The 72,089-nt window shown below is 43.5% G+C and overlaps 6 non-coding genes across 6 annotated transcripts; 5 read left to right on the plus strand and 1 right to left on the minus strand.

Moving 5' to 3' along the window:
- Positions 1-13,356: 13,356 nt before the first annotated feature.
- Positions 13,357-13,430, minus strand: TRNAN-AUU (transfer RNA asparagine (anticodon AUU)). The gene has a single exon. It is a non-coding gene; the product is annotated as a tRNA-Asn (tRNA).
- Positions 13,431-17,328: 3,898 nt separating this feature from the next.
- Positions 17,329-17,491, plus strand: LOC134990264 (U1 spliceosomal RNA). The gene has a single exon (XR_010195124.1). It is a non-coding gene; the product is annotated as a U1 spliceosomal RNA (small nuclear RNA).
- Positions 17,492-18,166: 675 nt separating this feature from the next.
- LOC134990260 (U1 spliceosomal RNA) lies at positions 18,167-18,330 on the plus strand. The gene has a single exon (XR_010195120.1). It is a non-coding gene; the product is annotated as a U1 spliceosomal RNA (small nuclear RNA).
- Positions 18,331-18,482: 152 nt separating this feature from the next.
- On the plus strand, positions 18,483-18,645 carry LOC134990266 (U1 spliceosomal RNA). Its single transcript, XR_010195126.1, has one exon. It is a non-coding gene; the product is annotated as a U1 spliceosomal RNA (small nuclear RNA).
- Positions 18,646-20,610: 1,965 nt separating this feature from the next.
- On the plus strand, positions 20,611-20,774 carry LOC134990262 (U1 spliceosomal RNA). The gene has a single exon (XR_010195122.1). It is a non-coding gene; the product is annotated as a U1 spliceosomal RNA (small nuclear RNA).
- Positions 20,775-44,965: 24,191 nt separating this feature from the next.
- On the plus strand, positions 44,966-45,039 carry TRNAN-AUU (transfer RNA asparagine (anticodon AUU)). Its single transcript has one exon. It is a non-coding gene; the product is annotated as a tRNA-Asn (tRNA).
- Positions 45,040-72,089: the final 27,050 nt, after the last annotated feature.

The raw sequence follows: 72,089 nt of genomic DNA on the forward strand, positions 1-72,089 counted from the left end.
CACCGGGCCCATCTAGGAGTGGCACTGCAGTGTCACGCAGGATGTCCCTTCCAAAAAACCCTCCCCAAACAGCACATGACGCAAAGAAAAAAAGAGGCGCAATGAGGTAGCTGACTGTGTGAGTAAGATTAGCGACCCTAGTGGCCGACACAAACACCGGGCCCATCTAGGAGTGGCACTGCAGTGTCACGCAGGATGGCCCTTCCAAAAAACCCTCCCCAATCAGCACATGATGCAAAGAAAAAGAAAAGAAAAAAGAGGTGCAAGATGGAATTGTCCTTGGGCCCTCCCACCCACCCTTATGTTGTATAAACAAAACAGGACATGCACACTTTAACCAACCCATCATTTCAGTGACAGGGTCTGCCACACGACTGTGACTGATATGACGGGTTGGTTTGGACCCCCCCCAAAAAAGAAGCAATTAATCTCTCATTGCACAAACTGGCTCTACAGAGGCAAGATGTCCACCTCATCTTCACCCTCCGATATATCACCGTGTACATCCCCCTCCTCACAGATTATCAATTCGTCCCCACTGGAATCCACCATCTCAGCTCCCTGTGTACTTTGTGGAGGCAATTGCTGCTGGTCAATGTCTCCGCGGAGGAATTGATTATAATTCATTTTAATGAACATCATCTTCTCCACATTTTCTGGATGTAACCTCGTACGCCGATTGCTGACAAGGTGAGCGGCGGCACTAAACACTCTTTTGGAGTACACACTTGTGGGAGGGCAACTTAGGTAGAATAAAGCCAGTTTGTGCAAGGGCCTCCAAATTGCCTCTTTTTCCTGCCAGTATAAGTACGGACTGTGTGACGTGCCTACTTGGATGCGGTCACTCATATAATCCTCCACCATTCTATCAATGTTGAGAGAATCATATGCAGTGACAGTAGACGACATGTCCGTAATCGTTGTCAGGTCCTTCAGTCCGGACCAGATGTCAGCATCAGCAGTCGCTCCAGACTGCCCTGCATCACCGCCAGCGGGTGGGCTCGGAATTCTGAGCCTTTTCCTCGCACCCCCAGTTGCGGGAGAATGTGAAGGAGGAGATGTTGACAGGTCGCGTTCCGCTTGACTTGACAATTTTGTCACCAGCAGGTCTTTCAACCCCAGCAGACTTGTGTCTGCCGGAAAGAGAGATCCAAGGTAGGCTTTAAATCTAGGATCGAGCACGGTGGCCAAAATGTAGTGCTCTGATTTCAACAGATTGACCACCCGTGAATCCTTGTTAAGCGAATTAAGGGCTCCATCCACAAGTCCCACATGCCTAGCGGAATCGCTCCGTGTTAGCTCCTCCTTCAATGTCTCCAGCTTCTTCTGCAAAAGCCTGATGAGGGGAATGACCTGACTCAGGCTGGCAGTGTCTGAACTGACTTCACGTGTGGCAAGTTCAAAGGGCATCAGAACCTTGCACAACGTTGAAATCATTCTCCACTGCGCTTGAGACAGGTGCATTCCACCTACTATATCGTGCTCAATTGTATAGGCTTGAATGGCCTTTTGCTGCTCCTCCAACCTCTGAAGCATATAGAGGGTTGAATTCCACCTCGTTACCACTTCTTGCTTCAGATGATGGCAGGGCAGGTTCAGTAGTTTTTGGTGGTGCTCCAGTCTTCTGTACGTGGTGCCTGTACGCCGAAAGTGTCCCGCAATTCTTCTGGCCACCGACAGCATCTCTTGCACGCCCCTGTCGTTTTTTAAAAAATTCTGCACCACCAAATTCAAGGTATGTGCAAAACATGGGACGTGCTGGAATTTGCCCATATTTAATGCACACACAATATTGCTGGCGTTGTCCGATGCCACAAATCCACAGGAGAGTCCAATTGGGGTAAGCCATTCCGCGATGATCTTCCTCAGTTGCCGTAAGAGGTTTTCAGCTGTGTGCGTATTCTGGAAAGCGGTGATACAAAGCGTAGCCTGCCTAGGAAAGAGTTGGCGTTTGCGAGATGCTGCTACTGGTGCCGCCGCTGCTGTTCTTGCGGCGGGAGTCCATACATCTACCCAGTGGGCTGTCACAGTCATATAGTCCTGACCCTGCCCTGCTCCACTTGTCCACATGTCCGTGGTTAAGTGGACATTGGGTACAACTGCATTTTTTAGGACACTGGTGAGTCTTTTTCTGACGTCCGTGTACATTCTCGGTATCGCCTGCCTAGAGAAGTGGAACCTAGATGGTATTTGGTAACGGGGGCACACTGCCTCAATAAATTGTCTAGTTCCCTGTGAACTAACGGCGGATACCGGACGCACGTCTAACACCAACATAGTTGTCAAGGCCTCAGTTATCCGCTTTGCAGTAGGATGACTGCTGTGATATTTCATCTTCCTCGCAAAGGACTGTTGAACAGTCAATTGCTTACTGGAAGTAGTACAAGTGGGCTTACGACTTCCCCTCTGGGATGACCATCGACTCCCAGCGGCAACAACAGCAGCGCCAGCAGCAGTAGGCGTTACACGCAAGGATGCATCGGAGGAATCCCAGGCAGGAGAGGACTCGTCAGAATTGCCAGTGACATGGCCTGCAGGACTATTGGCATTCCTGGGGAAGGAGGAAATTGACACTGAGGGAGTTGGTGGGGTGGTTTGCGTGAGCTTGGTTACAAGAGGAAGGGATTTACTGGTCAGTGGACTGCTTCCGCTGTCACCCAAAGTTTTTGAACTTGTCACTGACTTATTATGAATGCGCTGCAGGTGACGTATAAGGGAGGATGTTCCGAGGTGGTTAACGTCCTTACCCCTACTTATTACAGCTTGACAAAGGGAACACACGGCTTGACACCTGTTGTCCGCATTTCTGGTGAAATACCTCCACACCGAAGAGCTGATTTTTTTGGTATTTTCACCTGGCATGTCAACGGCCATATTCCTCCCACGGACAACAGGTGTCTCCCCGGGTGCCTGACTTAAACAAACCACCTCACCATCAGAATCCTCCTGGTCAATTTCCTCCCCAGCGCCAGCAACACCCATATCCTCCTCATCCTGGTGTACTTCAACACTGACATCTTCAATCTGACTATCAGGAACTGGACTGCGGGTGCTCCTTCCAGCACTTGCAGGGGGCGTGCAAATGGTGGAAGGCGCATGCTCTTCACGTCCAGTGTTGGGAAGGTCAGGCATCGCAACCGACACAATTGGACTCTCCTTGTGGATTTGGGATTTCGAAGAATGCACAGTTCTTTGCTGTGCTGCTTTTGCCAGCTTGAGTCTTTTCATTTTTCTAGCGAGAGGCTGAGTGCTTCCATCCTCATGTGAAGCTGAACCACTAGCCAGGAACATAGGCCAGGGCCTCAGCCGTTCCTTGCCACTCCGTGTGGTAAATGGCATATTGGCAAGTTTACGCTTCTCCTCCGACAATTTTATTTTAGGTTTTGGAGTCCTTTTTTTTCTGATATTTGGTGTTTTGGATTTGACATGCTCTGTACTATGACATTGGGCATCGGCCTTGGCAGACGACGTTGCTGGCATTTCATCGTCTCGGCCATGACTAGTGGCAGCAGCTTCAGCACGAGGTGGAAGTGGATCTTGATCTTTCCCTAATTTTGGAACCTCAACATTTTTGTTCTCCATATTTTAATAGGCACAACTAAAAGGCACCTCAGGTAAACAATGGAGATGGATACTAGTATACAATTATGGACTGCCTGCCGACTGCAGACACAGAGGTAGCCACAGCCGTGAACTACCGTACTGTACTGTGTCTGCAGCTAATATAGACTGGTTGATAAAGAGAAGATGTCTATGTAACTATGTATGTATAAAGAAGACTGAAAAAAATCCACGGTTAGGTGGTATACAATTATGGACGGACTGCCTGCCGAGTGCAGACACAGAGGTAGCCACAGCCGTGAACTACCGTACTGTACTGTGTCTGCAGCTAATATAGACTGGTTGATAAAGAGAAGATGTCTATGTAACTATGTATGTATAAAGAAGAATGAAAAAAAACCACGGTTAGGTGGTATACAATTATGGACGGACTGCCTGCCGAGTGCAGACACAGAGGTAGCCACAGCCGTGAACTACCGTACTGTACTGTGTCTGCAGCTAATATAGACTGGTTGATAAAGAGAAGATGTCTATGTAACTATGTATGTATAAAGAAGAATGGAAAAAATCCACGGTTAGGTGGTATTACAATTATGGACGGACTGCCTGCCGAGTGCAGAGACACAGAGGTAGCCACAGCCGTGAACTACCGTACTGTGTCTGCTGCGACTGGATGATAAATGATATAAAAAATATATATATATCACTACTGCAGCCGGACAGGTATATATTATATATTATATAATGACGGACCTGCTGGACACTGTCTGTCAGCAGAATGAGTTTTATTTTTATAGAATTAAAAAAAAAAAAACACACAAGTGAAGTCACACGACGAGTGTTTAACTTTTTCAGGCAATCACAATATAAGTATACTACTAACTATACTGGTGGTCAGTGTGGTCAGGTCACTGGTCAGTCACACTGGCAGTGGCACTCCTGCAGCAAAAGTGTGCACTGTTTAATTTTAATATAATATGTACTCCTGGCTCCTGCTATAACCTATAACTGGCACTGCAGTAGTGCTCCCCAGTCTCCCCCACAATTATAAGCTGTGTGAGCTGAGCAGTCAGACAGATATATAATATATATAGATGATGCAGCACACTGGCCTGAGCCTGAGCAGTGCACACAGATATGGTATGTGACTGACTGAGTCACTGTGTGTATCGCTTTTTTCAGGCAGAGAACGGATATATTAAATAAACTGCACTGTGTGTCTGGTGGTCACTCACTATATAATATATTATGTACTCCTGGCTCCTGCTATAACCTATAACTGGCACTGCAGTAGTGCTCCCCAGTCTCCCCCACAATTATAAGCTGTGTGAGCTGAGCAGTCAGACAGATATATATAATATTATATATAGATAATAGATGATGCAGCACACTGGCCTGAGCCTGAGCAGTGCACACAGATATGGTATGTGACTGACTGAGTCACTGTGTGTATCGCTTTTTTCAGGCAGAGAACGGATATATTAAATAAACTGCACTGTGTGTCTGGTGGTCACTCACTATATAATATATTATGTACTCCTGGCTCCTGCTATAACCTATAACTGGCACTGCAGTAGTGCTCCCCAGTCTCCCCCACAATTATAAGCTGTGTGAGCTGAGCAGTCAGACAGATATATATAATATTATATATAGATAATAGATGATGCAGCACACTGGCCTGAGCCTGAGCAGTGCACACAGATATGGTATGTGACTGACTGAGTCACTGTGTGTATCTCTTTTTTCAGGCAGAGAACGGATATATTAAATAAACTGCACTGTGTGTCTGGTGGTCACTCACTATATAATATATTATGTACTCCTGGCTCCTGCTATAACCTATAACTGGCACTGCAGTAGTGCTCCCCAGTCTCCCCCACAATTATAAGCTGTGTGAGCTGAGCAGTCAGACAGATATATATAATATTATATATAGATAATAGATGATGCAGCACACTGGCCTGAGCCTGAGCAGTGCACACAGATATGGTATGTGACTGACTGAGTCACTGTGTGTATCGCTTTTTTCAGGCAGAGAACGGATATATTAAATAAACTGCACTGTGTGTCTGGTGGTCACTCACTATATAATATATTATGTACTCCTGGCTCCTGCTATAACCTATAACTGGCACTGCAGTAGTGCTCCCCAGTCTCCCCCACAATTATAAGCTGTGTGAGCTGAGCAGTCAGACAGATATATATAATATTATATATAGATAATAGATGATGCAGCACACTGGCCTGAGCCTGAGCAGTGCACACAGATATGGTATGTGACTGAGTCACTGTGTGCTGTGTATCGCTTTTTTCAGGCAGAGAACGGATTATAAAGTAAACTGCACTGTCCTCACTAGTAAACTCTCTCCACTCAGTCTCTACACTTCTACAGTAACAGTACTCCTCCTAGTCAGCTCCAGTAAATCTCTCTCAGTCTCTTATAATCTAAATGGAGAGGACGCCAGCCACGTCCTCTCCCTATCAATCTCAATGCACGTGTGAAAATGGCGGCGACGCGCGGCTCCTTATATAGAATCCGAGTCTCGCGATAGAATCCGAGCCTCGCGAGAATCCGACAGCGTCATGATGACGTTCGGGCGCGCTCGGGTTAACCGAGCAAGGCGGGAAGATCCGAGTCTGCTCGGACCCGTGAAAAAAACCATGAAGTTCTGGCGGGTTCGGATTCAGAGAAACCGAACCCGCTCATCTCTAATACTAACACCGTTCTCTTGATGCATTCCATTTTGAAACATTGGGGCAGATCTATTAAGCCTGGTGAACTGATAAAGTGCAAGGTGATAAAGTACCAGCCAGTCAGCTCCTAACTGTCATTTTTCAAACCCAGCCTGTGACATGGCAATTAGGAGCTGATTGGCTGGTACTTTATCACCATGCAAATTATCATTTCACCAGGTTTAATAAATCGGCTGCTTACTCATTTATGTACGAGTAGTTAGAAGTAGAAGAACTCTAACAGAAACCACTAAGCTCATCTACAGCCACACCACACTGTATATGCCCAATATCACCTGATTTTAGGCCTGGTTTGTTCTTGGATGTGAGACCACCTGGGAATACCAGGTGCTGTAGGTAGTTTTATACTACCAACACCGTTCTCTTGATGCATTATATTTTGAAACTTATTCATTGATGTACCAGTAGTTAGAAGTAGAAGTTAGAAACAGCAAAAATCATCTACAGCCGCATCACACTGGATATGTCCAATCTAATCTGATGTTGGAAGCTAAGCAGTGTTGTGCCTGGTTAGTTTTTGGATTTCAGGTCCTGCCTTCTGGTTTGGCCATGGCACCTCGGAAATTCACCAAGGTCATGGCCGTGATGACGACCCTTCACCATCGGTGGACCAGGGAGGAATCTCTCCTCCCGATAAACATTCTGGAATTGCGGGCAGTGTTCAATTCATTGACACTGGCCCTGCCTCTAGTACAGAACAGGCCTGTTCAAGTACAATCGGACAACGACACCACGGTAGTGTACACAAATCATCAAGGCGGCACTCGAAATTGCATGGCAAAGCTGGAAGTATCAAAAATCCTCAGTTGGGTAGAACGTCATCTGCCAGCAATATCGGCAGTGTTCATTCCCGGAGTCCTCAACTGGGAAGCGGATTTCCTCAGTCGTCAGTACGTTCACGCTGGAGAGTGGAGAGGCCGCAGCAGAAATGTCTGCACTGGTGTCAGTAGGTGACTGAGGCAGGGATGACTGGGAGATAGTGGGTGACTGAAGCATGTATGACTGGGAGATAGTGGGTGACTGAGGCCGGGGTGACTGGGAGATAGTCAGTGACTAAGGCAGGGGTGATAGGGATATAGTGGATGACTGTGGCAGGGGTGACAGGGACAGTAGGAGACTGAGGCAGGGGTGACAGGGATAGTGGGTGACTGAGGCAGGGGTGATAGGGTGACAGTGGGTGACTGAGGCAGAGGTGACAGGGATAGTGGGTGACTGAGGTAGGGGTGATATGGAGATAGTGGTTGACTGAGGCAGGGGTGACAGAGATAGTGGGTGACTAAAGCAGGGGTGACTGGTATAGTGGGTGACTGAGGCAGGGGTCGCAGGTATAGTGGTTAACTGAGGCAGCGGTGACTGGGAGATAGTGGGTAACTGGGGCAGGGGTGACAGGGAAAGTGTGTGACTCAGGCAGGGGTGATAGGGAGATAGTGGGCAGCAGATCACTGCCTCGCTGACAGCAGCACATCCCTGCTTCACTGACAGCAGCACATCCCTGCCTCATTGACAGCAGCACATACCTGCCTCACTTATAGCAGCACATCCCTGCCTCACTGGCAGCAGCAGATCCCTGCCTCACTGGCAGCAGCAGATCACTGCTTCACTGACATCAGCACATCCCTGCCTCACTGGCAGCAGCAGATCCCTGCCTTACTGACAGCTGTATTCAGACCTGATCTCTGCTGTGCATATTCACACAACAGGAGATCAGGTCTGAAGTGTGTGTGTGTGTGCTGGTGCCGCAGTGCACCTGCACATGCCAGAGATGCGATCAGCATCTCTGCCCAGTGAGCGCCTCTGCCAACACATACTTATCTTGCATATGAGATCTCTTGATCATGAAGATAGTTCTCACAGGGTGAGGTTCATCCATTACATTTTAAAGTAGGAAGGTACAAATTACATATTCAAATTACATATATGTGCTGGATTCAAATGTTTTCCCCCCTTCCTTTCTCAATTGTGCCCATCAGCAGCTATTCTAATGTTGCTGCCAATGGGTGTGACACATTCATTTCTTCTGTGGGGTACACTGGACTCCGCAAGGATTCACATTGTGGTGTAGAGTAGGATCTTGATCTGAGGCACCAACAGGCTCAAAGCTTTTGACTGTTCCCAAGATGCTCAGCGCCCCCTGCTCTATAACCTCGCTTCCATGAACAGGGAGCTCAGTTTGTAGTTGGTGCCTTCAGTAGCAGGACACTTAACAGGGGGCTGCCTCAGGCAGCCTATACTTAGCTATTAATTTTGACAAGAAAAGAAGAACTTTTTTTATAAGAATGTACAAGGGCTGCAGCAGGCTAGGTCTAATAGACATCTTTACTGCAGCTCCGTCACTCCCAGCGGCGCAGTATACTCCCGTGCCCTGGTTGCTGGGTCACTGCAGCGGAGGCTCCGGTTTCTTCCTAAGGTCAGTCACACACACACCGCCCTCCGGGATCACGAGGCCGCTGATGAAAGGGAGGTAAGGGGCTTCTGTGCCCACACTATACCGTGATCCAGCATGGCTGTAGGGGGCGGGCCGTGTGCGCACTGGCGTGGACACTGATTACTGGGCAGCCGCTCCACTAGCCACCAGGGACAGTTAAGGAGCACAGCTCTGGGGGGTTTTCTCCTATATTAACCCCATTTTGTACTACCTGCAGTGCATTGTGATAGGTAATAGAGCCTGATTCAGGTTGGATTGCAATCACAATAAGCAATTCAACTGCAAAAATTGCTAAGAGCATACGCATGCGCCAGCATTTTCTGTGACTGTCAATCGGTGCGGGGGGGGGTCAGCAACACTCCATTTCAAAGTCGGAGATGGAGCGGTGCGGGGGCAGGGCTTCAACGGAGAAACAGGAGGCGTGGTCAGAGCGGCTGCATGACATCACATGCAGCCGTTGCGATCACAAAAATGGTGGCGGCTTCCTGCGCACACGTACAGTCTGCACCAACAGGAGGCTAACCCATTTTTTATGATCACGCTGAACTGCATTGTTCAACAATTTTGTGAGAAACATCTTCACCCTTAAATAAAGATTTTCTTAATTCCTTACCTGTGTGCTAATTAGATATCACCTTGTTTTCACATTAAACAGACTTCCACATGAGAAAGCAGCAAGGATGCAGTGGCGTTAATGTTTCCTGGTGTCAACCTGTATTATTTCAGTAGACATTGAAATGAGGATACATCTTGCTGCCTTTCCAATGAAGCAAGTTTAATTTAGTAATAGGTGAAAAACCATCCCTACAAAGGTGTTAATCAGAGACTTGGCTTTGTGGACACTTTTCAGAGAACAAATTTGTTAGCATAAAAATAAAGCCAGAAAATGAAGAGCTGTTTAATCACGCAATTTGATTTTTTTGCCAGCATATTTCTTTTTCTCTGCAACCCACTGCTAAATTGTGCTTCCTAGATGTTTTTATAAAATCACTGAATCAAATCTAACTCTGATTACATCAGAGAAGGCCAGGTACCCTACACCATAACAGGGGGTATGAAATTTGACTTGTCTACTTAAAGATCACCAAAATCTGATAACAAGGTCAATTACGTCCCTGGGTGGGATTGAACCACCAACCTTTTGGTTAATAGCCGTACACACTAACTGATTGCGCCACAGAGACACTTTGCAAAAGTCCATACTGACAATTGCTAATAAGCATTCATCTAAAACGATTCCTAGAAAAACTTAAAAAAGTCAATAATCTGGAGAGTTTTTGTAAGATGTTTCTTCTATCAACCAACGAAGAAACACATTGGTACTTTCCCATGATGAGTGAGTGCTTCAGGATCTCTTGCACTTACATGTGCAGCAGAGTACAGCAATGGAAGCATGCTGGGCCTATAACCCAGAGGTAGGCAGATTGAAACTATCCTCTGCTATATGCATTTTTTTGTTTGTTAATTAAAGTAATCCAAAACTGGGATTGATATTTTGGCTCTTTTATTTTTACTTAAAGTACAATAACTTTTACCATTTTAATTTGTTTTAATAGTATATTGACAGTATTGTTTTCTTTCAAAAATCCACTTAATTTTCTTTACCCTATTATTAAAATGGTAATTGACAAAAACAAACTACATTGTCACCAGAAGAGCAATACAAAATGTACAAGTGATATATTAAAATCATCTTTCCAGCTTGAATTTCAATGATGCATTGGGGCAACGATTTTGTGAGAAACATCTTCACCCTTTAATAAAGATTTTCTTAATTCCTTACCTGTGTGCTAATTAGATATCACCTTGTTTTCACATTAAACAGACTTCCACATGAGAAAGCAGCAAGGATGCAGTGGCGTTAATGTTTCCTGGTGTCAACCTGTATTATTTCAGTAGACATTGAAATGAGGATGCATCTTGCTGCCTTTCCAATGAAGCAAGTTTAATTTAGTAATAGGTGAAAAACCATCCTTACAAAGGTGTTAATCAGAGACTTGGCTTTGTGGACACTTTTCAGAGAACAAATTTGTTAGCATAAAAATAAAGCCAGAAAATAAAGAGCTGTTTAATCACTCAATTGGATTTTTCTGCCTGCATATTTTTTTTCTCTGCAAACCACTGCTAAATTGTGCTTCCTAGCTGTTTTTATAAAATCACTGAATCAAATCTAACTCTGATTACATCAGAGAAGGCCAGGTACCCTACACCATAACAGGGGGTTTGAAATTTTGACTTGTCTACTTAAAGATCACCAAAATCTGATAACAAGGTCAATTAGGTACCTGGGTGGGATTGAACCACCAACCTTTTGGTTAATAGCCGTACATACTAACTGATTGCGCCACAGAGACACTTTGTAAAAGTATATACTGACAAAGGCTAATAAGCATTCATCTAAAACGTTTCCTAGAAAAACTTTAAAAAGTCAATAATCTGGAGAGTTTTTGTAAGATGTTTCTTCCATCAACCAACGAAGAAACACATTGGTACTTTCCCATGATGAGTGAGTGCTTCAGGATCTCTTGCACTTACATGTGCAGCAGAGTACAGCAATGGAAGCATGCTGGGCCCATAACCCAGAGGTAGGCAGATTGAAACTATCTTCTGCTATATGCATTTTTTTTGTTAATTAAAGAAATCCAAAACTGGGATTGATATTTTGGCTCTTTTATTTTTACTTAAAGTACAACAACTTTTACCATTTTAATTTGTTTTAATAGTATATTGACAGTATTGGTTTCTTTCAAAAATCCACTTCATTTTCTTTACCCTATTATTAAAATGGTAATTGACAAAAACAAACTACATTGTCACCAGAAGAGCAATACAAAATGTACAAGTGATATATTAAAATCATCTTTCCAGCTTGAATTTCAATGATGCATTGGGGCAACGATTTTGTGAGAAACATCTTCACCCTTTAATAAAGATTTTCTTAATTCCTTACCTGTGTGCTAATTAGATATCACCTTGTTTTCACATTAAACAGACTTCCACATGAGAAAGCAGCAAGGATGCAGTGGCGTTAATGTTTCCTGGTGTCAACCTGTATTATTTCAGTAGACATTGAAATGAGGATGCATCTTGCTGCCTTTCCAATGAAGCAAGTTTAATTTAGTAATAGGTGAAAAACCATCCTTACAAAGGTGTTAATCAGAGACTTGGCTTTGTGGACACTTTTCAGAGAACAAATTTGTTAGCATAAAAATAAAGCCAGAAAATAAAGAGCTGTTTAATCACTCAATTGGATTTTTCTGCCTGCATATTTTTTTTCTCTGCAAACCACTGCTAAATTGTGCTTCCTAGCTGTTTTTATAAAATCACTGAATCAAATCTAACTCTGATTACATCAGAGAAGGCCAGGTACCCTACACCATAACAGGGGGTTTGAAATTTTGACTTGTCTACTTAAAGATCACCAAAATCTGATAACAAGGTCAATTAGGTACCTGGGTGGGATTGAACCACCAACCTTTTGGTTAATAGCCGTACATACTAACTGATTGCGCCACAGAGACACTTTGTAAAAGTATATACTGACAAAGGCTAATAAGCATTCATCTAAAACGTTTCCTAGAAAAACTTTAAAAAGTCAATAATCTGGAGAGTTTTTGTAAGATGTTTCTTCCATCAACCAACGAAGAAACACATTGGTACTTTCCCATGATGAGTGAGTGCTTCAGGATCTCTTGCACTTACATGTGCAGCAGAGTACAGCAATGGAAGCATGCTGGGCCCATAACCCAGAGGTAGGCAGATTGAAACTATCTTCTGCTATATGCATTTTTTTTGTTAATTAAAGAAATCCAAAACTGGGATTGATATTTTGGCTCTTTTATTTTTACTTAAAGTACAACAACTTTTACCATTTTAATTTGTTTTAATAGTATATTGACAGTATTGGTTTCTTTCAAAAATCCACTTCATTTTCTTTACCCTATTATTAAAATGGTAATTGACAAAAACAAACTACATTGTCACCAGAAGAGCAATACAAAATGTACAAGTGATATATTAAAATCATATTTCCAGCTTGAATTTCAATGATGCATTGGGGCAACGATTTTGTGAGAAACATCTTCACCCTTAAATAAAGATTTTCTTAATTCCTTACCTGTGTGCTAATTAGATATCACCTTGTTTTCATATTAAACAGACTTCCACATGAGAAAGCAGCAAGGATGCAGTGGCGTTAATGTTTCCTGGTGTCAACTTGTATTATTTCAGTAGACATTGAAATGAGGATGCATCTTGCTGCCTTTCCAATTAAGCAAGTTTAATTTAGTAATAGGTGAAAAACCATCCTTACAAAGGTGTTAATCAGAGACTTGGCTTTGTGGACACTTTTCAGAGAACAAATTTGTTAGCATAAAAATAAAGCCAGAAAATGAAGAGCTGTTTAATCACTCGATTGGATTTTTCTGCCAGCATATTTTTTTTCTCTGCAACCCACTGCTAAATTGTGCTTCCTAGCTGTTTTTTTATAAAATCACTGAATCAAATCTAACTCTGATTACATCAGAGAAGGCCATGTACCCTACACCATAAGAGGGGGTTTGAAATTTTGACTTGTCTACTTAAATATCACCAAAATCTGATCACAAGTTTAATTACGTCCCTGGGTGGGATTGAACCACCAACCTTTCGGTTAATAGCCGAACACACTAACCGATTGCGCCACAGAGACACTTTGCAAAAAGTGCATACTGACAAAGGTTAATAAGCATACATCTAGAACGTTTCCTAGAAAAACATAAAAAAATCAATAATCTGGAGAGTTTTTGTAAGATGTTTCTTCCATCAACCAACGAATAAACACATTGGTACTTTCCCATGATGAGTGAGTGCTTCAGGATCTCTTGCACTTACATGTGCAGCAGAGTACTGCAATGGAAGCATGCTGGACCCATAACCCAGAGGTAGGCAGATTGAAACTATCCTTTGCTATATGCATTTTTTTTGTTAATTTAAGTAATCAAAACTGGGATTGATATTTTTGCTCTTTTATTTTTACTTAAAGTACAATAACTTTTACCATTTTAATTTGTTTTAATAGTATATTGACAGTATAGTTTTCTTTCAAAAATCCACTTAATTTTCTTTACCCTGTTATTAAAATGGTAATTGACAAAAAAAACTACATTGTCACCAGAAGAGCAATACAAAATGTACAAGTGATATATTAAAATCATCTTTCCAGCTTGAATTTCAATGATGCATTGGGGCAACAATTTTGTGAGAAACATCTTCACCCTTAAATAAAGATTTTCGTAATTCCTTACCTGTGTGCTAATTAGATATCACCTTGTTTTCACATTAAACAGACTTCCACATGAGAAAGCAGCAAGGATGCAGTGGCGTTAATGTTTCCTGGTGTCAACCTGTATTATTTCAGTAGACATTGAAATGAGGATGCATCTTGCTGCCTTTCCAATGAAGCAAGTTTAATTTAGTAATAGGTGAAAAACCATCCCTACAAAGGTGTTAATCAGAGACTTGGCTTTGTGGACACTTTTCAGAGAACAAATTTGTTAGCATAAAAATTAAGCAAGAAAATTAAGAGCTGTTAAATCAAGCAATTTGATTTTTTTGCAAGCATATTTCTTTTTCTCTGCAACCCACTGCTAAATTGTGCTTCCTAGATGTTTTTATAAAATCACTGAATCAAATCTAACTCTGATTACATCAGAGAAGGCCAGGTACCCTACACAATAAGAGGGGGTTTGAAATTTTGACTTGTCTACTTAAATATCACCAAAATCTGATGACAAGGTCAATTACGTCCCTGGGTGGGATTGAACCACCAACCTTTTGGTTAAAAGCCGTACACACTAACTGATTGTGCCACAGAGACACTTTGCAAAAGTACATACTGACAAAGGCTAATAAGCATTCATCTAAAACGTTTCCTAGAAAAACTTAATAAAGTCAATAATCTGGAGAGTTTTTGTAAGATGTTTCTTCTATCAACCAACGAAGAAACACATTGGTACTTTCCCATGATGAGTGAGTGCTTCAGGATCTCTTGCACTTACATGTGCAGCAGAGTACAGCAATGGAAGCATGCTGGGCCCATAACCCAGAGGTAGGCAGATTGAAACTATCCTCTGCTATATGCATTTTTTTGTTTGTTAATTAAAGTAATCCAAAACTGGGATTGATATTTTGGCTCTTTTATTTTTACTTAAAGTACAATAACTTTTACCATTTTAATTTGTTTTAATAGTATATTGACAGTATTGTTTTCTTTCAAAAATCCACTTAATTTTCTTTACACTATTATTAAAATGGTAATTGACAAAAACAAACTACATTGTCACCAGAAGAGCAATACAAAATGTACAAGTGATATATTAAAATCATCTTTCCAGCTTGAATTTCAATGATGCATTGGGGCAACGATTTTGTGAGAAACATCTTCACCCTTAAATAAAGATTTTCTTAATTCCTTACCTGTGTGCTAATTAGATATCACCTTGTTTTCACATTAAACAGACTTCCACATGAGAAAGCAGCAAGGATGCAGTGGCGTTAATGTTTCCTGGTGTCAACCTGTATTATTTCAGTAGACATTGAAATGAGGATGCATCTTGCTGCCTTTCCAATGAAGCAAGTTTAATTTAGTAATAGGTGAAAAACCATCCTTACAAAGGTGTTAATCAGAGACTTGGCTTTGTGGACACTTTTCAGAGAACAAATTTGTTAGCATAAAAATAAAGCCAGAAAATAAAGAGCTGTTTAATCACTCAATTGGATTTTTCTGCCAGCATATTTTTTTTCTCTGCTACCCACTGCTAAATTGTGCTTCCTAGCTTTTTTTATAAAATCACTGAATCAAATCTAACTCTGATTACATCAGAGAAGGCCAGGTACCCTACACAATAACAGGGGGTATGAAATTTGACTTGTCTACTTAAAGATCACAAAAATCTGATAACAAGGTCAATTACGTCCCTGGGTGGGATTGAACCACTAACCTTTTGGTTAATAGCCGTACATACTAACTGATTGCGCCACAGAGACACTTTGCAAAAGTACATACTGACAAATGCTAATAAGCATTCATCTAAAACGTTTCCTAGAAAAACTTAAAAAAGTCAATAATCTGGAGAGTTTTTGTAAGATGTTTCTTCTATCAACCAACGAAGAAACACATTGGTACTTTCCCATGATGAGTGAGTGCTTCAGGATCTCTTGCACTTACATGTGCAGCAGAGTACAGCAATGGAAGCATGCTGGGCCCATAACCCAGAGGTAGGCAGATTGAAACTATCCTCTGCTATATGCATTTTTTTTTGTTAATTAAAGTAATCCAAAACTGGGATTGATATTTTGTCTCTTTTATTTTTACTTAAAGTACAATAACTTTTACCATTTTAATTTGTTTTAATAGTATATTGACAGTATTGTTTTCTTTCAAAAATCCACTTAATTTTCTTTACCCTATTATTAAAATGGTAATTGACAAAAACAAACTACATTGTCACCAGAAGAGCAATACAAAATGTACAAGTGATATATTAAAATCATCTTTCCAGCTTGAATTTCAACGATGCATTGGGGCAACGATTTTGTGAGAAACATCTTCACCCTTAAATAAAGATTTTCTTAATTCCTTACCTGTGTGCTAATTAGATATCACCAAACAAGGCTTCACCTTCATAGGGAAGAGACTCCCTTTCTTCTTGGAGTCAGCATCAGCATTCTCTTGGTGAATCCACAATGCCCTCCTATCCGACACTGCCATGAAATTGGCCCGTGAACTCAAGAGTCCTATATCCCTTGCAGTCTCACGTAAGTATGCTGCAGTGTCCTTGATATGATACAACGTAAGGAGTATCCCATCTCTCCAGGGTATCTATATCGGATGACAAGGTATTCGACCAATTCTTGAATACTACTACTCACCCATGCACATGTATTTGTATTCTGTCCGCGGCGGGAAATGAATAAACAACCAGAATCCTTTTGGGGATTTGAAACCATTTTGTCGAGCTGGCCCAGACTTTCTCAAACAGAGATGGAGGAACGTTACATCAGCTTTCATTATATATCTATATATACATACATATAGACCCCTTTGTCAGGAACAGCAGGGTCTTCAGTGATTTTAATATGTCCATAATATCCACAATCATGTACTGAATGCTCCTTGCCAATATTGGATCTAATCAGGAAACTTATGGTCGACATAAGTATCAGTATCCGTGTCAGTATCAGTGTGTAGTAACTGGGCAAAATAACATTTTTGCGACCCAGCGGGGCCTGAGGGAAAAGAAACATAGCCATGAATATCACATCTATTCTCTACGTCTGTGTCTGGGACACAGATTTATCCAACCTTACTCTGATATTACTGAAACATTTACCCAGTCAGTTATCGGTGGTGCCAACAGGGCCACCATCATATGTCTGCATTCCTAATATAGTTTCCTCTTGGGAAAAACAGGTCAGATTTCTTTGTCTCAGATCTTCCTCTAGCCTTGTTCTTCTTTTGAGAGTTCCCTTGTGCTGCCTCAGTTGGATCTCCTTCACTTGACAGGGGGGTGCCCGAGCAGCGACCCTCCCCAGCTCTAGCCCAACTCCTACTTACGTGCCAAGTGAGATACTATGATCAGGAAGGTGCTTCTCCCAGGGCAAGGCTCACCCATTGCACTCTGGGTGTGCTGCTCCTGCGATTTCCCCAAATGTGGGACACTTGACTGCATAATTTGTGTTTCCACTGGTCTGCTTTCATATAATTCAGATCTCTTTGTCTCAGGTCTCTCTCCAGCCTAGTTTGCTGTCTGTTTCCACTTCTTTTTTTTTTGAGCCCCTCCCTTCTATACCCTTGTGCACTATCCTGACTTCTCCTCCTGTCTGCTTACTTTGTGCCTTCCAACGCACAATGCGAACTACAGGTAGTGCTGCAGTGCCCACACCCTTTTACTTGCCTTACAGAGCAGCTCTGGAGCTGTTACAGTGCCCAGCTGCTGCAAGAAATCAGCTTGAATGCTTCAGGGGCTGGGGCATAGCCAACATGAGCCCCACACCGAAGGAGGGTGGAGGTGTTTAATGCGAACTAGGGGTCATCCAAGCGCCGCAAAAGGCCGCCATGCCCTGCACGCCCCTTTTCTCTTTTCATATGCAGATGAGGGTTGAAGCCAACTTTGACCCACTGCTTGGATGACATCACCGTATGCAAATCCATCTGCTGCAGGCCTTCCCCCAGGAATGCTTGTACTAGTTGTTGCATTTGGTTTGTTGTTTGGGGGTGCTTCAGTATTAGGCAGCCTTCTGCCCTCCCATGTTCATCTGAAAATATGTGTTCTCCCTGCAGTTGTTGTCCCCAGATGAGAGTTCCCTTGTGCTGCCTCAGTTGAATCTCCTTTACTTGACAGAGATGTGCCTGAGCAGCGGCCCTCCCCAGCTCTATCCCAAATCATACTTATTTTGCATAGGAGATACCATGGTCATGAAGATTGTTCTCCCAGGGTGAGGTTCATTCATTGCATTCTGAGTATGCTAACCCCTGTGATTTCCCCAAATGTGGGAAACTCGACTGCATTATTTGTGGTAGTGGGGGACTGTGTTTGTGCTTTCCTCTGGTCAGCTCTGGTAAAAGTCAGATTTCTTTGTCTCAGATCTTCCTCTAGCCTTGTTCTTCTTTCGAGAGTTCCCTTGTGCTGCCTCAGTTGGATCTCCTTCATTTGACAGGGGGGTGCCCGAGCAGCGACCCTCCCCAGCTCTAGCCCAACTCCTACTTACCTGCCAGGTGAGATACTATGATCATGAAGGTGCTTCTCCCAGGGCAAGACTCACCCATTGCACTCTGGGTGTGCTGCCCCTGTGATTTCCCCAAATGTGGGAAACTTGGCTGCATAATTTGTGTTTCCACTGGTCGGCTTTCATATAATTCAGATTTCTTTGTCTTAGGTCTCTCTCCAGCCTAGTTTGCTGTCTGCTGGCATACTCTCTCTCTGTCTCTCCAAAGGGCCTTGTGGGGAAACTGTCTTCAGAAAAAGCATTCCCTGTGTGTGTAGTGTGTCGGTACACGTGTGTCGACATGTCTGAGGAAGAAGGCTATATTAGAGAGGAGCGGGAGCAAATGAACGTGGTGTCTCCGCCGACACCTGATTGGATGGATATGTGGAATGTTTAAAATGCTAGTGTAAACTCATTGCACAAAAGATTAGACAAGGCAGAAGCTTTGGGACAGTCAGGGTCTCAACCAATGCCTAATCCTATGTCGCAGGGACTGTCAGGGTCTCATAAGCGCCCACTATCCAGATTGTTGACACAGATACCGACACGGATTCTGACTCCAGTGTCGATTACGATGATGCAAAGTTACAGCCAAAATTGGCAAAATACATTTGATATATGATTATGGCAATAAAAGATGTTTTGCACATCACAGAGGAGCCCCCTATCCCTGACAAGAGGGTACATATGTACAAGGGAAAGAAGCCTGAGGTAACCTTTCCCCCCTCACACGAGCTGAACGAGTTATGTGAAAAAGCTTGGGAATCTCCTGCAGATTTCCAAAAGGATTCCCCTTTCCCATCAACGGATAGGTTACGATGGGAATCCTCCCCTTGGGTGGACAAAGCATTAACACGCTTATCCAAGAAGGTAGCCCTCCCGTCCCAGGATACGGCTACCCTCAAAGAGTCTGCTGACCGCAAACAGGAGATTACCCTGAAGTCCATTTATACACATTCAGGTACCTTACTCAGACCGGCAATTGCGTCGGCCTGGGTGTGTAGTGCTGTAGCGGCATGGACGGATACCCTAGATAAGGCTACTATTTTATTGCCCCTGGGGCATATAAGAGATGCTGTCCTATATATGTGTGTATGCAAACTACAGGTGGTGCTGCAGGGCTCACACCCTTTTACTTGTCTTGTAGAGCAACTCTGGAGCTGTTACTGGGTCCAGCTGCTGCAAGAAATCAGCTTGAATGCTTCAGGGGCTTGGGCATGGCCAACATGAGCCCCACACTGATGGGGGTGTATAAAGCGATCTAGGGGTCATCCAAGCGCAACCCCACAAAGGCCGCCATGCCCTGCGTGACCATTTTCTCTTTTCATATGCAGACGAGGGTTGCAGCCAACTATGCCCATTGCTTGGATGACATCACCGTATGCAAATCCGTCTGCTGCAGACCTTTCCCCAGGAATGCTTGTACTAGTTGTTGCATATGGTTTGATGTTTGAGGGTGCTTCAGTATTAGGCAGCCTTCCGCCCTCTCATGTTCATCTGAAAATATGTGGTCTCCCTGCAGTTCCCTTGTGCTTCCTCAGTTGAATCTCCTTAACTTGACGGGTGTGTGCCCGAGCAGCCGCCCTCCACAGCCCTATCCCAGCACATGCTTTTCTTGCGTATGAGATCTCTTGATCATGAAGATAGTTCTCACAGGGTGAGGTTCATCCATTACATTTTAAAGTAGGAAGGTACAAATTACATATTCAAATTACATATATGTGCTGGATTCAAATGTTTTCCCCCCTTCCTTTCTCAATTGTGCCCATCAGCAGCTATTCTAATGTTGCTGCCAATGGGTGTGACACATTCATTTCTTCTGTGGGGTACACTGGACTCCACAAGGATTCACATTGGGGTGTAGAGTAGGATCTTGATCTGAGGCACCAACAGGCTCAAAGCTTTTGACTGTTCCCAAGATGCTCAGCGCCCCCTCCTCTATAACCTCGCTTCCATGAACAGGGAGCTCAGTTTGTAGTTGGTGCCTTCAGTAGCAGGCCACTTAAGAGGGGGCTGCCTCAGGCAGCCTATTCTTAGCTATTAATTTTGACAAGAAAAGAAGAACTTTTATTTATAAGAATCTACAAGGGCTGCAGCGGCCCTCCCCAGCCCTATCCCAAATCATACTTATTTTGCATAGGAGATACCATGGTCATGAAGATTGTTCTCCCAGGGTGAGGTTCATTCATTGCATTCTGGGTATGCTGACCCCTGTGATTTCCCCAAATGTGGGAAACTCAACTGCATTATTTGTGGTAGTGGGGGACTGTGTTTGTGCTTTCTTCTGGTCAACTCCCCCCTCTTCCTGCTGTGTTCGGCCACCCCCTACCCCCTCCCCTCCCTGCCGTGTGTCCGGTCACCCTCCCCTCTCTGCTGTGTGTCCAGCCACCCCCCCCCCCTCTCAGCTGTGTGTCCGGCCACCCCCCCCAGACACGCAGCGCCTGACACACACAGACATGCAACGCCTGACACGCATACGCATATGCAGCGCTGGACGCACACGCACACAGCACCTGACACACACACACACACACACACAGCACCTGACACACACGCACACACACAGCACCTGACACACACACACACAGCACCTGACACTCACACGGACCTGACACACGCGCACACACTCACACGCAGCACCTGACACACGCACACACAGACGCAGCACCTGACACTCACACGGACCTGACACACACGCACACACTCACACGCGGCGCCTGACGCACATAGACACGCGGCGCCTGACGCACATAGACACGCGGCGCCTGACGCACACGCGGCGCCTGACGCACACGCGGCGCCTGACAGACACGCGGCGCCTGACACACACGCACAGGCAGCGCCTGGCACACACGCACAGGCAGCGCCTGACACACACGCAGCGCCTGACACACACAGACACGCAGCGCCTGACACACACAGACACGCAGCGCCTAACGCACAGGCAGCGCCTGACACACGCAGCGCCTGACACACGCAGCGCCTGACACACGCAGCGCCTGACACACGCAGCGCCTGACACACACACGCACCTGACACTCACATGCTCCTGACACACGAAGCATGATGGCCTAACAGGAGGCTTTAAAATTTTCTTTCTAGTGACCTTCGTTTGGGAGAAAAATGCAAAGGTACAAGACAGCTTTTCCTTGCCAATATCTCTCTTTTGCAAAGAGCTGCGCATTGGAAAATTCAGGGCTATGTCGTGTAGATGATGGCCTAACAGGAGGCTTTAAAATTATCTTTCTAGTGTCCTTCGTTTGGGAGAAAAATGCAAAGGTACAAGACAGCTTTTCCTTGCCAATATCTCTCTTTTGCAAAGAGCTGCGCATTGGAAAATTCAGGGCTATGTCGTGTAGATGATGGCCTAACAGGAGGCTTTAAAATTATCTTTCTAGTGTCCTTCGTTTGGGAGAAAAATGCAAAGGTACAAGACAGCTTTTCCTTGCCAATATCTCTCTTTTGCAAAGAGCTGCGCATTGGAAAATTCAGGGCTATGTCGTGTAGATGATGGCCTAACAGGAGGCTTTAAAATTTTCTTTCTAGTGTCCTTCGTTTGGGAGAAAAATGCAAAGGTACAAGACAGCTTTTCCTTGCCAATATCTCTCTTTTGCAAAGAGCTGCGCATTGGAAAATTCAGGGCTATGTCGTGTAGATGATGGCCTATCAGGAGGCTTTAACATTTTCTTTCTAGTGTCCTTCGTTTGGGAGAAAAATGCAAAGGTACAAGACAGCTTTTCCTTGCCAATATCTCTCTTTTGCAAAGAGCTGCGCATTGGAAAATTCAGGGCTATGTCGTGTAGATGATGGCCTAACAGGAGGCTTTAAAATTTTCTTTCTAGTGTCCTTCGTTTGGGAGAAAAATGCAAAGGTACAAGACAACTTTTCCTTGCCAATATCTCTCTTTTGCAAAGAGCTGCGCATTGGAAAATTCAGGGCTATGTCGTGTAGATGATGGCCTAACAGGAGGCTTTAAAATTTTCTTTCTAGTGACCTTCGTTTGGGAGAAAAATGCAAAGGTACAAGACAGCTTTTCCTTGCCAATATCTCTCTTTTGCAAAGAGCTGCGCATTGGAAAATTCAGGGCTATGTCGTGTAGATGATGGCCTAACAGGAGGCTTTAAAATTATCTTTCTAGTGTCCTTCGTTTGGGAGAAAAATGCAAAGGTACAAGACAGCTTTTCCTTGCCAATATCTCTCTTTTGCAAAGAGCTGCGCATTGGAAAATTCAGGGCTATGTCGTGTAGATGATGGCCTAACAGGAGGCTTTAAAATTATCTTTCTAGTGTCCTTCGTTTGGGAGAAAAATGCAAAGGTACAAGACAGCTTTTCCTTGCCAATATCTCTCTTTTGCAAAGAGCTGCGCATTGGAAAATTCAGGGCTATGTCGTGTAGATGATGGCCTAACAGGAGGCTTTAAAATTTTCTTTCTAGTGTCCTTCGTTTGGGAGAAAAATGCAAAGGTACAAGACAGCTTTTCCTTGCCAATATCTCTCTTTTGCAAAGAGCTGGGCATTGGAAAATTCAGGGCTATACCGTGTAGATGAAGCACTAACAGGAGGCTTTAAAATTTTCTTTCTAGTGTCCTTCGTTTGGGAGAAAAATGCAAAGGTACAAGACAGCTTTTCCTTGCCAATATCTCTCTTTTGCAAAGAGCTGCGCATTGGAAAATTCAGGGCTATGCCGTGTAGATGATGGCCTAACAGGAGGCTTAAAAATTTTCTTTCTAGTGTCCTTCGTTTGGGAGAAAAATGCAAAGGTACAAGACAGCTTTTCCTTGCCAATATCTCTCTTTTGCAAAGAGCTGCGCATTGGAAAATTCAGGGCTATGTCGTGTAGATGATGGCCTAACAGGAGGCTTTAAAATTTTCTTTCTAGTGACCTTCGTTTGGGAGAAAAATGCAAAGGTACAAGACAGCTTTTCCTTGCCAATATCTCTCTTTTGCAAAGAGCTGCGCATTGGAAAATTCAGGGCTATGTCGTGTAGATGATGGCCTAACAGGAGGCTTTAAAATTTTCTTTCTAGTGTCCTTCGTTTGGGAGAAAAATGCAAAGGTACAAGACAGCTTTTCCTTGCCAATATCTTTCTTTTGCAAAGAGCTGCGCATTGGAAAATTCAGGGCTATGTCGTGTAGATGATGGCCTAACAGTAGGCTTTAAAATTATCTTTCTAGTGTCCTTCGTTTGGGAGAAAAATGCAAAGGTACAAGACAGCTTTTCCTTGCCAATATCTCTCTTTTGCAAAGAGCTGCGCATTGGAAAATTCAGGGCTATACCGTGTAGATGAAGCACTATCAGGAGGCTTTAAAATTTTCATTCTAGTGTCCTTCGTTTGGGAGAAAAATGCAAAGGTACAAGACAGCTTTTCCTTGCCAATATCTCTCCTTTGCAAAGAGCTGCGCATTGGAAAATTCAGGGCTATGCCGTGTAGATGATGGCCTAACAGGAAGCTTTAAAATTTTCTTTCTAGTGTCCTTCGTTTGGGAGAAAAATGCAAAGGTACAAGACAGCTTTTCCTTGCCAATATCTCTCTTTTGCAAAGAGCTGTGCATTGGAAAATTCAGGGCTATGTCGTGTAGATGATTGCCTAACAGGAGGCTTTAAAATTATCTTTCTAGTGTCCTTCGTTTGGGAGAAAAATGCAAAGGTACAAGACAGCTTTTCCTTGCCAATATCTCTCTTTTGCAAAGAGCTGCGCATTGTAAAAATCAGGGCTATGTCGTGTAGATGATGGCCTAACAGGAGGCTTTAAAATTATCTTTCTAGTGTCCTTCGTTTGGGAGAAAAATGCAAAGGTACAAGACAGCTTTTCCTTGCCAATATCTCTCTTTTGCAAAGAGCTACGCATTGGAAAATTCAGGGCTATGTCTTGTAGATGATGGCCTAACAGTAGGCTTTAAAATTTTCTTTCTAGTGTCCTTCGTTTGGGAGAAAAATGCAAAGGTACAAGACAGCTTTTCCTTGCCAATATCTCTCTTTTGCAAAGAGCTACGCATTGGAAAATTCAGGGCTATGTCTTGTAGATGATGGCCTAACAGTAGGCTTTAAAATTTTCTTTCTAGTGTCCTTCTTTTGGGAGAAAAATGCAAAGGTACAAGACAGCTTTTCCTTGCCAATATCTCTCTTTTGCAAAGAGCTGCGCATTGGAAAATTCAGGGCTATGTCGTGTAGATGATGGCCTAACAGGAGGCTTTAAAATTATCTTTCTAGTGTCCTTCGTTTGGGAGAAAAATGCAAAGGTACAAGACAGCTTTTCCTTGCCAATATCTCTCTTTTGCAAAGAGCTACGCATTGGAAAATTCAGGGCTATGTCGTGTAGATGATGGCCTAACAGGAGGCTTTAACATTTTCTTTCTAGTGTCCTTCGTTTGGGAGAAAAATGCAATGGTACAAGACAGCTTTTCCTTGCCAATATCTCTCTTTTGCAAAGAGCTGCGCATTGGAAAATTCAGGGCTATGTCGTGTAGATGATGGAATAACAGGAGGCTTTAAAATTTTCTTTCTAGTGTCCTTCGTATGGGAGAAAAATGCAAAGGTACAAGACAGCTTTTCCTTGCCAATATCTCTCTTTTGCAAAGAGCTGCGCATTGGAAAATTCAGGGCTATGCCGTGTAGATGATGGCCTAACAGGAGGCTTTAAAATTTTCTTTCTAGTGTCCTTCGTTTGGGAGAAAAATGCAAAGGTACAAGACAGCTTTTCCTTGCCAATATCTCTCTTTTGCAAAGAGCTGCGCATTGGAAAATTCAGGGCTATGTCGTGTAGATGATGGCCTAACAGGAGGCTTTAAAATTATCTTTCTCTATCGTCCTAAGTGGATGCTGGGGTTCCTGAAAGGACCATGGGGAATAGCGGCTCCGCAGGAGACAGGGCACAAAAGTAAAGCTTTTACAGGTCAGGTGGTGTGTACTGGCTCCTCCCCCTATGACCCTCCTCCAGACTCCAGTTAGATTTTTGTGCCCGGCCGAGAAGGGTGCAATTCTAGGTGGCTCTCATAAAGAGCTGCTTAGAGAGTTTAGCTTAGGTTTTTTATTTTACAGTGATTCCTGCTGGCAACAGGATCACTGCAACGAGGGACAGAGGGGAGAAGAAGTGAACTCACCTGCGTGCAGGATGGATTGGCTTCTTGGCTACTGGACATGAAGCTCCAGAGGGACGATCACAGGTACAGCCTGGATGGTCACCGGAGCCACGCCGCCGGCCCCCTCACAGATGCTGAAGCAAGAAGAGGTCCAGAATCGGCGGCTGAAGACTCCTGCAGTCTTCTTAAGGTAGCGCACAGCACTGCAGCTGTGCGCCATTTTCCTCTCAGCACACTTCACACGGCAGTCACTGAGGGTGCAGGGCGCTGGGGGGGGGGCGCCCTGGGAGGCAAATGAAAACCTTTAAAAAGGCTAAAAATACCTCACATATAGCCCCAGAGGCTATATGGAGATATTTACCCCTGCCTAAATGTACTAAATAGCGGGAGACGAGCCCGCCGAAAAAGGGGCGGGGCCTATCTCCTCAGCACACGGCGCCATTTTCTGTCACAGCTCCGCTGGTCAGGAAGGCTCCCAGGTCTCTCCCCTGCACTGCACTACAGAAACAGGGTATAACAGAGAGGGGGGGCAAAATAAATGGCAATATATTAATATAAAAGCAGCTATAAGGGAGCACTTAATCATAAGGCTATCCCTGTCATATATAGCGCTTTTTGGTGTGTGCTGGCAGACTCTCCCTCTGTCTCCCCAAAGGGCTAGTGGGTCCTGTCTTCGTATAGAGCATTCCCTGTGTGTCTGCTGTGTGTCGGTACGTGTGTGTCGACATGTATGAGGACGTTATTGGTGTGGAGGCGGAGCAATTGCCAAATATGAGGATGTCACCTCCTAGGGGGTCGACACCAGAATGGATGCCTTTATTTGTGGAATTACGGGATAGCGTCAACTCGCTTAAGCAGTCGTTTGCCGACATGAGGCGGCCGGACACTCAATTAGTGCCTGTCCAGGCGCCTCAAACACCGTCAGGGGCTGTAAAACGCCCCTTGCCTCAGTCGGTCGACACAGACCCAGACACAGGCACTGATTCCGGTGGTGAAGGTGACGAATCAACCGTATTTTCCAGTAGGGCCACACGTTATATGATTTTGGCAATAAAGGAGATGTTACATTTAGCTGATACTACAGGTACCACTAAACAGGGTATTATGTGGGGTGTGAAAAAACTACCAGTAGTTTTTACCGAATCAGAAGAATTAAATGACGTGTGTGATGAAGCGTGGGGTGCCCCGATAAAAAACTGCTAATTTCAAAGAAGTTATTGGCTTTATACCCTTTCCCGCCAGAGGTTAGGGAGCGCTGGGAAACACCTCCTAGGGTGGACAAAGCGCTAACACGCTTATCAAAACAAGTGGCGTTACCCTCTCCTGAGACGGCCGCACTTAAAGATCCATCAGATAGGAGGATGGAAAATATCCAAAAAGGTATATACACACATGCAGGTGTTATACTACGACCAGCTATTGCGACTGCCTGGATGTGCAGTGCTGGGGTAGTTTGGTCAGAGTCCCTGATCGAAAATATTGATACCCTGGACAGGGACAATATTTTACTGTCGTTAGAACAAATAAAGGATGCATTTCTTTATATGCGTGATGCACAGAGAGATATCTGCACACTGGCATCACGGGTAAGTGTGCTATGTCCATTTCGGCCAGAAGAGCTTTATGGACACGACAGTGGACAGGCGATGCGTAGAGGAGTTATTTGGGGTCGGTCTATCGGATTTGGTGGCCACGGCTACGGCCGGGATATCCACCTTTCTACCTCAAGTCACTCCCCAACAGAAAAAGGCACCGACCTTTCAACCGCAGCCCTTTCGTTCCTTTAAAAATAAGAGAGCAAAGGGCTATTCATATCTGCCACGAGGCAGAGGACGAGGGAAGAGACAGCAACAGGCAGCTCCTTCCCAGGAACAGAAGCCCTCCCCGGCTTCTACAAAAGCCTCAGCATGACGCTGGGGCTTCGCAAGCGGACTCGGGGGCGGTAGGCGGTCGTCTCAAGAATTACAGCGCGCAGTGGGCTCACTCGCAGGTAAATCCCTGGATCCTGCAGATAATATCTCAGGGGTACAGGTTGAAATTAGAGACAGAGCCACCTCGCCGTTTCCTGAAGTCTGCTTTACCAACGTCCCCCTCAGAAAGGGAGACGGTTTTGGAAGCCATTCACAAGCTGTATTCTCAGCAGGTGATAGTCAAGGTACCTCTTCTACAACAAGGGAAGGGGTATTATTCCACTCTTTTTGTGGTACCGAAGCCGGATGGCTCGGTAAGGCCTATTCTAAATCTGAAGTCCTTGAACCTGTACATAAAGAAGTTCAAGTTCAAGATGGAGTCACTCAGAGCAGTGATAGCGAACCTGGAAGAAGGGGACTTTATGGTATCCTTGGACATCAAGGATGCGTATCTCCACGTTCCAATTACCCCTCACACCAGGGGTACCTCAGGTTCGTTGTACAAAACTGTCACTATCAGTTTCAGACGCTGCCGTTTGGTTTGTCCACGGCACCTCGGGTCTTTACAAAGGTAATGGCCGAGATAATATTTCTTCTTCGAAGAAAAGGCGTATTAATTATCCCATACTTGGACGATCTCCTAATAAGGGCAAGGTCCAGAGAACAGCTAGAGATGGGTTTAGCACTATCTCAAGAGGTGCTAAAGCAGCACGGATGGATTCTGAATATTCCAAAATCCCAATTAATGCCGACAACTCGTCTGCTGTTCCTGGGGATGATTCTGGACACAGTTCAGAAAAAGGTTTTTCTTCCCGAAGAAAAAGCCAAGGAGTTATCTGACCTGGTCAGGAACCTCCTAAAACCAGGAAAGGTGTCTGTACATCAATGCACAAGAGTCCTGGGAAAAAATGGTAGCTTCTTACGAAGCAATCCCTTTCGGCAGATTCCATGCAAAGGGATCTGTTGGACAAATGGTCAGGGTCGCATCTTCAGATGCACCTGCGGATAACCCTGTCGCCGAGGACAAGGGTATCCCTTCTGTGGTGGTTGCAGGAGGCTCATCTATTGGAGGGCCGCAGATTCGGCATGCAGGATTGGATCCTGGTGACCACGGATGCCAGCCTGAGAGGCTGGGGAGCAGTCACACAGGGAAGAAATTTCCAGGGAGTGTGGTCGAGCCTGAAAAAGTCTCTTCACATAAGCATTCTGGAACTAAGAGCAATCTACAATGCTCTAAGCCAGGCGGAACCTCTGCTTCAAGGAAGACCGGTGTTGATCCAGTCGGACAACATCACGGCAGTCGCCCATGTAAACAGACAGGGCGGCACAAGAAGCAGGAGGGCAATGGCAGAAGCTGCCAGGATCCTTCGCTGGGCGGAGAATCACGTGATAGCACTGTCAGCAGTATTCATCCCGGGCGTGGACAACTGGGAAGCAGACTTCCTCAGCAGACACGACCTTCACCCGGGAGAGTGGGGACTTCATCCAGAAGTTTTCCACATGCTATTAAACCGTTGGGTAAAACCAATGGTGGACATGATGGCGTCTCGCCTCAACAAAACACTGGACAGGTATTGCGCCAGGTCAAGAGATCCGCAGGCAATAGCTGTGGACGCGCTGGTAACACCTTGGGTGTACCAGTCGGTATATGTGTTTCCTCCTCTGCCTCTCATACCAAAGGTATTGAGGATTATACGGCAAAGAGGAGTAAGACTAGTGGCTCCGGATTGGCCAAGAAGGACTTGGTACCCGGAACTTCAAGAGATGGTCACGGACGATCCGTGGCCTCTAGTTCTGAGAAGGGACCTGCTTCAGCAGGGTCCTTGTCTTTTTCAAGACTTACCGCGGCTGCGTTTTGACGGCATGGCGTTTGAATGCCAGATCCTAAAAGGAAAAGGCATTCCAGAAGAAGTCATTCCTACCTTGATAAAGGCAAGGAAGGAAGTCACCGCGAAGCATTATCGCCGTATTTGGCGAAAATATGTTGCGTGGTGCGAGCAGCGGAGTGCTCCGATGGAGGAATTTCAACTGGGTCGTTTTCCTACATTTCCTGCAATCAGGATTGTCTATGGGTCTCAAATTGGGATCTATTAAGGTTCAAATTTCGGCCCTATCAATATTCTTCCAAAAAGAATTGGCCTCAGTCCCTGAGGTCCAGATTTTTATCAAAGGAGTACTGCATATACAGCCTCCTGTGGTGCCTAAGGTGGCACCGTGGGATCTAAATGTAGTTTTAGATTTCCTCAAATCCAATTGGTTTGAACCACTAAAGAATGTGGATTTGAAATATCTCACATGGAAAGTGACTATGTTACTGGCCCTGGCTTCGGCCGGGAGAGTATCTGAACTGGCGGCTTTGTTTTATAAAAGCCCATATTTAATTTTCCATTCGACATAGGGCAGAGCTGCGGACGCGTCCGCATTTTCTCCCTAAGGTGGTATCAGCGTTTCACCTGAACCAGCCTATTGTAGTGCCTGCGGCTACAGACGACTTGAAGGACTCCAAGTTGTTGGACGTTGTCAGAGCCTTAAAAATATACATTTAAAGGACGGCTGGAGTCAGAAAATCTGACTCGCTGTTTATACTGTATGCACCCAACAAGTTGGGTGCACCTGCTTCTAAGCAGTCGATTGCTCGTTGGATTTGTAACAAAATTCAACTTGTACATTCTGTGGCAGGCCTGCCACAGCCTAAATCTGTTAAGGCCCATTCCGCAAGGAAGGTGGGCTCATCTTGGGCGGCTGCCCGAGGGGTCTCGGCATTACAACTCTGCCGAGCAGCTACGTGGTCAGGGGAGAACACGTTTGTAAATTTTTACAAATTTGATACCCTGGCAAAGGAGGACCTGGAGTTCTCTCATTCGGTGCTGCAGAGTCATCCGCACTCTCCCGCCCGTTTGGGAGCTTTGGTATAATCCCCATGGTCCTTTCAGGAACCCCAGCATCCACTTAGGACGATAGAGAAAATAAGAATTTACTTACCGATAATTCTATTTCTCGGAGTCCGTAGTGGATGCTGGGCGCCCATCCCAAGTGCGGATTATCTGCAATACTTGTACATAGTTATTGTTAACTAATTCGGGTTATTGTTTAGGAAGCCATCTTTCAGAGGCTCCTCTGTTATCATACTGTTAACTGGGTTTAGATCACAAGTTGTACGGTGTGATTGGTGTGGCTGGTATGAGTCTTACCCGGGATTCAAAATCCTCCCTTATTGTGTACGCTCGTCCGGGCACAGTACCTAACTGGAGTCTGGAGGAGGGTCATAGGGGGAGGAGCCAGTACACACCACCTGACCTGTAAAAGCTTTACTTTTGTGCCCTGTCTCCTGCGGAGCCGCTATTCCCCATGGTCCTTTCAGGAACCCCAGCATCCACTACGGACTCCGAGAAATAGAATTATCGGTAAGTAAATTCTTATTTTCTAGTGTCCTTCGTTTGGGAGAAAAATGCAAAGGTACAAGACAGCTTTTCCTTGCCAATATCTCTCTTTTGCAAAGAGCTGCGCATTGGAAAATTCAGGGCTATGTCGTGTAGATGATGGCCTAACAGGAGGCTTTAAAATTATCTTTCTAGTGTCCTTCGTTTGGGAGAAAAATGCAAAGGTACAAGACAGCTTTTCCTTGCCAATATCTCTCTTTTGCAAAGAGCTACGCATTGGAAAATTCAGGGCTATGCCGTGTAGATGAAGCACTAACAGGAGGCTTTAAAATTATCTTTCTAGTGTCCTTCGTTTGGGAGAAAAATGCAAAGGTACAAGACAGCTTTTCCTTGCCAATATCTCTCTATTGCAAAGAGCTACGCATTGGAAAATTCAGGGCTATGCCGTGTAGAGGAAGCACTAACAGGAGGCTTTAAAATTATCTTTCTAGTGTCCTTCGTTTGGGAGAAAAATGCAAAGGTACAAGACAGCTTTTCCTTGCCAATATCTCTCTATTGCAAAGAGCTACGCATTGGAAAATTCAGGGCTATGCCGTGTAGATGAAGCACTAACAGGAGGCTTTAAAATTATCTTTCTAGTGTCCTTCGTTTGGGAGAAAAATGCAAAGGTACAAGACAGCTTTTCCTTGCCAATATCTCTCTTTTGCAAAGAGCTGCGCATTGGAAAATTCAGGGCTATGTCGTGTAGATGACGGCCTAACAGGAGGCTTTAAAATTATCTTTCTAGTGCCCTTCGTTTGGGAGAAAAATGCAAAGGTACAAGACAGCTTTTCCTTGCCAATATCTCTCTTTTGCAAAGAGCTACGCATTGGAAAATTCAGGGCTATGTCGTGTAGATGATGGCCTAACAGGAGGCTTTAAAATTATCTTTCTAGTGCCCTTCGTTTGGGAGAAAAATGCAAAGGTAAAGACAGCTTTTCCTTGCCAATATCTCTCTTTTGCAAAGAGCGGCGCATTGGAAAATTCAGGGCTATGCCGTGTAGATGATGGCCTAACAGGAGGCTTTAAAATTTTCTTTCTAGTGTCCTACGTTTGGGAGAAAAATGCAAAGGTACAAGACAGCTTTTCCTTGCCAATATCTCTCTTTTGCAAAGAGCTGCGCATTGGAAAATTCAGGGCTATGTCGTGTAGATGATGGCCTAACAGGAGGCTTTAAAATTATCTTTCTAGTGTCCTTCGTTTGGGAGAAAAATGCAAAGGTACAAGACAGCTTTTCCTTGCCAATATCTCTCTTTTGCAAAGAGCTACGCATTGGAAAATTCAGGGCTATGTCTTGTAGATGATGGCCTAACAGTAGGCTTTCAAATTTTCTTTCTAGTGTCCTTCGTTTGGGAGAAAAATGCAAGGTACAAGACAGCTTTTCCTTGCCAATATCTCTCTTTTGCAAAGAGCTACGCATTGGAAAATTCAGGGCTATGTCTAGTAGATGATGGCCTAACAGTAGGCTTTAAAATTTTCTTTCTAGTGTCCTTCGTTTGGGAGAAAAATGCAAAGGTACAAGACAGCTTTTCCTTGCCAATATCTCTCTTTTGCAAAGAGCTACGCATTGGAAAATTCAGGGCTATGTCGTATAGATGATGGCCTAACAGGAGGCTTTAAAATTTTCTTTCTAGTGTCCTTCGTTTGGGAGAAAAATGCAAAGGTACAAGACAGCTTTTCCTTGCCAATATCTCTCTTTTGCAAAGAGCTACGCATTAGAAAATTCAGGGCTATGCCGTGTAGCTGAAGCACTAACAGGAGGCTTTAAAATTTTCATTCTAGTGTCCTTCGTTTGGGAGAAAAATGCAAAGGTACAAGACAGCTTTTCCTTGCCAATATCTCTCTTTTGCAAAGAGCTGCGCATTGGAAAATTCAGGGCTATACCGTGTAGATGAAGCACTAACAGGAGGCTTTAAAATTTTCTTTCTAGTGTCCTTCGTTTGGGAGAAAAATGCAATGGTACAAGACAGCTTTTCCTTGCCAATATCTCTCTTTTGCAAAGAGCTACGCATTGGAAAATTCAGGGCTATGTCGTGTAGATGATGGCCTAACAGGAGGCTTTAACATTTTCTTTCTAGTGTCCTTCGTTTGGGAGAAAAATGCAAAGGTACAAGACAGCTTTTCCTTGCCAATATCCCTCTTTTGCAAAGAGCTGCGCATTGGAAAATTCAGGGCTATGTCGTGTAGATGATGGCCTAACAGGAGGCTTTAAAATTTTCTTTCTAGTGACCTTCGTTTGGGAGAAAAATGCAAAGGTACAAGACAGCTTTTCCTTGCCAATATCTCTCTTTTGCAAAGAGCTGCGCATTGGAAAATTCAGGGCTATGTCGTGTAGATGATGGCCTAACAGGAGGCTTTAAAATTTTCTTTCTAGTGACCTTCGTTTGGGAGAAAAATGCAAAGGTATAAGACAGCTTTTCCTTGCCAATATCTCTCTTTTGCAAAGAGCTGCGCATTGGAAAATTCAGGGCTATGTCGTGTAGATGATGGCCTAACAGGAGGCTTTAAAATTTTCTTTCTAGTGTCCTTCGTTTGGGAGAAAAATGCAATGGTACAAGACAGCTTTTCCTTGACAATATCTCTCTTTTGCAAAGAGCTGCGCATTGGAAAATTCAGGGCTATGTCGTGTAGATGATGGCCTAACAGGAGGCTTTAAAATTTTCTTTCTAGTGTCCTTCGTTTGGGAGAAAAATGCAAAGGTACAAGACAGCTTTTCCTTGCCAATATCTCTCTTTTGCAAAGAGCTGCGCATTGGAAAATTCAGGGCTATGTCGTGTAGATGATGGCCTAACAGGAGGCTTTAAAATTTTAATTCTAGTGTCCTTCGTTTGGGAGAAAAATGCAAAGGTACAAGACAGCTTTTCCTTGCCAATATCTCTCTATTGCAAAGAGCTACGCATTGGAAAATTCAGGGCTATGCCGTGTAGAGGAAGCACTAACAGGAGGCTTTAAAATTATCTTTCTAGTGTCCTTCGTTTGGGAGAAAAATGCAAAGGTACAAGACAGCTTTTCCTTGCCAATATCTCTCTATTGCAAAGAGCTACGCATTGGAAAATTCAGGGCTATGCCGTGTAGATGAAGCACTAACAGGAGGCTTTAAAATTATCTTTCTAGTGTCCTTCGTTTGGGAGAAAAATGCAAAGGTACAAGACAGCTTTTCCTTGCCAATATCTCTCTTTTGCAAAGAGCTGCGCATTGGAAAATTCAGGGCTATGTCGTGTAGATGACGGCCTAACAGGAGGCTTTAAAATTATCTTTCTAGTGCCCTTCGTTTGGGAGAAAAATGCAAAGGTACAAGACAGCTTTTCCTTGCCAATATCTCTCTTTTGCAAAGAGCTACGCATTGGAAAATTCAGGGCTATGTCGTGTAGATGATGGCCTAACAGGAGGCTTTAAAATTATCTTTCTAGTGCCCTTCGTTTGGGAGAAAAATGCAAAGGTAAAGACAGCTTTTCCTTGCCAATATCTCTCTTTTGCAAAGAGCGGCGCATTGGAAAATTCAGGGCTATGCCGTGTAGATGATGGCCTAACAGGAGGCTTTAAAATTTTCTTTCTAGTGTCCTACGTTTGGGAGAAAAATGCAAAGGTACAAGACAGCTTTTCCTTGCCAATATCTCTCTTTTGCAAAGAGCTGCGCATTGGAAAATTCAGGGCTATGTCGTGTAGATGATGGCCTAACAGGAGGCTTTAAAATTATCTTTCTAGTGTCCTTCGTTTGGGAGAAAAATGCAAAGGTACAAGACAGCTTTTCCTTGCCAATATCTCTCTTTTGCAAAGAGCTACGCATTGGAAAATTCAGGGCTATGTCTTGTAGATGATGGCCTAACAGTAGGCTTTCAAATTTTCTTTCTAGTGTCCTTCGTTTGGGAGAAAAATGCAAGGTACAAGACAGCTTTTCCTTGCCAATATCTCTCTTTTGCAAAGAGCTACGCATTGGAAAATTCAGGGCTATGTCTAGTAGATGATGGCCTAACAGTAGGCTTTAAAATTTTCTTTCTAGTGTCCTTCGTTTGGGAGAAAAATGCAAAGGTACAAGACAGCTTTTCCTTGCCAATATCTCTCTTTTGCAAAGAGCTACGCATTGGAAAATTCAGGGCTATGTCGTATAGATGATGGCCTAACAGGAGGCTTTAAAATTTTCTTTCTAGTGTCCTTCGTTTGGGAGAAAAATGCAAAGGTACAAGACAGCTTTTCCTTGCCAATATCTCTCTTTTGCAAAGAGCTACGCATTAGAAAATTCAGGGCTATGCCGTGTAGCTGAAGCACTAACAGGAGGCTTTAAAATTTTCATTCTAGTGTCCTTCGTTTGGGAGAAAAATGCAAAGGTACAAGACAGCTTTTCCTTGCCAATATCTCTCTTTTGCAAAGAGCTGCGCATTGGAAAATTCAGGGCTATACCGTGTAGATGAAGCACTAACAGGAGGCTTTAAAATTTTCTTTCTAGTGTCCTTCGTTTGGGAGAAAAATGCAATGGTACAAGACAGCTTTTCCTTGCCAATATCTCTCTTTTGCAAAGAGCTACGCATTGGAAAATTCAGGGCTATGTCGTGTAGATGATGGCCTAACAGGAGGCTTTAACATTTTCTTTCTAGTGTCCTTCGTTTGGGAGAAAAATGCAAAGGTACAAGACAGCTTTTCCTTGCCAATATCCCTCTTTTGCAAAGAGCTGCGCATTGGAAAATTCAGGGCTATGTCGTGTAGATGATGGCCTAACAGGAGGCTTTAAAATTTTCTTTCTAGTGACCTTCGTTTGGGAGAAAAATGCAAAGGTACAAGACAGCTTTTCCTTGCCAATATCTCTCTTTTGCAAAGAGCTGCGCATTGGAAAATTCAGGGCTATGTCGTGTAGATGATGGCCTAACAGGAGGCTTTAAAATTTTCTTTCTAGTGACCTTCGTTTGGGAGAAAAATGCAAAGGTATAAGACAGCTTTTCCTTGCCAATATCTCTCTTTTGCAAAGAGCTGCGCATTGGAAAATTCAGGGCTATGTCGTGTAGATGATGGCCTAACAGGAGGCTTTAAAATTTTCTTTCTAGTGTCCTTCGTTTGGGAGAAAAATGCAATGGTACAAGACAGCTTTTCCTTGACAATATCTCTCTTTTGCAAAGAGCTGCGCATTGGAAAATTCAGGGCTATGTCGTGTAGATGATGGCCTAACAGGAGGCTTTAAAATTTTCTTTCTAGTGTCCTTCGTTTGGGAGAAAAATGCAAAGGTACAAGACAGCTTTTCCTTGCCAATATCTCTCTTTTGCAAAGAGCTGCGCATTGGAAAATTCAGGGCTATGTCGTGTAGATGATGGCCTAACAGGAGGCTTTAAAATTTTAATTCTAGTGTCCTTCGTTTGGGAGAAAAATGCAAAGGTACAAGACAGCTTTTCCTTGCCAATATCTCTCTATTGCAAAGAGCTACGCATTGGAAAATTCAGGGCTATGCCGTTTAGATGAAGCACTAACAGGAGGCTTTAAAATTTTAATTCTAGTGTCCTTCGTTTGGGAGAAAAATGCAAAGGTACAAGACAGCTTTTCCTTGCCAATATCTCTCTTTTGCAAAGAGCTACGCATTGGAAAATTCAGGGCTATGTCGTGTAGATGATGGCCTAACAGGAGGCATTAAAATTATCTTTCTAGTGTCCTTCGTTTGGGAGAAAAATGCAAAGGTAAAGACAGCTTTTCCTTGCCAATATCTCTCTTTTGCAAAGAGCTGCGCATTGGAAAATTCAGGGCTATGCCGTGTAGATGATGGCCTAACAGGAGGCTTTCAAATTTTCTTTCTAGTGTCCTTCGTTTGGGAGAAAAATGCAAAGGTACAAGACAGCTTTTCCTTGCCAATATCTCTCTTTTGCAAAGAGCTACGCATTGGAAAATTCAGGGCTATGTCATATAGATGATGGCCTAACAGGAGGCTTTAAAATTTTCTTTCTAGTGTCCTTCGTTTGGGAGAAAAATGCAAAGGTACAAGACAGCTTTTCCTTGCCAATATCTCTCTTTTGCAAAGAGCTACGCATTAGAAAATTCAGGGCTATGCCGTGTAGCTGAAGCACTAACAGGAGGCTTTAAAAAATTCTTTCTAGTGACCTTCGTTTGGGAGAAAAATGCAAAGGTAAAGACAGCTTTTCCTTGCCAATATCTCTCTTTTGCAAAGAGCTGCGCATTGGAAAATTCAGGGCTATGCCGTGTAGATGATGGCCTAACAGGAGGCTTTAAAATTTTCTTTCTAGTGTCCTTCGTTTGGGAGAAAAATGCAAAGGTACAAGACAGCTTTTCCTTGCCAATATCTCTCTTTTGCAAAGAGCTACGCATTGGAAAATTCAGGGCTATGTCGTATAGATGATGGCCTAACAGGAGGCTTTAAAATTTTCTTTCTAGTGTCCTTCGTTTGGGAGAAAAATGCAAAGGTACAAGACAGCTTTTCCTTGCCAATATCTCTCTTTTGCAAAGAGCTACGCATTAGAAAATTCAGGGCTATGCCGTGTAGCTGAAGCACTAACAGGAGGCTTTAAAATTTTCATTCTAGTGTCCTTCGTTTGGGAGAAAAATGCAAAGGTACAAGACAGCTTTTCCTTGCCAATATCTCTCTTTTGCAAAGAGCTGCGCATTGGAAAATTCAGGGCTATACCGTGTAGATGAAGCACTAACAGGAGGCTTTAACATTTTCTTTCTAGTGTCCTTCGTTTGGGAGAAAAATGCAATGGTACAAGACAGCTTTTCCTTGCCAATATCTCTCTTTTGCAAAGAGCTACGCATTGGAAAATTCAGGGCTATGTCGTGTAGATGATGGCCTAACAGGAGGCTTTAACATTTTCTTTCTAGTGTCCTTCGTTTGGGAGAAAAATGCAAAGGTACAAGACAGCTTTTCCTTGCCAATATCTCTCTTTTGCAAAGAGCTGCGCATTGGAAAATTCAGGGCTATGTCGTGTAGATGATGGCCTAACAGGAGGCTTTAAAATTTTCTTTCTAGTGACCTTCGTTTGGGAGAAAAATGCAAAGGTACAAGACAGCTTTTCCTTGCCAATGTCTCTCTTTTGCAAAGAGCTGCGCATTGGAAAATTCAGGGCTATGTCGTGTAGATGATGGCCTAACAGGAGGCTTTAAAATTTTCTTTCTAGTGACCTTCGTTTGGGAGAAAAATGCAAAGGTACAAGACAGCTTTTCCTTGCCAATATCTCTCTTTTGCAAAGAGCTGCGCATTGGAAAATTCAGGGCTATGTCGTGCAGATGATGGCCTAACAGGAGGCTTTAAAATTTTCTTTCTAGTGTCCTTCGTTTGGGAGAAAAATGCAATGGTACAAGACAGCTTTTCCTTGCCAATATCTCTCTTTTGCAAAGAGCTGCGCATTGGAAAATTCAGGGCTATGTCGTGTAGATGATGGCCTAACAGGAGGCTTTAAAATTTTCTTTCTAGTGTCCTTCGTTTGGGAGAAAAATGCAAAGGTACAAGACAGCTTTTCCTTGCCAATATCTCTCTTTTGCAAAGAGCTGCGCATTGGAAAATTCAGGGCTATGTCGTGTAGATGATGGCCTAACAGGAGGCTTTAAAATTTTAATTCTAGTGTCCTTCGTTTGGGAGAAAAATGCAAAGGTACAAGACAGCTTTTCCTTGCCAATATCTCTCTATTGCAAAGAGCTACGCATTGGAAAATTCAGGGCTATGCCGTTTAGATGAAGCACTAATAGGAGGCTTTAAAATTTTAATTCTAGTGTCCTTCGTTTGGGAGAAAAATGCAAAGGTACAAGACAGCTTTTCCTTGCCAATATCTCTCTTTTGCAAAGAGCTGCGCATTGGAAAATTCAGGGCCATGTCGTGTAGATGATGGCCTAACAGGAGGCTTTAAAATTATCTTTCTAGTGTCCTTCGTTTGGGAGAAAAATGCAAAGGTACAAGACAGCTTTTCCTTGCCAATATCTCTCTTTTGCAAAGAGCTGCGCATTGGAAAATTCAGGGCTATGTCGTGTAGATGATGGCCTAACAGGAGGCTTTAAAATTTTAATTCTAGTGTCCTTCGTTTGGGAAAAAAATGCAAAGGTACAAGACAGCTTTACCTTGCCAATATCTCTATTTTGCAAAGAGCTGCGCATTGGAAAATTCAGGGCTATGTCGTGTAGATGATGGCCTAACAGGAGGCTTTAAAATTTTCTTTCTAGTGTCCTTCGTTTGGGAGAAAAATGCAAAGGTACAAGACAGCTTTTCCTTGCCAATATCTCTCTTTTGCAAAGAGCTACGCATTGGAAAATTCAGGGCTATGTCGTGTAGATGATGGCCTAACAGGAGGCTTTAAAAATTTCTTTCTAGTGACCTTCGTTTGGGAGAAAAATGCAAAGGTACAAGACAGCTTTTCCTTGCCAATATCTCTCTTTTGCAAAGAGCTGCGCATTGGAAAATTCAGGGCTATGTCGTGTAGATGATGGCCTAACAGGAGGCTTTAAAATTTTCTTTCTAGTGACCTTCGTTTGGGAGAAAAATGCAAAGGTACAAGACAGATTTTCCTTGCCAATATCTCTCTTTTGCAAAGAGCTGCGCATTGGAAAATTCAGGGCTATGTCGTGTAGATGATGGCCTAACAGGAGGCTTTAAAATTTTCTTTCTAGTGTCCTTCGTTTGGGAGAAAAATGCAATGGTACAAGACAGCTTTTCCTTGCCAATATCTCTCTTTTGCAAAGAGCTGCGCATTGGAAAATTCAGGGCTATGTCGTGTAGATGATGGCCTAACAGGAGGCTTTAAAATTTTCTTTCTAGTGTCCTTCGTTTGGGAGAAAAATGCAATGGTACAAGACAGCTTTTCCTTGCCAATATCTCTCTTTTGCAAAGAGCTGCGCATTGGAAAATTCAGGGCTATGTCGTGTAGATGATGGCCTAACAGGAGGCTTTAAAATTTTCTTTCTAGTGTCCTTCGTTTGGGAGAAAAATGCAAAGGTACAAGACAGCTTTTCCTTGCCAATATCTCTCTTTTGCAAAGAGCTGCGCATTGGAAAATTCAGGGCTATGTCGTGTAGATGATGGCCTAACAGGAGGCTTTAAAATTTTCTTTCTAGTGTCCTTCGTTTGGGAGAAAAATGCAAAGGTACAAGACAGCTTTTCCTTGCCAATATCTCTCTTTTGCAAAGAGCTACGCATTGGAAAATTCAGGGCTATGTCGTGTAGATGATGGCCTAACAGGAGGCTTTAAAATTTTCTTTCTAGTGACCTTCGTTTGGGAGAAAAATGCAAAGGTACAAGACAGCTTTTCCTTGCCAATATCTCTCTTTTGCAAAGAGCTGCGCATTGGAAAATTCAGGGCTATGTCGTGTAGATGATGGCCTAACAGGAGGCTTTAAAATTTTTATTCTAGTGTCCTTCGTTTGGGAGAAAAATGCAAAGGTACAAGACAGCTTTTCCTTGCCAATATCTCTCTTTTGCAAAGAGCTACGTATTGGAAAATTCAGGGCTATGTCGTGTAGATGATGGCCTAACAGGAGGCTTTAAAAATTTCTTTCTAGTGACCTTCGTTTGGGAGAAAAATGCAAAGGTACAAGACAGCTTTTCCTTGCCAATATCTCTCTTTTGCAAAGAGCTGCGCATTGGAAAATTCAGGGCTATGTCGTGTAGATGATGGCCTAACAGGAGGCTTTAAAATTTTCTTTCTAGTGTCCTTCGTTTGGGAGAAAAATGCAAAGGTACAAGACAGCTTTTCCTTGCCAATATCTCTCTTTTGCAAAGAGCTACGCATTGGAAAATTCAGGGCTATGTCGTGTAGATGATGGCCTAACAGGAGGCTTTAAAATTTTCTTTCTAGTGACCTTCGTTTGGGAGAAAAATGCAAAGGTACAAGACAGCTTTTCCTTGCCAATATCTCTCTTTTGCAAAGAGCTGCGCATTGGAAAATTCAGGGCTATGTCGTGTAGATGATGGCCTAACAGGAGGCTTTAAAATTTTCTTTCTAGTGTCCTTCGTTTGGGAGAAAAATGCAAAGGTACAAGACAGCTTTTCCTTGCCAATATCTCTCTTTTGCAAAGAGCTACGTATTGGAAAATTCAGGGCTATGTCGTGTAGATGATGGCCTAACAGGAGGCTTTAAAAATTTCTTTCTAGTGACCTTCGTTTGGGAGAAAAATGCAAAGGTACAAGACAGCTTTTCCTTGCCAATATCTCTCTTTTGCAAAGAGCTGCGCATTGGAAAATTCAGGGCTATGTCGTGTAGATGATGGCCTAACAGGAGGCTTTAAAATTTTCTTTCTAGTGACCTTCGTTTGGGAGAAAAATGCAAAGGTACAAGACAGCTTTTCCTTGCCAATATCTCTCTTTTGCAAAGAGCTGCGCATTGGAAAATTCAGGGCTATGTCGTGTAGATGATGGCGTAACAGGAGGCTTTAAAATTTTCTTTCTAGTGTCCTTCGTTTGGGAGAAAAATGCAATGGTACAAGACAGCTTTTCCTTGCCAATATCTCTCTTTTGCAAAGAGCTGCGCATTGGAAAATTCAGGGCTATGTCGTGTAGATGATGGCCTAACAGGAGGCTTTAAAATTTTCTTTCTAGTGTCCTTCGTTTGGGAGAAAAATGCAAAGGTACAAGACAGCTTTTCCTTGCCAATATCTCTCTTTTGCAAAGAGCTGCGCATTGGAAAATTCAGGGCTATGTCGTGTAGATGATGGCCTAACAGGAGGCTTTAAAATTTTAATTCTAGTGCTACTCCGATCAACAACTGTTCCTTGGACCTCGCCTTTATCTGGAGATCGTCCAAGTACGGGATAATTATAACTCCCTTTTTTCGCAGGAGTATCATCATCTCGGCCATTACCTTGGTAAACACCCTCGGTGCCGTGGACAGACCAAACGGCAGCGTCTGGAATTGGTAATGACAGTCCTGTACCACAAATCTGAGGTACTCCTGGTGAGGAGAGTAAATGGGGACATGCAGGTAAGCATCCTTGATGTCCAGTGATACCATGTAATCCCCTTCCTCCAGGCTTGAGATAACCGCCCTGAGCGATTCCATCTTGAACTTGAACCGTTTTATATACGTGTTCAAAGATTTAAAATTTAAAATGGGTCTCACCGAACCGTCCGGTTTCGGTACCACAAACCTTATTATTTCAAAACTTGTAACCATGCCAATCACAGACAGAAGGTTTCCATTAGACACAGATCTGAGAATATACTTAACTGAACATTATGTCCCACACACAAAACCATAACACACAAATTTAAATACAGTTTGCAAACTTCAATTTCTTGCAGATTTCAACAGTTTTGCCGATTTCAAAATACGCTTAGTATTGGTTGATCAGGCCAATATTATACAGCATGATTTAAATGCAAAACATATACTGTACCCTTTGTCACAGTACTATACAAAATTTGTGCTTCTATGGAATATTTCTTCCATACATGATATGCACACTTAGGGTTAATCCTCCCTGCCCTTCCCATACGCTGGAAAAATTCGCAATCCCTGCAATTTTTCACACACGCGACACGTCTGTCAACTGGGAAGCTGCAGTAGATCCTCTTATCACAACTACAATCACAAAGCAACATGCTTAGGTTATGCTTAAAACAACCAGCAGCTCTTAGCAGCTCAGTATTGCAATATATACTTACACTCAGTTACATATAATCCCTATAACCTCGGGTTGTTCACTCTATTTTTTTCTAATGTACCCTTCTTATACACGTGTAGCTGACTAACAAGTGGAGGTGATCTATGTGCTTTTTACTTTATTTGGCTCTTGGTCCAAAGCACTTATTCATGCAATCATTCATAGAGTGAAAAACACAGGTCACTGTTTCTTTGCTCAAATCTTTGAATTAATTTTGGTATTCTTATTTACATGCAACAGCATCTGTCAATCATCATTTCCGAGTTACTTGGTCCTTCAACCGATTTGGACATAATTTTGGTATTCATTTTACAAACAAGCAACAACAAACAGGTCCCTGAGTTATTTTACTAGTTTTTTTTCAATCTCTCCACTTCTCATTCTCATATTATAAAAAATACAATCACACAGACAGCTGGCAGGTATAGAAACAGCATGTACTGGAATACAGCACATACCATGGTATTCTATACTTACCAGTGCTGTTATGACTTGGGATGTTCCTTCCATCATCAGCTGCTGGCTGGCTGGCACACCCCTTTGAGAATTTGATGAAGAGATCGAGATCTATAGTTCCAAGGACATAGCCCCCATCTGTTGAATTCTCTTGGATTAACTAAATTAACCATCTTGTTGCTGTTTGGGTTGTTAGGTAAAAGAATGAATTGAAAATGGATTTATAAAAATCAATTATTATTTATTCAAAGGGCCACGCCCGTATACAGGGGAGAAGTAGCATTCTCTCGTCCTGTGTCAAATCATTTAACAACAACATACACGTATCAACAATGAGTTTTATATAATACACAGTTACACCCCTTTTGTATATTCCTCCCATATGATTTCATACCCCAGGAATACAATGTTAGGCAATAGAGTTATGCAATATTGGGACAATTGTCAAGAATACTAAAAAGATACTCGTGAGCTTCAACTGTGTCCATATTAGGAATTACATCTGGTCTCTATGAGCTTTTAGAAAGTGCGTATGTGGAAACAATACTTAGCCAACAAAGTTGTTTTTCTCTCAGGGTGTGTAAAAAGTTCAAGATGAATTTGCTATATCATCTAGCTAGAATCAAAATGGATTCTGTTATGCTTTCATATTATACTAGTGAATATGAGAACCCTTTGCTTATTGGATGTATACATAATATACGTACTATCCCGTAGTGCACACACATAACTGTTAGGCCTTCAGCAGGTTGCCTCTGTCACAGTATTCAACACATCTTATAAAACTCTCCAGATTATTGACTTTTTAAAGTTTTTCTAGGAAACGTTTTAGATGAATGCTTATTAGCCTTTGTCAGTATGCACTTTCGCAAAGTGTCTCTGTGGCGCAATCAGTTAGTGTGTACGGCTGTTAACTAAAAGGTTGGTGGTTCAATCCCACCCAGGGATGTAATTGATCTTGTTATCAGATTTTGGTGATCTTTAAGTAGACAAGTCAAAATTTCAAACCGCCTCTTATGGTGTAGGGTACCTGGCCTTCTCTGATGTAATCAGAGTTAGATTTGATTCATTGATTTTATAAAAACAGCTAGGAAGCACAATTTAGCAGTGGTTTGCAGAGAAAAAAAATATGCTGGCAGAAAAATCCAATTGAGTGATTAAACAGCTCTTCATTTTCTGGCTTTATTTTTATGCTAACAAATTTGTTCTCTGAAAAGTGTCCACAAAGCCAAGTCTCTGATTAACACCTTTGTAAGGATGGTTTTTCACCTATTACTAAATTATACTTGCTTCATTGGAAAGGCAGCAAGATGCATCCTCATTTCAATGTCTACTGAAATAATACAGGGTTGACACCAGGAAACATTAACGCCACTGCATCCTTGCTGCTTTCTCATGTGGAAGTCTGTTTAATGTGAAAACAAGGTGATATCTAATTAGCACACAGGTAAGGAATTCCGAAAATCTTTATTTAAGGGTGAAGATGTTTCTCACAAAATTGTTGCCCCAATGCATCATTGAAATTCAAGCTGGAAAGATGATTTTAATATATCACTTGTACATTTTGTATTGCTCTTCTGGTGACAATGTAGTTTTTTTTTCAATTACCATTTTAATAACAGGGTAAAGAAAATTAAGTGGATTTTTGAAAGAAAACTATACTGTCAATATACTATTAAAACAAATTAAAATGGTAAAAGTTATTGTACTTTAAGTAAAAATAAAAGAGCAAAAATATCAATCCCAGTTTTGATTACTTAAATTAACAAAAAAAATGCATATAGCAAAGGATAGTTTCAATCTGCCTACCTCTGGGTTATGGGTCCAGCATGCTTCCATTGCAGTACTCTGCTGCACATGTAAGTGCAAGAGATCCTGAAGCACTCACTCATCATGGGAAAGTACCAATGTGTTTATTCGTTGGTTGATGGAAGAAACATCTTACAAAAACTCTCCAGATTATTGATTTTTAATGTTTTTCTAGGAAACGTTCTAGATTTATGCTTATTAGCCTTTGTCAGTATGCACTTTTTGCAAAGTGTCTCTGTGGCGCAATCGGTTAGTGTGTTCGGCTATTAACCGAAAGGTTGGTGGTTCAATCCCACCCAGGGATGTAATTAAACTTGTGATCAGATTTTGGTGATATTTAAGTAGACAAGTCAAAATTTCAAACCCCCTCTTATGGTGTAGGGTACATGGCCTTCTCTGATGTAATCAGAGTTAGATTTGATTCAGTTATTTTATAAAAAAACAGCTAGGAAGCACAATTTAGCAGTGGGTTGCAGAGAAAAAAAATATGCTGGCAGAAAAATCCAATCGAGTGATTAAACAGCTCTTCATTTTCTGGCTTTATTTTTATGCTAACAAATTTGTTCTCTGAAAAGTGTCCACAAAGCCAAGTCTCTGATTAACACCTTTGTAAGGATGGTTTTTCACCTATTACTAAATTAAACTTGCTTCATTGGAAAGGCAGCAAGATGCATCCTCATTTCAATGTCTACTGAAATAATACAAGTTGACACCAGGAAACATTAACGCCACTGCTTCCTTGCTGCTTTCTCATGTGGAAGTCTGTTTAATGTGAAAACAAGGTGATATCTAATTAGCACACAGGTAAGGAATTAAGAAAATCTTTATTTAAGGGTGAAGATGTTTCTCACAAATTTGTTGACCCAATGCATCATTGAAATTCAAGCTGGAAAGATGATTTTAATATATCACTTGTACATTTTATATTGCTCTTCTGATGACAATGTAGTTTGTTTTTGTCAATTACCATTTTAATAATAGGGTAAAGAAAATGAAGTGGATTTTTGAAAGAAAACAATACTGTCAATATACTATTAAAACAAATTAAAATGGTAAAAGTTATTGTACTTTAAGTAAAAATAAAAGAGCCAAAATATCAATCCCAGTTTTGGATTACTTTAATTAACAAAAAAAAATGCATATAGCAGAGGATAGTTTCAATCTGCCTACCTCTGGGTTATGGGCCCAGCATGCTTCCATTGCTGTACTCTGCTGCACATGTAAGTGCAAGAGATCCTGAAGCACTCACTCATCATGGGAAAGTACCAATGTGTTTCTTCGTTGGTTGATAGAAGAAACATCTTACAAAAACGCTCCAGATTATTGACTTTTTTAAGTTTTTCTAGGAAACGTTTTAGATGAATGCTTATTAGCCTTTGTCAGTATGGACTTTTGCAAAGTGTCTCTGTGGCGCAATCAGTTAGTATGTACGGCTATTAACCATAAGGTTGGTGGTTCAATCCCACCCAGGGACCTAATTGACCTTGTTATCAGATTTTGGTGATCTTTAAGTAGACAAGTCAAAATTTCAAACCCCCTGTTACGGTGTAGGGTACCTGGCCTTCTCTGATGTAATCAGAGTTAGATTTGATTCAGTGATTTTATAAAAACAGCTAGGAAGCACAATTTAGCAGTGGGTTGCAGAGAAAAAAAAATATGCTGGCAGTAAAATCCAATTGAGTGATTAAACAGCTCTTCATTTTCTGGCTTTATTTTTATGCTAACAAATTTGTTCTCTGAAAAGTGTCCACAAAGCCAAGTCTCTGATTAACACCTTTGTAAGGATGGTTTTTCACCTATTACTAAATTAAACTTGCTTCATTGGAAAGGCAGCAAGATGCATCCTCATTTCAATGTCTACTGAAATAATACAAGTTGACACCAGGAAACATTAACGCCACTGCATCCTTGCTGCTTTCTCATGTGGAAGTCTGTTTAATATGAAAACAAGGTGATATCTAATTAGCACACAGGTAAGGAATTAAGAAAATCTTTATTTAAGGGTGAAGATGTTTCTCACAAAATCGTTGCCCCAATGCATCATTGAAATTCAAGCTGGAAATATGATTTTAATATATCACTTGTACATTTTGTATTGCTCTTCTGGTGACAATGTAGTTTGTTTTTGTCAATTACCATTTTAATAATAGGGTAAAGAAAATGAAGTGGATTTTTGAAAGAAAACAATACTGTCAATATACTATTAAAACAAATTAAAATGGTAAAAGTTGTTGTACTTTAAGTAAAAATAAAAGAGCCAAAATATCAATCCCAGTTTTGGATTACTTTAATTAACAAAAAAAAATGCATATAGCAGAAGATAGTTTCAATCTGCCTACCTCTGGGTTATGGGCCCAGCATGCTTCCATTGCTGTACTCTGCTGCACATGTAAGTGCAAGAGATCCTGAAGCACTCACTCATCATGGGAAAGTACCAATGTGTTTCTTCGTTGGTTGATGGAAGAAACATCTTACAAAAACTCTCCAGATTATTGACTTTTTAAAGTTTTTCTAGGAAACGTTTTAGATGAATGCTTATTAGCCTTTGTCAGTATGTACTTTTGCAAAGTGTCTCTGTGGCGCAATCAGTTAGTATGTACGGCTATTAACCAAAAGGTTGGTGGTTCAATCCCACCCAGGGACCTAATTGACCTTGTTATCAGATTTTGGTGATCTTTAAGTAGACAAGTCAAAATTTCAAACCCCCTGTTATGGTGTAGGGTACCTGGCCTTCTCTGATGTAATCAGAGTTAGATTTGATTCAGTGATTTTATAAAAACATCTAGGAAGCACAATTTAGCAGTGGGTTGCAGAGAAAAAGAAATATGCTGGCAAAAAAATCAAATTGCGTGATTAAACAGCTCTTCATTTTCTGGCTTTATTTTTATGCTAACAAATTTGTTCTCTGAAAAGTGTCCACAAAGCCAAGTCTCTGATTAACACCTTTGTAGGGATGGTTTTTCACCTATTACTAAATTAAACTTGCTTCATTGGAAAGGCAGCAAGATGTATCCTCATTTCAATGTCTACTGAAATAATACAGGTTGACACCAGGAAACATTAACGCCACTGCATCCTTGCTGCTTTCTCATGTGGAAGTCTGTTTAATGTTAAAACAAGGTGATATCTAATTAGCACACAGGTAAGGAATTAAGAAAATCTTTATTTAAGGGTGAAGATGTTTCTCACAAAATTGTTGACCCAATGCATCATTGAAATTCAAGCTGGAAAGATGATTTTAATATATCACTTGTACATTTTGTATTGCTCTTCTGGTGACAATGTAGTTTGTTTTTGTCAATTACCATTTTAATAATAGGGTAAAGAAAATGAAGTGGATTTTTGAAAGAAAACAATACTGTCAATATACTATTAAAACAAATTAAAATGGTAAAAGTTATTGTACTTTAAGTAAAAATAAAAGAGACAAAATATCAATCCCAGTTTTGGATTACTTTAATTAACAAAAAAAAATGCATATAGCAGAGGATAGTTTCAATCTGCCTACCTCTGGGTTATGGGCCCAGCATGCTTCCATTGCAGTACTCTGCTGCACATGTAAGTGCAAGAGATCCTGAAGCACTCACTCATCATGGGAAAGTACCAATGTGTTTCTTCGTTGGTTGATGGAAGAAACATCTTACAAAAACTCTCCAGATTATTGACTTTTTAAAGTTTTTCTAGGAAACGTTTTAGATGAATGCTTATTAGCCTTTGTCAGTATGGACATTTGCAAAGTGTCTCTGTGGCGCAATCAGTTAGTATGTACGGCTATTAACCATAAGGTTGGTGGTTCAATCCCACCCAGGGACCTAATTGACCTTGTTATCAGATTTTGGTGATCTTTAAGTAGACAAGTCAAAATTTCAAACCCCCTGTTATGGTGTAGGGTACCTGGCCTTCTCTGATGTAATCAGAGTTAGATTTGATTCAGTGATTTTATAAAAACAGCTAGAAAGCACAATTTAGCAGTGGGTTGCAGAGAAAAAAAATATGCTGGCAGAAAAATCCAATTGAGTGATTAAACAGCTCTTCATTTTCTGGCTTTATTTTTATGCTAACAAATTTGTTCTCTGAAAAGTGTCCACAAAGCCAAGTCTCTGATTAACACCTTTGTAAGGATGGTTTTTCACCTATTACTAAATTAAACTTGCTTCATTGGAAAGGCAGCAAGATGCATCCTCATTTCAATGGTAAGTCAACCTTCTTGCCCTATGTTCCCTGTCAACGGATGAAGACGCATCATTATCTACCGCAGTCATTTTGGCCCAATAGATATGCAAGAAGTTTAGATTCCCCTTTCTTTGCAGGTAAAGGAAGGAAAAGGAAGAGGTCTGTAGCCTCTTCAAGATCGCAGGACCAGAGATTGTCCTCTGCTTCTGCCAAATCCACTGCATGACACTGGGGCTTTCTTGCAGGAGCCCACACCAGTGGGGGCACGTCTAAAACTCTTCAGTCAGTTCTGGATTCATTCGGACCTGGACTCGTGGGTTTTACAAATAGTGTCCCAAGGGTACAAACTGGGGTTTCAAGACGTTCCCCCTCACCGATTGTTCAAATTGGCCTTAGTCAGCAGGGAGAAGGTTTTTATTCAAGCCTCTTCGTGGTCCCGAAGCCGGACGGCTCAGTCAGACCAATCTTAAATCTGAAATCCCTCAATTTCTTCCTAAAGAAATTCAATTTCAAGATGGAATTTCTCAGGGCAGTGATCTCCAGTCCGGAGGACGGAGATTTCATGGTTTTGGTAGACATAAAGGATGCCTACTTACATGTTCCCATTTAGCCACTGCCTCAAGCTACCTAAGGTTTGCAATTCAGGATTGTCATTACCAATTTCAGACATTGCCGTTTGGTCTGTCCACGGCTCCGAGGATTTTCACCAGGGTGATGGCGGAAATTATGGTTCTCCTTCGCAAGCAAGAAGTCACAATTATCCCGTACTTGGATGATCTCCTGATAAAGGCGAGATCCAGGGACCAGTTGGTGCAAAACATTGCACTCTCCCTGACAGTTCTTCAACAACATGGTTGGCTCCTAAACTTGCCAAAATCGCAGTTGGTCCCAATGACGCGGTTGTTGTTTTTGGGAGTCATACTGTTAGGCGCCGGGGTCCGCTTGATGGTCTGCGCGGCCCGGCGCCTAGCAACTAGAGACGCCGTGCACGTACAGCCGCCGGCTCCCTAGCAACGCTAGACGCCGGGCGCGCTGAGCCGCACGGACCCTAGCAACGGGGACGCCACTGGCGGACCGCGTTCCCCATTGCTAGGCTTTAGGAAATTAAGATATTCACCTGCTCTCTGGCCGTGCAGCAAGGCAGCTGCACGGCATTTATTCTAATCAGCCTTTAGCAGCTGATTGGAGGACTCCTTGTTAAATACACTCCCAGGGCTTCTCACAGACGCCGGTAATAGCTTCCTGCATGCTGCCTTTGTTTGCTGAGAGTCTGTTTCCAGTCCTGCTGTATCCGGTCATTCCAGTCCGCAGAAGTCCGGTATTCGGGAGTTATCATCTCATCCCAAGAGGTCGTTTGGTTCCCTGGAGTCCTGACTGATCACCGTTTTATATCCAGTGGTGTTCGTGAGTTGCGGCTCTGCCGTGTGTTGCGGCTCAGCCGCTTTACCTTTTATATTTTGTGTTTGGAGCACTTGCGGAGGGTTCCGCTTCCACAAGTCCTCTCTGGTACTTGGCGGTGCCGGGTAGGAGAATTGGACAAGTGGATATTTTGGTTGTCCTTTTTCCTGGCGGTTTCTCCGCACATATTATAGTTTTGAGTTTGCTTAGCCCCTGGCCTGGTTGTTTAGTTAGAGGGCCTCTTGTTATCACCCTGTCTCAGGTTTCCCTTTGTCTCTCATTAAGACCGGGGGGCATCGAAGTTGGGCAGACATAATCCGCCCTTCAAACGCGGCTGCCAAGGGCTCAAGAAACCATAGTCTCGCAGGGGATTTCTGACAACACGGGTGAGACAACAGAGTTAGGGCGCCAGGGGCTATTTTCCTGTCCTGCTCCCTTCCCCAGCATTCCGTTCCAGTGCTCCAGTCTTTGCCATAAGATCTTCTCTGACCAGAGTGCTGGAATCATAACATTATTACCGGCCATACCAAAACTTAAAATTAAACAGGGTTTAATTTTTTCTCATTCAGTTTTGTGAGAGTTTATCGGCCTCATGAATCCAACAGGTTTAGGGCCAAATCCTGGTCAGCTCTTAGTCAGCCAGATTCTAGAACTTACTCAGATGGTTCAGGATCTTTCTCTTCGGGTGAAGTCGCAGGAAGATCTTTTGCGAGCTTCCCCAAGGGTAGTCCCTGAACCAAAGATGCATTTGCCTGACCGTTTTTCTGGTGATAGAAAAGAGTTTTTTTAATTTTAAAGAATCCTGTAAACTTTATTTTCGTTTAAGACCGACTTCCTCGGGTACTGAATCTCAGCGGGTCGGGTTTATTATTTCTTTGCTCCAGGGGGATCCTCAGACCTGGGCATTTGGTTTAAGAGCAGAGGATCCGGCATTGTTGTCAATTGACGCTTTTTTTGAGTCTTTAGGGCTCTTGTATGATGACCCTGATAGAGAGGCGTCCGCTGAAAGTCAGTTGCGCGCTCTCAGACAGGGTAGAAATCCTGCAGAGGTTTATTGTACGGAGTTTCGCCGTTGGTCGAACGACTGTGGCTGGAATGACCCAGCCCTGCGCAGTCAGTTTCGCCTCGGCTTATCAGAGTCTATAAAAGACAGTCTCCTTCAGTACCCCGCTCCTGAGACTCTCGATAAACTCATGGAGCTTTCTATTAAGATTGATCGTCGTCTCAGAGAGCGGAGGGCTGAAAAGGGAGCACCTGTAAGGTCAAGTCCGTGTGTATATTCCATTCCTGAAGACGTAGAGGAGACCATGCAGATGGGTCTCTTCCGGCTGTCTCCTGAAGAAAGAGCCAGAAGGCAAAATTCTGGTCTTTGTCTGTACTGTGGGGGTAAGGGACATTTTGCTCGTAATTGTCCGAACAAGTCGGGAAACGCTTTGACCAGGTGAATTGTGAGGGGGTTCACCTAGGTCTGCAGCTTATCTCCTCGAATAACTCCCTTTTAGTCCCAGTTAAAGTTTCCTTTGGCAGCCTCAGTTCTTTGGTGTCGGCTTTTGTTGACAGTGGAGCTGCAGGAAACTTTATGGATTTAACTTGGGCTAAGGCCTTAGGCATTCCTCAGTTACCTTTGGGTAGGTGTGTCACCATGCATGGCTTAGATGGGAGTCCGCTGTCTAATGGGATTATTTCTCTCTGTACACCCCCTGTACTACTTACAGTAGGAGCTCTACATTCCGAGAAAATCGAGTTCTTTCTTACACATTGCCCAGCAGTTCCAGTTGTTCTGGGTCACCCTTGGCTGGCCTTTCATAATCCCACCATTGATTGGCGGTCGGGGGAGATTTCACATTGGGGTACTTTTTGTGATAAGGAATGTATCACGTTTCCAGTCAGAGTAGCAGCTATCATTCCAGAACTCATTCCGGTGGAATACCAGGAGTTTGCTGATGTTTTCTCCAAAGGCAATGCGGACATTCTGCCTCCCCATCGGCCTTATGATTGTGCTATTGAGTTAATTCCTGGTGCCGCATTGCCAAAGGGAAGATTATATGCATTATCCGGGCCAGAAACTGCGGCTATGAATGATTATGTAAAGGAGAGCCTTGAGAAAGGATTTATTAGACCATCAAAATATCCTTTAAGTGCAGGCTTCTTCTTTGTGGAGAAAAAGGATGGCTCGCTTAGACCTTGCATTGATTTTAGAGCCCTGAATAAGATCTCAGTTAAAAACACCTATCCTTTGCCGTTGATTTCTGTACTCTTTGATCAGTTACGTTCTGCTGTGATTTTTTCTAAAATTGACCTTAGAGGAGCGTACAACCTCATCCGAATTAAATCTGGAGATGAGTGGAAAACGGCCTTCAGTACTCAGTCGGGTCACTACGAATACCTAGTGATGCCGTTCGGCCTGTCCAATGCTCCGGCAGTTTTTCAAGACCTCATTAACGATGTGCTCCGTGACTTCCTAGGGAAATTCGTGGTCGTTTACTTAGACGACATCCTGATTTTTTCTAAATCAATGGAACAACATGTTACCCAGGTGCGTCTGGTTCTTCAAAAGTTATGTGAGAATCATTTATATGCCAAGCTGGAGAAGTGTGAGTTTCATGTCACGGAAGTATCTTTTTTAGGGTACATAATTTCCCCTCAGGGATTTTCCATGGAACCAAAGAAACTCCAGGCCATCCTTAGTTGGGCGCAACCCACCAATTTAAAAGCAATTAAGCGTTTTTTAGGGTTTGCGAATTATTATAGGAGGTTCATTCATTCTTTTTCTGACCTGGTTGCTCCCATTGTAGCTCTGACAAAGAAAGGAGCGGATCCTACCAACTGGTCGCGTGAAGCTGAGTTGTCCTTCCGGGCCTAGAAACAAGCCTTTGTCTCGGCTCCAGTCCTCAGACATCCTAATCCGGAATTGCCCTTTGTGGTGGAGGTTGATGCCTCGGAGGTTGGAGTGGGGGCTATCCTTTCTCAAAAGGATCCGGAGTCTCTGGAGTTATATCCTTGTGCCTTTATGTCCAGGAAATTCTCCTCCGCTGAATCCAACTATGACGTTGGTAATCGGGAGTTACTGGCGGTAAAATGGGCTTTCGAGGAGTGGAGGCATTGGCTGGAGGGAGCAAAACATACTATTTCGGTATTGACTGACCATAAGAACCTGCAATAGATTGAATCGGCTAAGCGGCTTAATGCCCGGCAGGCACGTTGGGCATTATTTTTTACGCGTTTCAAATTTATAATCACTTTCAGGCCTGGTTCCAAGAATACTAAGGCTGATGCCCTGTCACATAGCTTTCTTCTGGTTCACAATAACAATCCTGTTACCCCCATACTTCCATCTTCGGTCATCTGGGCGGGCCTCACACAAGATTTATTTACCCAGTTAAAACAGCTTCAACACCAAGCTCCTAGAATTACTCCTGCTGGTCGTCTTTACGTCCCTGAGTTTTTGAGAGTTACTGTTTTAACGGAATTCCATGATAACAAAGTTTCAGGGCATCCAGGAGTCTCTAAGACATTGGAGTTAGTCTCTCGCTCAGTATGGTGGCCTGGTCTTTCTAAAGACGTCAAGGAATTTGTTTATTCATGTCAGGTTTGTGCACAGCATAAGGTTCCCCGTTCCTTGCCCATCGGGCAACTTATGCCCTTAAATGTTCCTCTCAGGCCGTGGTCTCATATTTCCATGGATTTTGTGGTTGACCTTCCCCTTTCAGCCGGATTCCGAGTCATATGGGTGGTAGTGGACCGTTTTAGTAAAATGGCTCATTTTATTGCTCTTCCCCGATTGCCTTCTGCCCAAGGGTTGGCAGTTTTGTTTCTCCGCCATGTATTCAGGCTTCATGGGTTACCTACTGATATTGTTTCTGATCGGGGTCCACAATTCATCGCACAATTCTGGAAATGTTTTTGTGCCTCATTGAAGATGAAATTGTCGTTAACATCCGGTTACCACCCACAATCCAACGGGCAAACCGAACGAGTTAACCAATCATTGAAACAATATTTGCGCTTGTATTCAGCCAAACTCCAGAATGATTGGTCCGAGTTTCTTCCGTTGGCTGAATTTGCTTACAATAATTCTTGTCATTCCTCCACTAAAGAGTCTCCATTCTTTTCAGTTTTTGGTTTTCACCCCAGAGCTAATTCTTTTTTTCATCATTCCTCAGTCTCCTCGCTTACCTTAACCTCCCATCTCAGAGCCATTTGGAAAAAGGTGCACCTTGCTCTCAGAAAAGCGGCCTTTCGAGAGAAGAAATTTTCTGACAGGCTCCGACGTCCTTGCACTTTTAAGGTGGGAGATAGGGTGTGGTTGTCGACTCGCAACATCAGGCTTCGACAATCCTCAGCTAGACTGGGACCCAAATTTATTGGGCCATTTCTTATTATTAAAAGAGTCAACCCAGTTGCCTTTCGGTTACGTTTACCAAGATCTCTCAGGATTGGAAATACGTTTCATTGTTCCCTGTTGAAACAATACGTTTCTTCCAGTAGATTTCCTCGGAAGATCTCTCAGGGTAGATCTCCAGTGGATGTACAGGGACAACAGGAGTTCTTGGTAGAGAAGGTTCTCGATTCCAAATTGTCCCGGGATCGGCTGTATTTTCTGGTTCACTGGAAAGGCTATGGTCCGGAGGAAAGGTCTTGGGTCCTGGATAAGGATCTTCATGCCCCGAGGCTCAAGAGGGCATTTTTTCGGGAATTTCCTCAGAAACCTGGCTTTAGGGGTTCCTTGACCCCTCCTCAAGGGGGGGGTACTGTTAGGCGCCGGGGTCCGCTTGATGGTCTGCGCGGCCCGGCGCCTAGCAACTAGAGATGCCATGCACGTACAGCCGCCGGCTCCCAAGCAATGCTAGACGCCGGGCGCGCTGAGCCGCACGGACCCTAGCAACGGGGACGCCACTGGTGGACCGCGTTCCCCGTTGCTAGGCTTTAGGAAATTAAGATATTCACCTGCTCTCTGGCCGTGCAGCAAGGCAGCTGCACGGCATTTATTCTAATCAGCCTTTAGCAGCTGATTGGAGGACTCCTTGTTAAATACACTCCCAGGGCTTCTCACAGATGCCGGTAATAGCTTCCTGCATGCTGCCTTTGTTTGCTGAGAGTCTGTTTCCAGTCCTGCTGTATCCGGTCATTCCAGTCCACAGAAGTCCGGTATTCGGGAGTTGTCATCTCATCCCAAGAGGTCGTTTGGTTCCCTGGAGTCCTGACTGATCACCGTTTTATATCCAGTGGTGTTCGTGAGTTGCGGCTCTGCCATGTGTTGCGGCTCAGCCGCTTTACCTTTTATATTTTGTGTTTGGAGCATTTGCGGAGGGTTCCGCTTCCACAAGTCCTCTCTGGTACTCGGCGGTGCCGGGTAGGAGAATTGGACAAGTGGATATTTTGGTTGTCCTTTTTCCTGGCGGTTTCTCCGCACATATTATAGTTTTGAGTTTGCTTAGCCCCTGGCCTGGTTGTTTAGTTAGAGGGCCTCTTGTTATCACCCTGTCTCGGGTTTCCCTTTGTCTCTCATTAAGACCGGGGGGCATCGAAGTTGGGCAGACATAATCCGCCCTTCAAACGCGGCTGCCAAGGGCTCAAGAAACCATAGTCTCGCAGGGGATTTCTGACAACACGGGTGAGACAACAGAGTTAGGGCGCCAGGGGCTATTTTCCTGTCCTGCTCCCTTCCCCAGCATTCCGTTCCAGTGCTCCGGTCCTTGCCATAAGATCTTCTCTGACCAGAGTGCTGGAATCATAACACATACTGGACACAGAAGAGGTTTTCTTCCAGTGGAAAGGCTATGGAGATCCAGAGTCTGGTCAAACAAATTCTGAAACCAGCAAGAGTGTTAATCCATCAATGCATTCAGTTGCTGGGGAAGATGGTTGTGGCCTACGAGGCCATTCAGTTTGGCAGGTTCCATGCCAGAGTGTTCCAGTGGGACCTGTTGGACAATTGGTCCGGATCCCACCTACACATGCACCGGAGGATAATCCTGTCTTCCAAGACCAGAATCTCACTCCATTGGTGGCTGCACAGTTCTCACCTCCTAGAGGGGCGATGGTTCGGGATCCAGGACTGGATCCTAGGGACCACAGATGCAACCCTCCGAGGCTGGGGAAAACGTCCAAGGAAGATGGTCAAGTCAGGAAAGTTGTCTCCACATAAATGTTCTGGAGTTAAGGGCCATTTAATAACTGCAGACACAGTACACACTGGGACGGGTGCCCAGCATCCTCAACAGACTAAGAGAAAAGGATTTACCGGTAGGTATTAAAATCCTAGTTTCTCTAACGTCCTAGAGGATGCTGGGGACTCCGTAAGGACCATGGGGATAGACGGGCTCCACAGAGTTCATGATCTTCACTGAGGTAGCGCACAGCACTGCAGCTGTGCGCCATTGCTCCCATACACCTCACATACTCCGGTCACTGTAAGGGTGCAGGGCGCAGGGGGGGCGCCCTGGGCAGCAATATAAACCTCTTTTTGGCAAAAATATAACATATATACAGCTGGGCACTGTATATATGTATGAGCCCCCACCAATTTTACAGTTTAAGCGGGACAGAAGCCCGCCGCCGAGGGGGCGGGGCTTCTCCATCAGCACTCACCAGCGCCATTTTTTCTCCACAGCACCGCTGAGAGGAAGCTCCCCGGACTCTCCCCTGCTTATACCACGGTAGAGAAGAGGGTTGAAAAGAGAGGGGGGGCACATAATTCGGCCCAAATTACATACAGCAGCGCTACTGGACAAACATTAAGTTACTGTGTTATTCCTGGGTTATATAGCGCTGGGGAGTGCGCTGGCATACTCTCTCTCTGTCTCTCCAAAGGGCCTTGTGGGGAAACTGTCTTCAGAAAAAGTATTCCCTGTGTGTGTGGTGTGTCGGTACACGTGTGTCGACATGTCTGAGGAAGAAGGCTATATTAGAGAGGAGCGGGAGCAAATTAATGTGGTGTCTCCGCTGACACCTGATTGGATGGATATGTGGAATGTTTTAAATGCTAGTGTAAACTCATTGTACAAAAGATTAGACAAGGCTGAAGCTTTGGGACAGTCAGGGACTCAACCCATGCCTGATCCTATGTTGCAGGGACTGTCAGGGTCTCATAAGCGCCCACTATCCCAGATTGTTGACACAGATACCGACACGGATTCTGACTCCAGTGTCGATTACGATGATGCAAAGTTACAGCCAAAATTGGCAAAATCCATTCGATATATGATTATGGCAATAAAAGATGTTTTGCACATCACAGAGGAACCCCCTGTCCCTGACAAGAGGGTACATATGTACAAGGGAAAGAAGCCTGAGGTAACCTTTGAGGGGGTCACACGAGCTGAACGAGTTATGTGAAAAAGCTTTGGAATCTCCAGATAAAAGACTGCAGATTTCCAAAAGGATTCTTATGGCGTATCCTTTTCCATCAACGGATAGGTTACGATGGAAATCCTCCCGTAGGATGGACAAAGCATTAACACGCACAGCTACAGTTGGAAAATCAAATTTTTTACCTTATGTTCCCTCACAGCATAAGAAAGCTCCGCATTATCAAATGCAGTCCTTTCGGTCACAAAGAAACAAGAAAGTGCGAGGTGCGTCCTTTCTTGCCAGAGGTAGGTGCAGAGGAATAAAGCTGCACAACACAGCTAGTTCCCAGGAACAGAAGTCCTCCCCGGCCTCTACAAAATCTACCTCATGACGCTGGGGCTCCACTGGCAGAGTCCGGCCCATGTGATGTCATGCAGCTGCTCTGACCACGCCTCCTGTTTCTCCGTTGCTGACCCCATTTTGAAACCGTGCCCCGCACCGCTCCATCTCTGACTTGGAAATGGAGTGTTGTTGACCCCCCTCCCCCCCCCCCCTTCACCGATTCACAGGCAGAGGTGATCGCATTATCTGCGGGGTGCCGCAGAAAATGCAGGTGGATGCGTATGCTCTTAGCAGTTTTTGCAGTTGGATTGCGATCCAACCTGAATCAGGCCCCATTACCTATCACAATGCACTGCGGGTAGTACAAAATGGGGTTAATATAGGAGAAAAAACCCCAGAGCTGTGCTCCTTAACTGTCCCTGGTGGCTAGTGGAGCGGCTGCCCAGTAATCAGTGTCCACGCCAGTGCGCACACGGCCCGCCCCCATCAGCGGCCTCGTGATCCCGGAGGGCGGTGTGTGTGTGACTGACCTTAGGAAGAAACCGGAGCCTCCGCTGCAGTGACCCAGCAACCGGGGCACGGGAGTATACTGCGCCACTGGGAGTGATGGAGCTGCAGTAAAGAGGTCTATTAGACCTAGCCTGCTGCAGCCCTTGTAGATTCTTATAAAAAAAGTTCTTCTTTTCTTGCCAAAATTAATAGCTAAGAATAGGCTGCCTGAGGCAGCCCCCTGTTAAGTGGCCTGCTACTGAAGGCACCAACTACAAACTGAGCTCCCTGTTCATGGAAGCGAGGTTATAGAGGAGGGGGCGCTGAGCATCTTGGGAACAGTCAAAAGCTTTGAGCCTGTTGGTGCCTCAGATCAAGATCCTACTCTGGTGTACATATACAATGTGAATCCTTGTGGAGTCCAGTGTACCCCACAGAAGAAATGAATGCGTCACACCCATTGGCAGCAACATTAGAATAGCTGCCGATGGGCACAATTGAGAAAGGAAGGGGGGAAAACATTTGAATCCAGCACATATATGTAATTTGAATATGTAATTTGTACCTTCCTACTTTAAAATGTAATGGATGAACCTCACCCTGTGAGAACTATCTTCATGATCAAGAGATCTCATATGCAAGATAAGTATGTGTTGGGATAGGGCTGTGGAGGGCGGCTGCTCGGGCACACCCCTGTCAAGTTAAGGAGATTCAACTGAGGAAGCACAAGGGAACTCTCATCTGGGAACAACAACTGCAGGGAGAACACATTTTCAGACGAATGTGGGAGGGCAGAAGGCTGCCTAATACTGAAGCACCCCCAAACAACAAACCAAATGCAACAACTACTGCAAGCATTCCTGGGGGAAGGCCTGCAGCAGATGGATTTGCATATAGTGATGTCATCCAAGCAGTGGGCATAGTTGGCTGCAACCCTCGTCTGCATATGAAAAGAGAAAAGGGTCACGCAGGGCATGGCGGCCTTTGTGGGGTTGCGCTTTCGAGAGTTCCCTTGTGCTGCCTCAGTTGGATCTCCTTCACTTGACAGGGGGGTGCCCGAGCAGCGACCCTCCCCAGCTCTAGCCCAACTCCTACTTACCTGCCAGGTGAGATACTATGATCAGGAAGGTGCAAAACCAGTGCTGTTGGCTGGCAATCATAACATATGTGCACAAGCAGAAGCAAATCCTGTCCCCTACCAAAGGGCCAGTGCTAGGGTGTTTGGCGCCTCCCTGCAAACTATTACTATTAATTTGGGCCCTCTCTCCAATACTTAATAAAGGGACAGTGCGCTCCTTAAAAAAAGAAGGTGTGGTATCACAAGGAAGGGGCATGGCCACACAATAGCACCCCAAATCAAAATACGCCACACAGTAGCACTATCTTATTGTCATTACACCACATGTAATAATAATAATAATAATAATAATACCCACAGTCGCAGTGCCCTTTATACACATAACCACCATATCAGTGCAGCTTACACACATAATGCCAACAGTAGCAGTGCCCCTTCTACACATGCCCACGGTGGCAATCCTTTACATGGCAAATATCAACCTGGTTTTGCCATGTAAAGGATTGCCACTTTAAAAAACAAACAATAAAAAAAAAAAAAAACAACAGGAAAAAACACAAAATCTCTCACTTTCTGATTCTCACACCCTATTACATTCCTCCCTATATATTTAAATGTTTCTATTACTGTATGTTCCCTCTTCCCTTCTCCAAACTATACACATAATCTTTTAGTATTTCCAGGTAAGTTTTGTGATGTAGGCCATGCACAATTTTAGTTGCCCTAATGTATTTACAGCCTTCTGGAGATATGGCTTCGGGAACTGAACACAGGATTCTAAATGTGGCTGTACCAAGGACCTATACAGTGGCATTACAGGTTGAGTATCCCTTATCCAAAATGCTTGGGACCAGAGGAATTTTGGATATCGGATTTTTCTGTATTTTGGAATAATTGCATACCATAACGAGATATCATGGTGATGGGACCTAAATCTAAGCACATAATGCATTTATGTTTCATATACACCTTATACACACAGCCTGAAGGTCATTTTAGCCAATATTTTTTATAACTTTGTGCATTAAACAAAGTGTGTGTACATTCACAGAATTCATTCATGTGTCATATACACCTTATACACACAGTCTGAAGTTCATTTAATACAATATTTTTAATAACTTTGAGTATTAAACAAAGTTTGTGTACACTGAGCCATCAAAAAACAAAGGTTTCACTAGATAGTGGTTGGTGGAGCAACAGAGTCAAGAGCAGAAGTAAGGGAAGCATTGTATGTGGAAGTGGCTTGTTCAGGGCATGAGAGAGAGAGAATAGGAGAGAGAAGTGAGTCAAACAGGGAGGAAAGGAATGTGGTGTCAATAGCTTCAATGTTACGCTTAGTGATGGTAGCCTTAGGAGGTAGAGATGGGGAAGTCGAGAGAGATAGGTTGAAGGAGAGCAGGTGGTGGTCAGAGAGGGGAAATGGGGAGTTGGAAAAATCAGAAATATCACAGCGGTGAGTGAAGACCAGATCCAGTGAGCTCCCATTCACATGGGAGGGTGAGGAGGTCCACTGGGAGAGACCAAGTGAAGAGGTGAGGTTAAGGAGTTTAGAGGCAGGGGATTGTGTGGGGATGTCAATAGGGATGTTGAAATCGCCTAGGATAATGGTGGGAATGTCAGAAGAGAGGAAGTGAGGAAGCCAGGAAGCAAAGTTGTCGATGAATTTGGAAGCAGTGCCAGGGGGGCGGTAAATGACAGCTACTCTAAGATGGACTGGTTGGAAGAGGCATATGGCGTGGTCCTCAAATGTAGAGAATATAAGGGATGGTTCTGGTGGTATGAGTTGGTAGGAGTAACTAGAAGGTAAAAGGATCCCAACACCACCCCCATGGCGACCCCCAGGTCGGGGTGTGTGTGTGAATGTAAGGCCCCCAGCAGAGAGAGCAGCAGCAGAAGTAGTGTCAGAGGGCGTAATCCAAGTTTCAGTAATGGCTAGTAGGTGTAGGGAGTTGGAAATGAAAAGGTCATGAGTGGGGACCAGTTTGTTACAAACAGATCTGGCATTCCAGAGGGCACAGGATAGGGGGTATGAGTTTGTGGGAGAGATGTGAATTAGATTTTCAGGGTTGCTGTAGCGATGAGGTGGGATTAACTTTGAGGGCAGGGATGATGAGAGAGTAGTGATGGTACGGGTGCCTGAGCTAGGAGTGGAAACTGCAGGAGGTGGGCAGGGAGGGAGGTCAGTGTGATGTGGATGGGGGTGTGGGGAGGTGACAGGGAAGGGAGAGAGGGAGCAGGGCTGAGTTGTGGGGTAGCAGGACCATGGGGCAGAGGTGAATGAAAGTGGGGTAACAGGAAAGGTGGGGGAAGGAAACAGAGGGATGGAGGGGAGACAGAGGAGGGGAGAGAGGAGGAGGTGGAGGAGACTAGTGGGGAAGGATAAAGATACATTATTAGGTAGACACTGAGTGATGTGGGGAGTATAAGAAAACCTTGACATAGTGTTAAGTAGGTAAATAGGTTGAAGTAGTGGAAGTAGGAGAGGAGACTGTAAGGCAATCCGAGCAGAAGAATTGCAGAAATGCAGGTGAGAAAAGCAGTGTAGGCTCAAGGGGTGTAGATTTAGTATGAAATGAGTCAAAAGCGTAGATAAAGTGGGTGCAGAAATGTATTTGGAGTGTAAGAAATGAAAGGATTGTGAGAGGTTTAAGAAGCAATGGTAATTATGTTAGATGTTTTAAGTGTTTGCAGGCAAAATTGCATTGGTGCAGCTGTGCTTAAAAAACAAAATTACAATAATACAGATACAGGCATTTGTAGGTGAAATGGATGGTTTATGAAATGTCCAAGTAAGGTAGTTCTGTGCTATGTAATCAGATGCAACAATCAGGAGGTGAGTGATCTGAGGAGTAAGTGACTAACATTTGTTATTAGTTCTTCAGTTTTCTTTGTTTTGTTAGATTGGTGTGCTTCTGTTTTCCTTCTTTTTCACTTCGATTGAACGCTGATTGAACACTGCTGTTATGTGTCAATTTTATCACGCTTTGATAAAAATGCACGCTTAGATCAATAAATGCACAGCCAAATGGCTTTGCACAGCCTACACCATTGGACTTAAGTAGAAGACTATTACAAGTGAAACCAATAATTGAAATCTGTAACCACACCCCACCCCCTCAAATGCCAGGCAATAAATTACCTTAAAAACAACAACCAGGCATTCCACAAAGATTAAACTGGGTCTATATCATTCAAAACTTTAAAAAAGTACTTCAAAATCACATACTATGCAATAATGTTTCAATTTGCATTACCCAGCAGAATTAGCTTTGCATATATAGATATAGTGCAGCAGAATATATTGGTGGTTGTAGTCAATTGTAATTACCTGGAGGTGACAAGAAGAGAAGAAACGTCAATTCACAATCGATATCAGCTGAAGATAAATTAATGCTGATTGAACACTGCTGTTATGTGTCAATTTTATCACGCTTTGATAAAAATGCATGCTTAGATCAATAAATGCACAGCCTACACCATTGGACTTAAGTAGAAGACTATTACAAGTGAAACCAATAATTGAAATCTGTAACCACACCCCACCCCCTCAAATGCCAGGCAATAAATTACCATAAAAACAACAACCAGGCATTCCACAAATATTAAACTGGGTCTATATCATTCAAAACTTTAAAAAAGTACTTCAAAATCACTTACTATGCAATAATGTTTCAATTTGCATTACCCAGCAGAATTAGCTTTGCATATATAGATATAGTGCAGCAGAATATATTGGTGGTTGTAGTCAATTGTAATTACCTGTAGGTGACAAGAAGAGAAGAAATGTCAATTCACAATCGATATCAGCTGAAGATAAATTAACGCTGATTGAACGCTGCTGTTATGTGTCAATTTTATCACGCTTTGATAAAAATGCACGCTTAGATCAATAAATGCACAGCCAAACGGCTTTGCACAGCCTACACCATTGGACTTAAGTAGAAGACTATTACAAGTGAAACCAATAATTGAAATCTGTAACCACACCCCACCCCCTCAAATGCCAGGCAATAAATTACCTTAAAAACAACAACCAGGCATTCCACAAAGATTAAACTGGGTCTATATCATTCAAAACTTTAAAAAAGTACTTCAAAATCACATACTATGCAATAATGTTTCAATTTGCATTACCCAGCAGAATTAGCTTTGCATATATAGATATAGTGCAGCAGAATATATTGGTGGTTGTAGTCAATTGTAATTAACTGTAGGTGACAAGAAGAGAAGAAACGTCAATTCACAATCGATATCAGCTGAAGATAAATTAACGCTGATTGAACGCTGCTGTTATGTGTCAATTTTATCACGCTTTGATAAAAATGCACGCTTGGATCAATAAATGCACAGCCAAACGGCTTTGCACAGCCTACACCATTGGACTTAAGTAGAAGACTATTACAAGTAAAATCAATAATTGAAATCTGTAACCAAACCCCCCCCCACCTCAAATGCCAGGCAATAAATTACCTTAAAAACAACAACCAGGCATTCCACAAAGATTAAACTGGGTCTTTATCATTCAAAACTTTAAAAAAGTACTTAAAAATCACATACTATGCAATAATGTTTCAATTTGCATTACCCAGCAGAATTAGCTTTGCATATATAGATATAGTGCAGCAGAATATATTGGTGGTTGTAGTCAATTGTAATTACTCAGCAGAATTAGCTTTGCATATATAGATAGAGTGCAGCAGAATATATTGGTGGTTGTAGTCAATTGTAATTACCCAGCAGAATTAGCTTTGCAAATATAGATATAGTGCAGCAGAATATATTGGTGGTTGTAGTCAATTGTAATTACCCAGCAGAATTAGATCTTCATATATATAGTGCAGCAGAATATATTGGTGGTTGAAGTAAATTGTAATTACCCAGCAGCAGCTCTACTGCACTCAACATCACCAGTGCTCACAATATATATAATGCTATATACTATGCCATAGTGGTGCTTACTATATAACACCTCCTACTGCGTTCCCCCTGGCAATGAGCATGACACCCAGAGAGTGAAACCCCTGGCAATGAGCATGACACCCAGCACGTGAAACTCTTGGCGTTGAGCAGTTTTTGTAAAAGTAATTAGAAGCTTTACTGTAGGGCATAGTGTATCACAGATATTGTGGTGTGTGACATAATATGTTCCAAAGGGCATTAATGTGTGGGGCTTAACATGGTGGAAATTACTGTACTTTTTTCCCTGTGGTGGCCGAGGTCTGTTGGTGCAGGGTCAAGAACTAGGGTGTAAGGTAGTCTTTGCCTGCAAGGCTACGCTCATTTTATGGAGACCATACCCATACATTTAAGTGTGGCATATACCTGCGCTTGCTCGCGGGGTGAGAACATCTCCCTAATTGAATTCAGCGATATGAATAGAGGTTGTGCAGCAGCCACAGAAAGGGTTAATCTCTGCAGCTTGTCACTAAATTACATTGTTGCAATTTTAGCTGGGAGCTGCAATAATTACTCTAATACATAACACAGCCAACACTTCTATATTCACACAATATACTGCATGGTGAATATAGAAGTGGTGCTTGCTAAACAGCACCTCCTACTGCATTCCACATCACCGCTGGTCACACTCATATCAGGCCCATAATGCTGTATACTATGCCATAGTGGTGCTTACTATATAACACCAGGTGCTGTGCAGTGGTCAAAACACACTAACTGGTCCCATGCTGTTGTTGAACTAAAGGCCTATACACACGATGAGATTCGGTCTATGCTAATAGGTTTAAAAAGGTTACATAAAAGCTACTTTATGTATTTATTCATTAAAGTTTTTAAGTTGTATTTTACAACCATACAATGATATGATATATAATGTATCGTATAATCATTACATAATGTTGATGGCATTGAATTGTCTCTGCCTTGACTAGTGGCAGCAGCTTCAGCACTAGGTGGAAGTGGATCTTGATCTTTCCCTATTTTACCCTCCACCTTTTTGTTCTCCATTTTTTAATGTGTGGAATTATATGCCAGTAATATATCTGGAATTAGACGGTGGTAATGTCTGGAATTAGATACCACTAGATAGATACCAGATATCACTGTGACTGGAATGATGACATATGCACAGTGACAGGACACTACCACAGCACCCTACAGCAGCCATATGCGGCACAAGACACTGGAGTATTAGTAATGTACTGTAGTATACTGAGCACCACAAGACAATGAGCAGTGATACGGAGCACTGATGAGATTACTAGAACTGACACTGAGCAGCCAGATGCAGCACTGGACTATTAGTAATGTTCTGTAGTATACTGAGCACCACAATGCAGCACAAGACAATGAGCAGTGATACTGAGCACTGATGAGGATACTAGAACTGACACTGAGCAGCAAGATGCAGCACTGGACTATTAGTAATGTACTCTAGTATACTGAGCACCACATTGCAGCACAAGACAATGAGCAGTGATACTGAGCACTGATGAGGATACTACTGAGAACTGACACTGAGCAGGAGAGACACACTGCAATTTCATCTTGCGCCTCTTTTTTTATTTATCTTTGCATCATGTGCTGTTTGGGGCTATTTTTTTAAGTGCCATCCTGTCTGACACTGCAGTGCCACTCCTAGATGGGCCAGGTGTTTGTGCTGCCCACTTGGGTCGCTTAGCTTAGTCATCCAGGGACCTTGGTGCAAATTTTAGGACTAAAAATAATATTGGGAGGTGTGAGGTGTTCAGAATAGACTGGAAAGGAGTAGAAATTATGGTTATTGAGCTTAATACTATAGGATCAAAATTACCCCCAAATTCTATGATTTTAGCTGTTTGAGGTTTTAAAAAAAAATCACCCGAATACAAAACCCGAAAGGGTGGTTTTGCCAAAACGCGTCCGTATCCAAAACACAACTGCGGATCCGAAACCAAAACCAAAACATGAAACACGAAAAATGCCCGCTGCACATCTCTAGTTAGGGGAGAAGCATGTAGCCTTGTAGACTATGCACAGCTATATCTAGAAAAATATACGATCTAATCTTTAACCAACCAATGCAAGAAAGTATTTAATGTGAAAATACGAAACACTAGACTAATTGGAGGTGCGCCCTAAAGCAAATTACAATGTTAGGATTAGGGGGTTCGGAAAGACCTCTAGTGTAAACACTACTATATACATTTTAAGATAGGAAGGTACAAATTACATATTCACATTGCATCTATGGGCTGGATTCAAATGTCCCTTTCCTCCCTCAATCGTGCCCGTCAGCAGCTATTCTAATGTTGCTGCCAACGGGTGCGACATGTTTATTTCAGCTAGCTACCCCCAGGGGAAACAAGCTGAAATGTGTGCAAAGAGACCCATTTGGGCAACCAAACGGTGTCTTTTCATGATCGCGCCCATTACTTTATTCAGGTTTAGGTGCTTTGTGCACCTAAACCAGAGTGTAATGGGCGCAATAATTGAGGGCATTTGAATTTCCCTTATATGTGTGTGTGTGTGATATACACACAGACACACATACTGTATTTCTTTATATAATGGACACCTCAGTTTCTATTCATTCATGTCCTGCCCCCTACTCTGTCAGACCCCTTCCCCTCTACTTTTCTGACCCCAAACGCCACTCATTCTTGTTGAGTGCTGGTGGGCCCATTCAGAATTTTGCTATGGGGCCCACAAAGGTCTAGTTACGCCACTGGGCAGGGTTGTAGAGGAGGCGGTGCAAGGCATCCTGGGAACAGTCAAAGCTTTAGCCTGTTGGTGCCTTGGATCAAGATCCAACTCTACACCCCGATGTTAGTGTAGTGCCTTTTGGGGTTAAGGTTTTACAGAAAGTTACAGGTTTTTTTAATTTAGTAAAATATGCCCCATTTTAAAGATAGGGCATTTACATTTGTTGCACCTGTGCAGTACATAGCAGCCTGCAGGGCATGTACAGTGGCTTCATTTGGGTGCACATACATTGCCGGCTCCTGGTCGCAAACTGAAATTATTGTGTGTAAGTGGAATTAGCGGTGTTTATGTCATACAGGGGGTGGGGGAGGTTTGTGATTGGTGGGGGGCACGCTGTGTGATTATTATCCTGCATCTATACATACATGCGCTAACACCTGGACATACACTGATGTACCCACACCTAATATCCATACATACACGCCCTGACACCTGGACATACACCAACATTCCCACACCTGCATCTATACATACACATGCTGACACCTGGACATACACCAACATACAAGCACCTGCATCTATATATACACGCGCTGACAAATGGACATACACCGACGTACCCACACTTGCATCTATACATACATGCACTGACATCTGGACATACAAGCACCTGCATCTATACATACACGCGCTGACACCTGAACCTACACTGACGTTCCCACACCTGCATCTATACATACACATTCTGACACCTGGACATACACAGACGTACCCACACCTGCATCTATACATACACGCGTTGACACCTGGACGTACACTGACGTACACACACCTACATCTATATATGCATGGATGCAAATGTGGGTACGTCTGTATACGTCCAGGTGTTAGCATGTGTATGTATAGATGTTAGGTGTGGGTACATCAGTGTATGTCCAGGTGTCAGCACATGTATATATAGATTCACATGTGGGTAAGCCGGTGTACGTCCACGTGTCAGCATGTGTAGGTATAGATGCAGGTGTGGGTACGTTGGTGTACGTTTAGGGGTCAGCGTGTTTATCTATAGATGTTGGTGTGTGTATGTCAGTGTACGTACAGATATAGGTGTGTGTATGTATGTATGTATGTATGTATGTATGTATGTATATGTATAGAGGAAGGTGTGATACATACATATAACACATACATGATAGATACATACATATATCACACACACGATAGATAGATAGATAGATAGAACACATACATACAAGATAGATACATACATACATACATGATAGATACATATATATACACACACATACGATAGATAGATAGATAGATAGATAGATAGATACATACATATATATTTATATATATATCACAAACATATATGATTCATACATATATCACACACACATACATGATACATACATGAGAAAGACCTGGGATGGTGATGAGGCCAGGGCCCCCTGCTGATGTTGCGTTGAGGAAGGCAGTGTTCCAGGGCGGATGCCAGTCGGGGAGAGCGCCGCGCAGCCCGGGAAAAATACTGCTGAGGAGCTACATCTGGAAGAGCCCCTGGGAGGGAGAGTGCCACATGCCCCATCCTGCGTGGCAGACTCTGCAGGCCTGCACATGGGAAAGGAGGTCTCTGGCCACACATACTCACCCTTCTGCTGAAGCCCAGCTGCTGTCCCCATCAGCGCTCTCCAGCGGGGAGCGGGGCCAGGATGAACCTCAACCTGTGAGAACTATCTTCATGATCAAGAGATCTCATATGCAAGATAAGTATGTGTTGGGATAGGGCTGGGGAGGGCGGCTGCTCGGGCACACCCCCGTCAAGTTAAGGAGATTTAACTGAGGAAGCACAAGGGAACTCTCGTCTGGGGACAACAACTGCAGGGAGACCACATCTTTTCAGATGAACATGGGAGGGCGGAAGGCTGCCTAATACTGAAGCACCCTCAGACATTAAACCATATGCAACAACTATTGCAAGCATTCCTGGGGGAAGGTCTGCAGCAGACGGATTTGCATACGGTGATGTCATCCAAGCAGTGGGCCAAAGTTGGCTGGAACCCTCATCTGTATATGAAAAGAGAAAAGGGGCATGCAGGGCATGGCGGCCTTTTGCGGCGCTTGTATAACCCCAAGTTTGCATTAAACACCCCCACCCTCCTTCGGTGTGGGGCTCATGTTGGCCATGCCCAAGCCCCTGAAGCATTCAAGCTGATTTCTTGCAGCAGCTGGGCACTGTAACAGCTTCAGAGCTGCTCTACAAGACAAGTAAAAGGGTGTGGGCCCTGCAGCACCACCTGTAGTTTGCATACACACATATATAGGACAGCATCTCTTATATGCCCCAGGGTCAATAAAATAGTATCCTTGTCTAGGCTATCCATCCCCTCAGATAAGGTATTTGTCCATGCCGCTACAGCACTACACACCCAGGCCGACGCAATTGCCGGTCTGAGTAAGGTACCTGAATGTGTATAAATGGACTTCAGGGTAATCTCCTGTTTGCGGTCAGCACACTCTTTGAAGGTAGCCGTATCCTGGGACGGGAGGGCTACCTTCTTGGATAAGCGTGTTAATGCTTTGTCCACCCTAGGGGAGCATTCCCATCGTAACCTATCCGTTGATGGGAAAGGATACGCCATAAGAATCCTTTTGGAAATCTGCAGTCTTTTATCTGGAGATTCCCAAGCTTTTTCACATAACTCGTTCAGCTCGTGTGAGGGGGGAAAGGTTACCTCAGGCTTCTTTCCCTTGTACATATGTACCCTCTTGTCAGCGACAGGGGGTTCCTCTGTGATGTGCAAAACATCTTTTATTGCCATAATCATAAATCGAATGGATTTTGCCAATTTTGGCTGTAACTTTGCATCATCGTAATCGACACTGGAGTCAGAATCCGTGTCGGTATCTGTGTCAACAATCTGGATAGTGGGCGCTTATGAGACCCTGACAGTCCCTGCAACATAGGATCAGGCATGGGTTGAAACCCTGACTGTCCCAAAGCTTCTGCCTTGTCTAATCTTTTGTGCAATGAGTTTACACTAGCATTTAAAACATTCCACATATCCATCCAATCAGCTGTCTGGCTATCAGAGGATGATCTCTGCTCCTGCGATCTTGAAGAGGATGCAGACCTCTTCTCTCTTCTCCTTCCTCTACCTGCAAATAAAGGGGAATCTTAACTTCTTGCATATCTATTGGGCCGAAATGACTGCATCAGATAATGATGCGTCTTCATCCGTTGGGAGGGAACATAGGGCAAGAAGGTTGACTTACCTGCGGGAGCTGCCGAGATCAAATTAACTAGGCAGTCACCAAACAAGGCTTCACCTTCATAGGGAAGAGACTCCCTTTCTTCTTGGAGTCAGCATCAGAATTCTCTTGGTGAATCCACAATGCCCTCCTATCCGACACTGCCATGAAATTGGCCCGTGAACTCAAGAGTCCTATATCCCTTGCAGTCTCACGTAAGTATGCTGCAGTGTCCTTGATATGATACAACGTAAGGAGTATCCCATCTCTCCAGGGTATCTATATCGGATGACAAGGTATTCGACCAATTCTTGAATACTACTACTCACCCATGCACATGTAATGGCAGGTCTAAGTAATGTACCCGTGGTTACATAACTAGAAATAATGTAGCTTCCTGCATACGATCCGCTGGATTTGTGACAGGGCCCCGTGCAGAACAGGGGGTGACTCCCACTTTATTCTGTCCGCGGCGGGAAATGAATAAACAACCAGAATCCTTTTGGGGATTTGAAACCATCTTGTCGAGCTGGCCCAGACTTTCTCAAACAGAGATGGAGGAACGTTACATCAGCTTTCATTATATATCTATATATACATACATATAGACCCCTTTGTCAGGAACAGCAGGGTCTTCAGTGATTTTAATATGTCCTTAATATCCACAATCATGTACTGAATGCTCCTTGCCAATATTGGATCTAATCAGGAAACATTATGGTCGACATAAGTATCAGTATCCGTGTCAGTATCAGTGTGTAGTAACTGGGCAAAATAACATTTTTGCGACCCAGCGGGGCCTGAGGGAAAAGAAACATAGCCATGAATATCACATCTATTCTCTACGTCTGTGTCTGGGACACAGATTTATCCAACCTTACTCTGATATTACTGAAACATTTACCAAGTCAGTTATTGGTGGTGCCAACAGGGCCACCATCATATGTCTGCATTCCTAATATAGTTTCCTCTTGGGAAAAACATTCAGCCACCGACATGTTGACACACATATACCAAGTACCCACAGACACACCGGCTTATGGGGGACAGACCGTCAGTAAATCTGTCAGAGGGACACAGAGGATTTTTCAGCTCACAATCCAGCGCCAAAAGTACACAGTCTGGGAAATAATAAACTCTATAGTGATAGACTTGTAATGCTCTAAAGATGTTCTGGTGAGGTGAGGAAGAAGCCCCGCCGCTGTAATGGCGCGTATCTGTCCCGCTCAGAAATAATTAATTACGCTAGTGGGGTAAGGACAGTGCCCAGGCACTAATGTCCACTTTTTCCAGCCTTTTGTGAGGAATTTATGCTGCCCAGGGTGCCCCCCCCCCCCCTGTGCCCTGCACCCTGCAGTGCCTGTGTTTGTGTGTGAGCATGGCGCGCAGCGTTCCGCTCGCTGCTCGGTACCTCAGAATGCCGTCACTGAAGAAGAAGTCTCTGTTCTTCTGCTACTCACCTGTCTTCTGGCTCTGTAAGGGGGTGACGGCAGGCTTCGGGAGTGTGCATCTAGGCGTACCCAGCGATCAGCACCCTCAGGAGCTAATGGTGTCCTGTCAGCCTGAAGCAGAGCCATTGAACTCACTAGAAGTTGGTCATACTTCTCTCCCCTAAGTCCCACGAAGCAGGGAGACTGTTGCCAGCAGCCTCCCTGAAAATAAAAAAAACTAACAAGTCTT

This window comes from Pseudophryne corroboree, unplaced genomic scaffold, assembly GCF_028390025.1.
Source record: "Pseudophryne corroboree isolate aPseCor3 unplaced genomic scaffold, aPseCor3.hap2 scaffold_1155, whole genome shotgun sequence".
In the NCBI taxonomy this organism is placed as follows: domain Eukaryota; kingdom Metazoa; phylum Chordata; class Amphibia; order Anura; family Myobatrachidae; genus Pseudophryne; species Pseudophryne corroboree.